Raw genomic sequence first — 72089 nt, forward strand, 5'->3', positions numbered from 1 at the left:
TATGTAGGACATTTAGGCATAAAGAAGGGGCTGCCATAGCTTGCTAGGTAAGCATGTTGTTTATAAAATCAAAATCGAAGTTAAATCCTGTCTATGTATTAGTGTGGATTTAGAGAAATACTTTTACCATTGTAAAATTATATTCCCGGCTATAAAATACAAATTGAAATAAAGATAATACACTTTTAGAGGTGGGCAGCTGTTTTTGTGCCCACCCAATGTTCTTCTTACATTGCTCCTAACAGTTTATCTAGGATTCAAAATTAGCTCTGAATGATTAAAACAAACATGTATTTTTTTTTTAACCATCCTGACTCCTTGCCAATAAGTCCTTTTTTATTCATCGAGACTTACACTTGTGCAGCAGCTAAACTAGCAGTCTTTGACATGGGGGAACTATGGTGATATTTTAAATGTACTGAAATGTGATTTTATTTGTATGTTAATAAATAAAGTTGCCTGGGGGTCAAAGCTAATAGCAAGCCATAGCAGAAACTGGGCGGTGGTGGTGCATGCCTTTAATCCCAGCTCTTGGGAAGCAGAGCTAGGCGGATCTCTGTGTGTACAAGGATACAGCCAGCATGGAGACATATGCCTTTAATCTCAATACCAACCATAGAAGACCTGGAGGTATATACAGATGGGCAGTGACAAGGAGGTCATGTGGTTGGGTTTACAACCAATGAGAAGGCAGAATAGAAAGTCAATAAAAAGCACAAATACAGGAAGTAGGTCTCTTGCGGAGAGGTAGGACAGCAATGGCAGTGAAGGGTAAGGTTTTTATCCTCAGCTCTTAGCTATTGCTCTGACCTCTTGGCTTTCATCTCTGAATCGGCTCTGTGTTTCTTATTTAAAAAGATGGTTACATCTACAGGGAACAGTCTAGAAAACTCTTTCTTCAAGAGAGTCCCAAACTTCATCACAAAAATATAACAATCATTCATGTGGACAGAAGATTCCTGGAAGTGTAAGATAGTCAAGTTGGTCCACATTTCAAATCATCATGGCAACCACTCTAGTTTGGAGCACATTTAGCTATAGGCAGAAAACTGTAAGTGGTAATCTTTATGTTGTGTTCTATAAATTGTGTTTTACCCAGATTTACTTTCACAGACATTTCTCATCTGTGAGCCATTCCAAAGATATGTATTATATAGTTATAGAATAATATAGAGGAGTTTTATCATTCTTGCACACATATATATATATATATATATATATATATTACATTAGTGTATGTATATGTGTGTGTATACATACAAATTCAATAGAAATTCTACTGAAATACATTGGATTGCATAAAACAGTCAATACACCAAACACAGAAAGCAAAATCATTTTATTCCAAGTAAAAATCTAACTAAAGGAAGTGTATCTAATTGCTTATAATTCACTGATGTACTTATTTTCAACTGCAGGTGTGGTTTTGTGTTTTAAAACTATCATTTAACACTGTTATCATGAGATTTCCATAGAATCTTACTTCTGTGATATGTGCCAAATTGAAAAAGTGTCTTATTTTCCAGGAAGACTTACACAATTATATACTCTTTAGAAAGGACAGGATCCATTGCAAATTACTCCAAATAAACAGAATCCTGGGGCAATAGAATCTCATCCATAGCATATGGAGTATTCCATTTTTTAATGTAGTTAATTTATAAATTTGATTTTAAGGCTTTAGTTTATGAATTTGATTTTAAGACTACTGTTTATAAGCATTAATTTCATTATGCATGATTATAAAATGCCCTTTGAAATAGAACTGTTTATCTTGGATCGTATTTGCATTTATTTTTAATGACCTAATTTCATTTTGACATGTAAAAATATTTAACTGCATGGAGGTTGGACATTTTTGTATTCTTGGCTAAATAACAGCACAATGAAATCATATTTTATTAATGACCACATCCAGGAATATAGGAACCAGGGGACGCTTCTGGATCGATTGTGGTGATCAGATGGTGGAAATGAATGGACTTGCACATCGATACTGGCTGTTCTTCAAAAAGTACTGATTCTGAGAAGCAGTCAGTGGTTTGGGATGGGAGAAATAAGAATCACACGGAGTGTCTGCCTCGATGACATGTTTATCTTTGAGGAGGTAACTGTGCCTCCCAGTTGGGCTTCCCTTGGGTTTAGCCTTGACAAATCCTGCCCTTGTCCTCTCTCACACCTGACCATCTCTCCTTTCATCTGTTGGCGCATACTGCCTGAGATTTCACCATCTCCACCTTCTGATCTCCCCTCCGCAGAGCCCCCGTCACATCTGTATCATGGGCTGCTGTCAGCAAAGGCTGTCTAACAGATCAGCCCAAACACAGTGATGATTGCTGCAGGCATTCCCTTTCAGCTGAGCCAGCTGTCCTTCTCCAAGAAGCTGCTTCTCCCATTCAGTCTCTTTGACATCCACCACCTCTCCCAACTCTCCCCCCGTGGGCTGTGTGCATTTCCCTACAACGGATATTTATCCAAAAGTAATTGTTGCCTGTTATCTAGAATCGTATTTTGGATAAATTGATTAGCAGAATAAAATATTCTAATGGCAATCCTACCAAATTGTCTGCTTCTCTCTTGCTATTGCATAAATGTTCCTTGAGATTAATTACTTACTTTTTTATCTTCAGGGTTCAGCAGAACACTGAGCATATATTTGGTGCTGAGTGATTAAAAGATGAGTAAATACATGAATGAATAATCTAACACGCTTGGAGTTGGGGAAACTTTTATAGCTGAGTCTGTTTTGATGTTGGTTCAACGACTTGTCCAAACCTGGAGGTACTAGCTCATTTGATAATACAAACAATAATTTTATAGCCTTTTACTTGTGGACATAATTTTTAATGATAATCATACCAAAATAGTAAAATAAATGACTAAAATACATATTATGTGTTGTAAAACTAAACTAATTTACACTTAGCAAAGACAGCATGTTGAGTCTGAATATGGTTGTTTTTCTTTACTGAAAATTCATTGCAATTCTCCAACGGTGCATTGCTTTTCCCCTTTTCCTCAAATGCCAAAGAGTAGTGGGTTGGCCTGGCATGTGAAGACAGGTAAAATTCTCAAAGTTCTTCTCTTCCTCTGTGATGACACTAGCTTTCTCCATTAGGTAGACATTCCAGATGGTTATCACAGGTCCTATTAGCTGCGTGACCAATTTGAGTACTTAGAGAACTGTCTCCCTTCTTGGGAGCCAAAGGCTTCCAGGGGAAAGGTAGAATCTTGGAGCAATATTCCTTCAGCTGCTACAGATTGGCCTATAGTGACTCAGTGGATTTGTTTCTCTACTGTGAGTCCATAGAGGTGCTGATGGTGAGGGCCACTTTTTTATGGATATCAACCACAAGCAGTTCTTCCATGCTGAAGTCCCTGCCAGCTTGGAACTAGGTTTGGTATCTCACTGTATGGTGAATCACTATGGGCCTTATGGGGACAGATGTGCATAGAGGGGCAATGCAGCATGCTTTCTCCTGTCTGGCCTTGCTTCTTCATGTCTTGCATGTCAGTTGGTTTAACCAAGTGTCTGCTTGCTGGTGCCACTCCTTGTGGAAGCGAGGCTTCAGGTCTTGTCATTCAGACTGGGTGCCATGACTGTTTGCTGTGCATGAGAATGGCCAAGCAGAAAGGGGGAGTGTCATAATTAAAACCAGAAGTGCAGATTTATGCATTGATTTCATCGTGTTTGGGTGTCTAAGTCTCTCTGACTAATGTACTCCGTTCATGCAGAGCATTCTCCGCACCTTGCAATTTTACAATATCCCTGTGCTGAGGTAAATGCTAACTGTACAACACACACACACACACACACACACACACACACACACACACACACACACACACACACACAGTGTACATCCTGCTCCAGTCAGACTGTATAAGACACGATAAAGGCTATATAGAATAATGAAAGAAAGTTTCCTTCTGAAAAGAATGCTGACCTGATCAGAGTCTACATAAGGAGCAGAGGAATCTATCAAAGGATAAACTGTTAGGCCCTTATGAGACCAAACATGTCCTGGTGTATTGAAACCAATGTCATCCCCTCCACTTCTTAGAGGTGGAAATAGGCATACATGCCTCTTATGAACTTAGTTTTCAAACAATGAGTTGACAAAGATTATATTTTAAGATCCACAATAGGATGATTTTTTTTTATAGTGAGACATACATTGTGGGGTGATTGTTTAATCATTTAAATACCAAGTATTAGATCATAACTAAGTAACATTTACACACTCTATGCTGAACTGGGCAGAAATCTTTCAGGATGAGTAGGAAAAGGTAGATCTGAAAGATAAGAGCTGTTTGTCAGTTATAAAAACAAAATGTTTGCACTTGTGTCTGTGTGTGTGTGTGTGTGTGTGTGTATGTGTGTGTGTGTGTGTGTGTGTGTGTGTGTGTGTGTGTGTGTGTGTGTGTGTGTGTATGTGTTCATGGAGACCAGAAGTTGCTGTCTTTATCTGTTTCTCTCCACCTTATTTTTGAGATAGGAGCTCTAACTGAATCTAGGGCTCACCAACTTGAGGTGTCCCATGAGCCCCAAGGATCCACACATCTTTCCCCAGCACTGGCTTTACAAGCGTGGTCAGTATTTAGGATGGTTTCTTGGAACCCAAAACACAGGTCCTCACATTTAGGCATCAAGCACTTTAATGATTGAGCCAATGGAATTTCCCTGACTCCAAAATATGTTGATAAGATTGCCATGATTCAGAAAAGAGAATTTTTTCCAGCTTAATTCATTGAGAGAATCCCCTTTAAGACTTCTGATTGACTTTGGGACTCTTGGTTGGGCTTGAACACGGAAATGGAATGGGAGGATAAATGAACCAAATTGTTACCATCTGCTGACTCACTTATCTGTTTTCAGAAAATTGAGGCCAAATAGACACAGTTGCTTACTCATAACCCAGGTCAATTTGTGATCCCATATGCACCAAGAATTCTTTCCATTAACAAAGGAACAATGACGTCTGTGAATCATCAGATCCAACCCAAAGATAAAACTGTTTGTCCATGGAGGAAATCGAGGCCCTGAAGCTGGAAAGTTTCTCTCTGGGTCCCACCAAGCCCCCACAGTCCCATAGCCCACTTATAAAATAATCACTCAGAAGCTTATGTTAATTAAAATTGCTTGGTCATTAGCTTGGGCTTATTATTGACTAGCTCTTACACTTAAATTAAGCCATAATTCTTATTTATGTTTAACCACGTGGCTTGGTACCTTTTCTCAGTTCTGTCTTTACATCTTGATTCCTCTGTGTCTGGTTGGTGACTCCTGGCTCAGCCTTCCTCTTCCCAGAATTCTCCTGTTTATCCCACCTATACTTCCTGCCTGGCTACTGGCCAATCAGCATTTTATTTATCAACCAATGGGAACAACACATTTACAGCATGCAGAGCACCACCACCCATCAAGGCCCCAGGCACAAACATGTCCATGTTTCAAACATCAGTGCAAATCAGAGTCTCTAGAGCATTAATTCATGTGTATTAGGGACCTATTAGCCTGTTCTTGGATTTGCTTAGTTTGCTGGCATAGTTCATGGATCTTAATAAAATTCTGACTATTCTTGGGTTTACAATGGTATATTTATCGTATTTATTTATAAGTTTATTACAAAGTATACTTTAAAGAATGCAAATAAGCAGCTATATGGATTTTATAATGTGTGAAATGACAACATATGCTATCCTGAGTTGGGATCATCTTCTCAGCACAAAACTACGTTCTTAGTCACTTTATTGTATGTCCCCAGGATGCATTGGTTTTGAAGCCTCCAAATCCCATCCTTATGTTCAAATGTGGAGACATCACTGGATGTGCATGAGTGTAGTATGGAAACTACAAAGAAACAAAATTGGACAAATGATAGGACTGGATGTTAGAGAGGGAATGAAGAAACTCAGCAGGGCCTGTCTGCCTTTGTGGTTAGAATCTATCCATTCCTCTCAGAGCAGAGCAGGACACCTTCTGGAATGGAGGCCTTCTGGTCTACCATCTCTCAAGGAGGGTCAGAAGATTTCTCTGTTCAGCTTAAAGACAGGTGAAAGGAGAGTAGAGGGTATTTTGTTACTGTAATCTGCCACAGGAAAGACAAATTCTGTTTATGTGCCATCAGGTGAAAATGGAGTCAGCAAAAGAAGGGTCATAGAGAGAGATTTTTTCCTTTACTGAGGCCCGAAGCCCTTGGCTTTGTAGCAGAAGAATGTCTTTATCCTTTAGCACTCTAAAACAATTCTTAAGCTGCTTTGGGAACTAAAAATCACCAAATAATTCCCCCTTAGTCATTCAGGAAAATAACAAAGGCTATGGGAGTTCTGAATATTAGCCAGCAAGTATGAAAAGGACTCAAATTATATGTGCGTATGTATACCTGTGTGGTGATAAATTGTGTACCCTAATAAAATTTGCTTGAAGATCAGAGGACAGAACAAGACACTAGTTTAAACATAGAGACCAGGCAGTAGTGGCACAGTAGTACTTTTAATCCCAGCACTCGTGAGGCAGAGATCCGTCTGGATCTCTGTGAGTTCAAAGCCATACTGGACTACATGAGATTGACTCAGTCTAGGAGAGAAACAGAGCCAGGCAGTGGTGGCACACGCCTTCAGTCCCAGCCCTTGAGATCTCACGCCTTTGCTTGGGAAGCACACAGGCCTTTATTCCCGGCACTGGGGTGGGGGAGTGATATCACTGGGCGGAGAAAGTATATAAGGTGTAAGAAGGCAGGAACTAAAGCCTCATTTGGTTAGAAGGGCTTTCAGCTAGAGGGCTTTTCAGGCTGAGGAATCCTAGTGGTAAGAGGTGGCTTGTTCCTTTGTCTCTCTGATCTTTCAGCATTTACCCCAATACCTGCTACTGGGAAGCACACTTGCCTTTAATCCCAGCACTAGAGAGGTTGAGACAGGAAGTGATATGGCTGGGCGGAGAGAGGTATAGAAGGCATGCGGAGGAGACAGGAACTAAAGGCTCTTTTTGGCATAAGCGCCCCTTTCAGCTGGAAGCTCTTTAGGATGAAGCCCTTCTGCCTGGAGCTTTTTCAGGCTGAGGAGTTCGTGACTGAAAGGTGGTAGCTGTGGCTTGCTCTGCTTTTTCTGATCTTCAGGCACGTTTTATTAGGGTACACAATATATCATCACATGCCTGAGTATGTATGTGTACATGTGTGTATGTTTGTGAGTATGTGTGTGCTTGTGTTTACGTGCATGTATGTTTGTATGTATGCGTGTGTGTGCAAAAGTACTCATGTGTAATAACATTGATTTACACATTTTTCTGGGTGACACTGTTTTTGACACTTCAGGACATAGACAGCAAAATGACATATGACTACCAGCAAGAGCTTGGTGGCAGAGGAAGACTTCTTTCATATATCACCTTTCTGTATTTTCTGTAAAATACCCTGTCTATCACCCAGTGAGAAGCTTTCTTTGACTATCTGAATGCAGTTTACGTGGTGGCAATCAGTGGGTGTATGAGAAGAGATATCTGGATCAAGAATGAGTCCAAACTACCAGAGCAAAACAGTTGCACATGTAGGATCTTTACTAGAAAATGGAATGAGGAAAAGATGTAGATCTGAGGGCAACGGGTACCATTTGAAAACCATGAAGATGCAGGTGAATTGGTATTGCTGTTATGGTTGTTTTTCTGCTTACTGGGGAGATCACTGTAATGGACCTGAAGTGATGTAGAGAAAGCTGGCTATGCAGAAATGTGTGAGACACTAAGACTTGTGGCCTTACCCTAAAGCTGCTGGAAACTACTGGCTATTTATGGACACACACTTAGTATTTGTGGGTTCTGTAGGCAAACGTGACTCCCCAGGCAGAATAATGCTTGCTGCTCTGGTTTACAAAAGATGGAAAACTGATAATAGAAGGCAAAGATCAATCACTGAGGTTCTGTTTATCTCTGTCTTTGTAGAGGAAAATGAAGTGTTTCTGACAGTCTTCTGCAAACAACTAAGGGCCTGTCTTTAATGTCTCAGTAGCTGTAAACTTTTATGATTCAACTCTTTGAATTTCAAATTTTCTGCATTGAAATGATTAAGATCTGGCATTTATTGAAATGATTAGTAAGAGGTTTCACATCTCATGTATCTGTGCAGAGCCTTGATAACTCTAAAGCTATCACATCAGTAGTTTGTGATGTCACCTGTGTCAACAAGTTCACACATTCTCCAGGGAGCAAACTTTAATTGAAGATCACTGTTAAACTGACCACACTTATGGACAGTTTGACTCAAGGTGGGTTAGCGGAAGTTCAGATATGTTGTAATTTTAACAAAAATTATCAGTAAAAATTCAGTTGTGAAGATTTACCTTTTCCATGTATTATAAATACATTTTAAAAAGTTCAAAAATAAGACCTTGAAAGTTTGGCCACAGAAAGAAGATAAATATTGGAGGTTATAAATACATTTAGTTTGAACTAAACATTATACAACATATAAATATATTAAACATTTCATGGATTCCCTTTTATGTGTGCAATTTAATGTTTTTATATAAATTAACATATATAAAAATAATCAAATACATTTTGATTTCTTCACACTTTATCATCAGTTATATGGTAGTTGATCTTATCAACTTGAATGGATCAAGAATCAAATAAAAGACATGTTTCTGGGCTTCTTGTTAAAGGTATTTACAGAAAGGATAAACTGAGTCAGGAAGACAGTCCCTGAGGATGGACAGCTTCTAGGGATGACCCAGATATAAAGCAGTGTGAGGGCAAAGTAATATTTGCCCAGCTTGCTTAACTTCATGCTAATGAGAGTTCATGCTAGTGGACTGTTGCGGCTGCTTCTGTACATCAGAGCCCAGATTACTCAGCTGTCCAATATGGACTGAATAATAGTGGCTTTCCAGGAATGCTCCTGGCCTTCAGTACCAGGGGCGCATGGCTTCATTCACAGAGAAGCCATCAGATCCTCACTCTCACTCTTTCAACATGAGAATGACCATTGTTGAACTGTCAAGTCCATTTCATGTATGCCGACCTAATACAACCCGTGTGTGTGTGTGTGTGTGTGTGTGTGTGTGTGTGCATTTTATCAGTTCTGTTTCTTTAGGAAACTCTAATAAAACTGAAAGACTCTTGGATCTGGCATCCTTAGTAGTTAGTCTTTTCTGGCCTTTCCCAATTTTCTGCATCCTATAACTAGTAGGTCAATGTCTTTCTTCCTTTGCCGTCTTAGCAATAACCTGCTATGAAATGGTTGTTTTCATTCATCAGGTGGCAAGAGAATATCACAATGCTACAACACTGGTTTCCATCCTTGAACTACTGCATCATTTTCACAGTAGGAGGTTGTTCCTCCTAGCAGGAGCGTATGGACAGGTTTTGTTCCAGGCCAAGAGCATTGCATGGATTTTCCATTAATCAATATGTCCTCATGTAATGTCTGAGGTACACCTCTTACTGACAAGGGCCTTGAACTTGGTGCTATGCTATCACTGTGACTGTGAATCTAATATCCTGTGGGGCTCTCATCATGACAGAAGTAAGATAGGAACCCCAATCACATCTTTTCCTAATGTCTGACTTCAGCCAGAGATCTGCATGTCTTCTGCTACAGCGGTCCTCTGACTTTCACATGCTGCCTTCAGCTATGGGAGAAACCTTTAGGCTGGCCTCTGCTTCTTGAAGGGCATCAAGAGTCATGAATAACCGACAGATTTTGCCTACTTTTTATAGAATACGTTTTCATAGTTTCCTATGTGTCTGAACTATTGCACCATCTATTGACCTATCTATATCCCAATCCAGTTCATCATTGGCTGAAACTTTGCCAGTGATGATGTTACCTCAGAAGTCAAGATTTTTCATTGTTCTTCCCCTACCCCCTGACAGAATCTAAGGGATACTTACTGTCAGCATGCTTGAGGGTGATCCAAAATATCACAGAGTATGTTTCTTCAGAAAAAATTCTGAAAAAATATTACATAGTGGGATTCCTTAGTAACAGACATAGGCAGGTCTTTGTGTGATGGGGGTGTATTCATTGTGAAGGAGTGAAGTAATGGGGGCCAAAGAAGAACATTGCATTGGAATGTTTAGGCAGCATTATTATAGATTATGCTATTGGGTGGGGTTCATGTAGCCTGGACTGAACCTCAGGATGATCCCATTTTTAAAATAGGTGATTCAATACACTTCTTCTCCACCATGGACAAGTTGGTGGGTGTAATGCGTCCCAGGAAAAGTGGCTTACTCTTGGGGATAATGGTTTCTTAGAGGTAGGGTGATACCCATGTAGGGTTTCAGTGAAAGCCTTTAGGCAGTTCACATTTTCATTTGGGAAATGAGTGACTTGCTTTTGCTGTGGAGACTGATGATTTCATTCTACCATTGTGTGTTGTATAACTAACATTTTACCCACTTAGGCAAACATTGTAGTGAAAGGGAGAGATATTAACTCCATGAAAATATATTAATAAGCACTCTTTTGTCAATTATTTGCAGTAATTTTTCCATCCTGATGGCTTTTGAAAGAAAATATGTGTCTGAATATTAAGAGAAAAATGAATATCTGAAGAGAGACAGAGATGAACACTGCCATTGTTCATTCAGATGATGTTACTGGCTTTTCTAGAGAACTGGAGTTTTTCCCTTTATTACAGCACTCCAAAAGTAGCTCCCTGTCATCATTAAACTATTTACAAAGGTATTCATTTTGTCAAAAATTATTGTTCAACAGTGTACATTCATCCTCTAAATTTCATTTGTTTTTATCTAACTTCAAAATGTTATCTGTCTTCTGCATTTATTAAACACCATCTATCAGAACAGGGTCCAAGAATGGAGTCATGTGAAGGGAATTCTGAGTGCCTGTGTGAAAACTACAAGAAGCAAAGACAAGAGTCTTGTGACCTCGGTTTCTTCGAAAACACAGAATTGTTCTTGGAATGTTCCATCCTGCCCCTTACAGGTGTAGCAGATAGGACTGAGTTTAGTTCAGATTATTCTTTACAACTGGATATTGTTATTTGTTTATATGCCTCCATGGAAAAACATATTTTTTTGCCATGTGCACCTTGTCCTTGTGATTGTATACAGTTTGAACTCATGAGAACTTTACTCAGGTGACCTTTCTTAACCCTCAGGTTGAGAATTGTCTGATGCTCTGAATAAAACTGGCTGTTGCAGGAGTTTCATCTGCCACCTTTTAGCCTCCATTCTCCCAGGTTCCACTGCATTTAGAGCACCAAATAGTCATCTTGACATATACAACAGCTTCAAAAGCTGGTGGAGTTCTGGGTTTTCTACATCCATTTTCTGAGTTTGTCTTTAGCAGTGAAACATTTCTCTGAAGTTTTGTCGCTGAGAAGTATCTCCCAAAGTCTTGAGACCCTGCCTATCCCTGTAGAAGTATTCAAACTTTGAAGGACACTTTGCTTCCTGGTGAGAAGTAACCTCCTGTGAGGGCAGGAGTGAAAAACGTCTCATTTTCTTTGAGGAGAGCCAGTTAGATGTTGACCACATAATAGCTCTGCTGTCTCCATTCTTAAAATCTCCTGGGGCTGGGTTTCAGCAAATCCAGGTCACACAGCAGGCACTATAGTCTCTCTTTCCAACTGTGATAGGCTTAGTCAAACATCTCTTTTCTGTTCACCTGTTTTGTTTTGTGCCATGTGGTCTTTGCTTTGACACGCTATGGAATTTCTTAAGTGTTACCGTAATTTATTATGGCTTCTCTATGTTATTTTTCTGTTTCCCTTTTGTAAGGTTCAGAAGAAGCAAGCTACATCCTTTTGCATTTATAGTCTATGTTTCTAAAATTTCGGTTATAATAATTGCTGTGTGTGTGTTTATGGAAGAAGAATGTGTGGGAGAAATTGAAACAAATGCTAAAACATACACGAAGAAGTCAGAGGTCAATCTGTAGACTCATTTCTCTCCTTCCACATGTGTGTGGGTTCTGGTCATAAAACTCTGATTTTCATATTTCTGTAGCAGATACTTTTACTCCCCTTGGGGTTATCAGGAATAATCCCAAGTTTAATAATTTAATCTTTTTAGTCATATTTATTTATTCTTTTACTCAGTAACAATATTTCTAATTGTTTATCCAATGAATTCAGTTATAGATTTTAATGTAATTTTATGAAAGATATTATTATTTTTTAAATTAATTTACTTATATTATCCAATTAAGCAATTTATAATTATATTATCTGGTGGACTTCTAATATGACATTTGCCCTGAAATACAAGCATATTGCTTAATATTCCTTTATTTGATATTTTTACCTAGATTATTATCTGAAGCAAAAATTGGGAGTAAATAGAATTGCAAGTTAATTACTAGGAAGTACATTATTAACATACACAATACTAGACCTCAAAGGCTCACAAATTAGGAAACAATTCAATTCATGGCATTTCAATTTTGAAAGGGCATGAGAAATTTTGTTAAATCCTACATTATTTAATTTGTGCATAGAAAAACTAAAATTAAGGTCATCTAATCATGATCATTCCAATGGCGATCGATTAACGATACTGAAGGAAACAAAACCTGAGATATAAAGATTAAGATCCTAACATCTTTCCTCATTTTTTTGTTCTAAAAACAGATCTTATGAAGCAATGCAAAAAATAATTTAAAAAAGTTACTTGTTTTAAAAAACATTCACTTTGTGCTCAATTATCACCAAAAGGAGTATCAAAACACAACATAAATGATATTTTGCTATAAAGATCACTATGTTTCACAGGGGAACTTTAATATGTGTAAGGGGTAATTGATGAATGCATGATCATCAATACCTTAAACAGTGTGAATCTCAATGACAGATGCTGTTGGTTGCCTTGGAGAATAGGCATGTTCATCTATGCCTTTCCTATTTTATATTCCCTTTTTAACTATTACTGATCTTACATTGAATGGCTATTTCTCCCTTTTTTTTTTCTCATTTCACTGTTCAGCACTAGTTATCTGTAAAGCCTTCTGCGAGTCACTACATTGAGGGAAGAGTGAGTTGTATAGAAACGGGTCTTATCTCAAAGATCTCACCATCCCACAGGGTCAGTGAGCTACATTAGGCATTTTACAAAGAGTAATTTTGATGCGCTTCTCATAACACTTGTGAGGTAATAGTGCAAAGCAAAAGTAGCTTTTAGCGGGGCGGTGGTGGCGCACGCCTTTAATCCCAGCACTTGGGAGGCAGAGGCAGGCGGATCTCCGTGAGTTCGAGGCCAGCCTGGTCTACAGAGCGAGATCCAGGAAAGGCGCAAAGCTACACAGAGAATCCCTGTCTCGAAACCCCCCCCGTCCCCCAAAAAAAGTAGCTTTTAATTTACAAACTTGAAGACTGATGGTAGGCTTCCGAAAACTGTGGAGGGAATGTTGTCACAGAAAGATATGGGGGTTCTGTGACCGGAGAAGTAAAAATGGCTACTGTAAGCATTGCAGCTAGGGTGAAAGGTATCTTGGTAGTCGGGAGCCAAGGAATACCACAACGTCACTGTAAGTAAGCCTTGCAGGTTACAGTCCTGATCCAGGGAAAAGTTTCCCCAATGCAAGTGTGATAACTCTGCTCCTGCAGGGTAGAGTTTCCCCAATGCAGCTCTTACAGCTCTGCCCTGCTGGGGGAAAGCTTCCCCAGTGAATTTGTTCCCCAGAACTCTGCTCTGCTCCTTTCCACTCTGCTCCAGGTTAAGTTGTTATACCACACAACAAACCTCACTCATGAGATTTATTAGGAAGGAAGAATCCCGGAGCGTGACTGCCTAGGGTGAGAAGCAGTAGCAAACTGAACAGGTTACAGGGCTTATGTAGGGTTTTTTGAGGGGTGGGGGAGCTTTCCTTTCCAGGGTGACTTGGTATTTGTGGATTTTTGTGGCCTGATTCTGGGGCAAGCACAGGAATTGGTGGGATTTCAAGCCCTGGTCCTGGGGTCAAGTCAGGGACAGGGTGTTTTTTTCCTTGGTTCTTTTCACCTGGAGTCCCAGAGCAGAGCAGAACTGTAACACGTTCCCTGGGGAATCTTTTCCTTAGTGGAGCAGAGCTGTAACACTTCTCTGGAGAAAAGCAGAGTAGAGCTGTAACTTGTTTGCTGGGTAAATCCTCCCCTCCTGGGCAGATTTAGTAGAGTTCTTTACATTTGCCTTGGGGAAATCTTTCTCTGGAGCAGAACTGTACCAGGCACTTTCTCTCCTCTGGCTTAGCCAGGCTAAGACCCTGATGCCTGTTGAGTGTGGTGATGACCCACTGAATAACTCTGTCCTTGTTTGGCCTCCCCTGAGTCCTGGGGATGTCTATGAGTGCAGACTGCAATGACATTTTCCTTCTCCTCTCTCCTCCTTGGGAACAATGTCTTCCATACCTTCTCATTAACCCTTGGGATGCTTCTTGGAAAATCTCCAGCCTCTCTTCACCTGGTACCCAACTTGAAGGGCCCTAAATGTATTCACTTTTGCAAACAAAATCTGGCCTCAATATCCCTTGTAATCAATCCAAATAGCAACCTAATAGCACCCTAGGTCCTAATATTATTCAAGATAAATACTGTGAGTGATATGGGAAATGGAAGAAGATTCCCCTTTCCCTACATTAAAGCTTTCTCTTTTTTCCACTCCAAGCCCAGTCCGTTTTTGTCTGGTCTTTCCCCCAACACTGTCTTTTAAGTTACCTTGGATGGACCTGTAAGCTAGTTGCAATGTGGGGGCTGGAAGCTGGACCTAGTGGGGGAGAAAGCAAAGTAGTATGCCAGCCATCCCCCTTCTCCTTCAAACCACACAATCTGCCATACCTTTTCTCTTACTGGCCTTTAAGGTAGATCCCCGGGTATGGGAAACCCAAAACCTATCTATAGCCAAACATCACCCACCTCTTATCATTCAACTACAAAAACCCACCAACTATATAACCCAGGCTCAGTAGCCACTTTATTGCCAAAGCCTCAGGGGATTTAAGCCTCTCATCTCTGATCTAGGAAAGAATCTTCTGCTCCCCACTTCTCCCTTTAATATCCCCATAATCACAGTTATAAAAACCAGTGGAACCTGCCACTTGGTTCATGGCTTATCAACTCAGTGGTAGTTTCCCTACAGCCTGTAGCTCCCATGTCTTAACATTTCAAACTGACTCAAGTTGCTGATTTGACTCTTAAGATGTGTGCAGACCATTTGTTTCTGCTGCCCATCATATTTGGTTCCAAATTTTTCAACTGCTTCTTCCTCTACCTGTTCTAACCATCCATCTCTCCTTGCCTACTCAATAAATATCCTCTATGGATCCTGCAGCCTACTATATCCTCTGGGGCTCCACCATGTGGGCAACTCTCCAGTTATTAAGGTATTTTTTCCTCTCCCTCTATTGGAACCCTCCCTGTTTTCTGGCCTCCTCCCCCAAGGAGCTGCCTGCTGAGCCCTGCAACTTCCTTAAGCCCATCTGAACCTCTGTGACCCTGTCCCTCCTATCTCTCAGCTCCCACTTGGAGTTTACATAAATTCCCTCCAATATAGTTCATTTTTCAATCTTTTCCCTCTTCTTCCATTGACTCCGATTTTATTAAAGCCTCACTCTGGCCTCAGTGCAGTTCAAATGGCCAAAACTGGCATGCTCAATTTTCAATAATGGCAACTTCTGCCGTTTCACAAGCAAATGATCCAACAATCTTTTTTTATCTAAACTTACTTTCTCCTCTATTTCTTATCTGACCCTGTCTGGGGTAGCTCTTATATACTGATGTTTATTTTCCAAGAGACCCTCACCTCTAACCTAACAGTCCATCCTAATAGGGACAGGAAATTGCTCTGTATCAGGCTGTCAAAAGCTGATTCAGTCCCCTATAACTCCCTTATCCATCTCTCCTTCATTGGGACTTACTATTGGGGTCCAGCACCTAAATAGACTTTTCTGGGGTTCCAGAAGAGACACTATCAGTGGCAAGAATTAATCTGAGGGATACCCGAATGAACCTAAGTACACCGAGCTCTTTAGTCCATTCACTTTATTCTTCTCAGTCAAAATCTTTCTACACAGCTTCAATTCTGTTCTCATACTTAGCTCCTCTCTGTCCCTTCCTCTCCCATCCTCTCATTGTTCTATCTAAATTTCTTCTATCTTCATCTCTCCTCAGTCCAGTTTAAATACACATACAATCCACAATTCTCTGGCTCCACCGCTTTCTGGTTGGGCAGGGCAAGTCTGCTCCGTAGGTAGGAAGTCTGTGTCATAGCTTGATGTACCTGGTATGTGAAAGCCCTTTTGTTCTGAATTAATTGTTAAAGGGGAAGTCTAGGGCAATGAGAGAAAGGAGGGTTAAGCTTAATTTGCCCAAGAAGCAGAGGTTTGTACCTAACATCCTCCTGGCCTTGGCAGTTGTCTCCATATGGATATTTACCTTAATTCAAGAGACTAACAGGTGGTCTATATGCTTGTCTTATTTGCAGTCGGTCCTTAGAAAGTCTGGGAGGTATCTCACTCAGATAAAATACTTTTGTCCAGAGATGGCTCTCCTCAGACACTTGCTAATGATAGTAATTACAGAAAGGCAGACTTAAGGGTCTAATGCTAAAAAATAAAGGAACAGAAGCCAGAAAAGAGGGGTTTTGACTGTGTGATTTATTGTCAACACAGTTGAGGGAAGTTATCCAAAATGCCTTTAAATATAGGGGAAATTATCCCCAAAGAATGATCAACCACTCTATTAGAAGTTCTTAGAAAAAGAATCAAATGGGGGAAATCTACAATAGCACACATGAAATTCTTTGCAGAAAACAAATGATATATTCAAAAGCCAATGAAAACAAATATTCCTTGAGCTTTGGCTTCCTCTGGAAGAGTCCTTGACTTTTCCAAGTAATAGCTTTGCTGTAGTCAGTTGAATTCCTACTTCGTATTTCTGTGGCTCATATGTCTTTGCCTGTTTTCTCATTTTTGTATGATAATTCCTATCCTGTAAACAAAATCCATAAGACATGGGACCACAGAAAAGAGGGCAGTGAAGAAAATGGAGTTAACAGAGAGAGAGGCATGGAACTACACTGAGGGTAAGATGTCCAAGACAGGACAAGGAGGTTTTAAATGGATGGAAGATGCTGCATTTGGTAGAAGAAGAGTTGGAAACTTTGAACCAGACATCAGGTTATGCTGGCCTGGAGAAGATGTGATCGGACTTTTCTGTGTTAAGCACCATCTCCGTGTGGTTTATAGATTAAAACTAGAAAAAATGACAGCAACAACAACAACAACAAAAAACTCCACAAAACTAAAACCCAAACAAACAAAACCCAACCAACCTGATAAACAACCAACCAAACAAAACCAGGCTGGAGGGAGTGCTTCTGTGAGAAACAAGAAAGGGTAGTTTTAAATGACAAAATCTAGAGAAAACCAGAAAAATTAGAGAAACGTGAAAATACTTTTATTTTAATAAGTTTTAAGATGTTGGTATTTTTAATCTGCAATTTTTGCTACTATTTTTAAAATTTTCCTTATTCTCATAATGTTACTGTATGTGTTTTCCTGAGGTAGTCTGCCCAAACCAACTGAGATCTATGTGTTTGATAATGTGACTAAATAAACGCCACAAGCATTATTTCAGTTTGTCTATAATCAAGGAATTGACATTTTAAAATGAACGTTTGGTGTTTGATTCTGTTACAACAGGGTCCATGTTGCTCAGACAGGCCTTAAACTTTTTATGTATTCTAAGCTTGCCCCAAACTCTTGGTCTTCCAGCCTCTGCTTTCCAATTTCGAGGATTACAGGTATGTAACAATTCCTGGCTTTCCTGGCTTTAGTGTGTGTGTGTGTGTGTGTGTGTGTGTGTGTGTGTGTGTGTGTGTGTGTGTTTCTATGATTGTCTCAGCAAGCTCCCTTTCTCTGCTTTTTCAGCACTGTGGCTATAGGGGCATAGCAGTGTGTCTGATGTTTTGCATGGGTACTGGATATCAAACTCAGGAATTCATGATTGCATGGCAAGCACTTTACCAATGGAGTCTTTCCCAATGCCCCTAAAAACTCTTTAAAGCAACTTTATTCAACTATAGTCTTGATTTCTTTCCTCACTACAAAGTTGCTTCATCATTCCCCAAATCAGTGAGAGTTCTATTCCATGCTACCTGTAGATGGCTCTGAATCCCTCACAGCCAATAACTCCAGTATTGCTACCTATGTCCTAAGACAGGTTACTTCATTGCAAAATGCTTCTTAATATTATTCCCCTTAGAATAGATGGATTCATAGGACAATCACCCTCTTAGAAAAAAAAGTAACAGCTTGATCATCTTCTCTTGCTTTTCAACCATATTTCTTATGATTGAAGTGGTTAACCAATTTGCTTAACACATACACAACACACACCAACACACACACAGAACACACATACACACACACACACACACACACACACACACACACACACACACACACACAGAGCTAGTTTCACAGATAAGATGGAAACAGTGTCCTTTAATCTCTTCTATCTGTGTTAACCTTTGTCTCTATTATCTGCCTAATTGTTCATGAACATCTTAATGCTTTTACTATGAGAATTAGATGCACTATATTAAAGAGGCCATAGTCTAATGCTTATTTTTCAATGCAGTGATCTCAAGGCAGCGAAGAGTTATGATATCCCTCTGTAACTTTTCTTTCACACCTGGCTGCACTGCTCAGCTGGATTAGCAGGGTGATTAGACTGCTGCCATTTGTTATAAATTTCCTCGGTTCAGACTATTCCTCAACAGCATGCAATCTGTTGTTCTTTAAGATTACAGATTAATATAGGTCAAATTAATGTAGCATGAAAATCAGGGAGATGAAATTCAAACTTAAAAAAATGTTCCCAGACTTCAATAGGAATATTTTTACCAGCAAATAATTAGCTTTATTTAGGACATAAGAAATGTAATTCTAGCTGGGCAGTGGTGGTGCACGCCTTTAATCCCAGCACTCGGGAGGTAGAGGCAGGCGGATCTCTGTGAGTTTGAGGCCAGCCTGGTCTATAGCACGAGATCCAGGAAAGGCACAAAGGTACACAGAGAAACCCTGTCTCGAAAAACCAAAAAAAAAAAAAAAATGTAATTCTAGAGAACATAACTCCTCTAATAATTTTAGCACAAGAAGGGATTACAATTGATGATATTGTCTGTTTGAATTTTAGCTATTTGAAATCCCCGTGTTCTCTTCAAAGAAGACTTTACTGGTGATTTCCAAATAACTTAAAGTTGTGCTTTGTAAGGACACTGTCAATGAATCACATATTTATAGATTGATTATCAGAAGTTAAAACCACAGATTTTAAATCTGTTTTCTTTTTTGAGCTGAGGATCAAACCCAGGGCCTTGTGCTTGCTAGGCAAGCACTCTACCACTAAGCTAAATCCCCAACCCCAGAAAGTGTCTAGATTATTGACATATTTTTGTCCTTTTTTTGCAAGAATTTAACAAATATTTGCTTTCTTTTTAAAAATATGTGTATTAGTGTGTGTCTCTGTGGGTTTGTGCATGTGGGAATGCAGGTGGTCATAGAAGCAAGAAGAGGGTGTTGGATTCCCTGGAGCTGGAGTTACAGGTAACCCTGAGCTTCTTAACATAGGTGCCAGACTCGGATGAGTTGTATTTATAGATTTTAAAGGTTCCATTTTTTTCTGTAGTGAATTCATTTTTTAATTTATGATTGTAAATAAATGACTGTAACTCTTCTTTGTAGAAGCCTGCTAGTTAGAGTATTCCTTTTCTTTTCCCCTTTCTTCCTGTTGCCCCTACCAAATGCAGGTTTTTTAAGTATTTTCTCTCTGGTATAGAGTCCTCGTCGTGGCTCATCTTTCACTCTTCAAAACCAAAGTCAGTGTTTGTTTTTCACTTTATTATTTTATTTTACAATCAACCAGTCTTTGGCTGATGAGCTTTTTGGTCTTTATCCATGGTTACAGATGAGATGAGATGTGAACGATCTCCAAAAGGCTGTTTATGTCTCCAGCCTGAGGTACTGAGGGGAGATAGTGCGGTTTAAATGACGGAACCTTGAATAAGAAAGTGAGATCATGTGGGAATGCCATGGAGAGAGACGTGAGGACCCTGGTCCTGTTTATCCATCTTTCCTTCCTAGCTACCATGACATGAACTGTCATGCTCCACTACGAATATGTTCCAGTCACGAGGTTCTGCCTTGACACAGGTCCACAGTTGTGGCCATTAACTGGCACCTCAAAAACTACAAGCAAAGATAAATCCATCCTTACTATGTCTTTTTCCTTAGCTGATTTTTTTTTTCCCTCATAAAGAAGTTGACTAACATACCTATACCAGCTACGTGCCCTGAGAATGAGCATGGCACTTTGGAATCATTTTCATGTCTGTAATTCAGTTACCCTGGAGGCTTCATTGTTAAATTGACCATCCACCTGTGGCCATATTTTATCTGTGTCCCCCGATAAAGTTTATCTGAGGATCAGAGGAAAAAGCTAGCCACTATATTAGACATAGAAGTCAGGCAATGGTAGCACACACTTTTAATCCCATCGCTCCAAACAGAGCCAGGTGTGGTGGCACAGGCCTTAAATTCCAACACTAGTTAACCATAAAGGTCTGGAGGTCTGTACAGATGGACAGAAAGTGACAGAGCTGGGCAGTGGAAGTCATGTAGCTGGGCGGAGAGAGGAAATGAGCTAGCAGAACAGAAAGGAATATAGGCGTGGGTATACAGGAAGTAGGTCTCTTTGGAGACTGAGGGTTGGTGAGGTGAGGTTGGCTTGTGGCTTCTCCTATTCCTCTGATCTCTCAGCTTTAACCCCAATTTCTGGCTGGCTCTATGTGTTTTATTAATAAGATCATTTATCAATTTGTGTACATCCACCACCACCTTGTTTCCCCCCTGCCTCCCTCTTTTTTTTTTTTTTTAACCATACAGCTACCTCAAGCCAGGGTAGACATTTTAGAAAGGAAGAAATTGAATCTATTTTATATCCACTCATAGTAATATAAACATGTATTTTCACAACGTGTCATGTGATGCTTTGAAAGATGTACACGTCGTATAATAATTAATTCAGTTGAAGAACATGCTCCCTAAGTGGTTTTCATTTCATTGGGTGGAAAACATTCTAAAGGTATTATTCTAGCTTTGTGAATTGCACAGTGCGTAACTATGATTTCTTGTCCCCTACTAGCTACCCTACTCCTCACTCTGGTCTGACTATAATATTGTACCTGTTGATCAACCCTTCTCTATCTCTTGGTCTTTCTCTCCTCAGCCTCTGCTAACCCCCATTCTACTCTCAACCTACCCGATATCCATTTCCTCTGTTTTTCTATTGTAACATACCACACTATACTATGTAATTTTTGAAACCCCAGAGATTTGTCGTATCTATATCTATATCATCTATATTTATATCTATATCTATTCTCCATGATAATAAATGATTGGTTTGGAAAAGAAAGCTCAAAGACTCTTCCTCCTATTGTGGTCCTGAAAATATTTAAACCATCTGAAAGGACTGAAATAAGAGACCATCAGCTCCTTGCTCATACCTGATACCATTTTCAGATGTAAGGTCTTCCCTAAACTTCTCACTAGGTACACCACCAGAACTTGATTAAAGTAATCACAGACATTATGCATTACGTGGAAAGGACTCTGATTAAGATTTGCAAAGAATGAAATTCATGGGAGTGGACAGAATGGGAGCACAAATAGCAGATTTTGTTAACTCCCCTCTGTCACCCTGAAGGCATTGATGTTCCAACAAGATGCTCATTTGAGTCCTGGATTCACCATTTTTATTTTTTTATTTGTTGTATTTCTAGACAGGGTTTCTCTCTGTAGTTTTGGTGCCTGTCCTGGATCTTACTCTGTAGATCAGGCTGGCCTCACCACGCCTTTAATCACCATTTTTTTTAAAATATGAGCTCCATCACATAGGAATTGTTAAAAGGTTGGCCCATGTGATTGATTTCAGCTTTTAGAAAAATCGACAACTTATTATCTAAATCCCCCATCCTAAATCACATTACAAGTATTTGGAACATTTCCAGTCTTCATCTCAGTAAATGGCCATGTACTATCAGACTCACTGAAGGTCTCCAAACAACCTCAAGTAACCATGGACAAAGATGAGACCACTCAGACCAAGTGAAGTTCATTACTACATAAGGTCCCAGGTACCCTTAATTATTCACATGACACAAACTGAAGTCTCCTGAGAATGAAGTCTCTACTGAGGGATTGTTCAGATCATATTGACCTTTGGGCATGTCTATGGAGGATATCTTGATTAGTGATTGTATACTATGGCCCAGCCCACAGTAGGTGGCACCATTCTTTAGGCAGGTAATCTTGGGCTATATAGGAAAGCCTTCTAAGCATAATCCCATGAGTGATTCTATGCAACCTACTTCCATAGATTCTGTTTCAAGTATCTGCCCTATTAGCTGAAATAAAGCACTTGGTCTTTTCTGTTGGTTTTGGTCAAAGTATTTATAACAGCAGTAGAATGAAACTAACACAATAAGTTTATATAGTTTGATTAGCTTAACTGCTGATGAATGATAGGTTACACATGATACATTATTTTGATTGCTTGATTACATTAACTCACATTATATTTTAATAGGAATGTTCACAAGGGGAGGAACACCAAAAGGCATTTATTCCAGAAATCTGGAAGGCAGGTGCTCACTCATTATTTGAATGTTTGTTAATATCTACCTATTTTCACATACCGATGGTGTAAGTAAGATTGAGATAAAAGATATATGCACTTCAAGTTTCAAAAGTAGTTCAAGATATTGAAATTTCACCATTCATTTAAAATCCAAGTTGACCGAATATTTTCCTTATAGTAATGTTTTAATTTTATGTGAATCAACCAAATTTTTAAAGTTTTTCTTTTAAATAAATTGTCCTATTACTAAAAGAGAAAAAATGCAATAGACTCAAACTATCACACCTGAGCTTTTTTGTATCTCTCTTTTAAATGAAGAATGCTTTTCAGATGACCTTTAAGTCAATGCAGCCTCCTCTTCTGCTTCCTGTGTTGTCTAATATTACACATTAATGGCAGTGTTCAGCCTTTTCAAAAATTTCCTATTGAAATGCTAAACTTTGGTGATTTTAGGCTACCAGAATGTCTTTCATATCAAATTATATCATTGCAATGAAGTTGGACACATCCATAAAAAATGTTAAGAATCATTTGAAGATGAATTATGACTGTAAGTGTGTAATTAAATATTATTAGGAGACCCAAATGATACTTGAGCTTAATAATCCTCAGGCAGACTTTCCAGTAGACAAGTTATCCCTACTGTTGAATGATAACTGGAATAATCCAAATATAAAATTCAGTTCTGTTCAAGTTTAAGGTCAAACAATTATCAAGTGTATGATTTAGACTGACAGAAACCTAGTCTTTGAAAATTTCTTCAGTAGAAAAGAATCACTAGGTGGATGGAGTGGTAGTTAGAGGTTAAGAGCACTGATTAATCTTCTAGAGGATCTGAGTTCAATTTCCTACATCCACATAATGCCTAAAAACCTTGTAAGACCCCAGCCCCAGGAGATCTGCTGCCCCCTTTGGACTGTGAAGGTATTGCATGTACATGGTGCGCAGGTGTACATTCAGAAAAACATCAATACACATAAAATAAAAATAAATTAAATCTAAAACATAAGCTTTGTTATATGTAGTACTTATAATGTTGTTTTAGGGAACAAGATAAAAGTAATAAATGCTGTCAAATTACTTTGTAAGTATAAAATAATGATAGTTATTTTAATTACTGTCATATAAATTTCCTTGGTTTTACAGTGATGATGCTATAAATAAAAGTGGATTTAAATGTTTGGTACTGCCTAACTGGTTTAGTTAGAATATAATTGGCTTTTATAAAACCAGAATAACAAGTGAATCTTTATTAATATATATCATAAATAACCACACATGTATTCTTAAATCAGTACAAGAAATGTTACATTTAAATTTTGCTGCTATGTTGGTTCTTGAACACAAAGGAATATTTCAAAAATTATTGTGCATGACATCAATTTTTGCCTTTGTCCCTGCATGGTATTGTACTCACTCATTTACAAGATGTGTCTTCCATGACATCTCAGGCACTTCATGTCCTTCCAACTCAACACCATGAGTTCACTCCCACAAGGCCATCCTGTATTCTGCATTGAGTAGCTCTGTAAATCTTTTCAGTTATTATTCGAAGAACAATTTATTGATCAGCTAACCTGTGCTAGACTTCAGTGAGTCTATGGACAACAGGACAGATTGATAAATATACCTGCAAGGATGGCATAGTAGAGGTATGGTATTTGCAAGGTTGCAGAGAATTCACTAACCAGAAAGTCATTCTGTTTGCTTTATTTATACCATACCAAGATCTAGTAAATATATTCCACTCATATTTTTGGTTAAATAAATTTTCATGTTGTATGTCCAACTTCTTGTCTGTTTGCCATGATGTCTCCATGGTTGTCACTCACTGTCATCAATGTTATTGTGACCATTTCTATGTTGATCACCCTGAAGAATCATTAAATTCTCCAACTATTTCTTTTGTTCCTGCTGTTTAAATCATCCATCTAGACAAAAAACATAACCCTAATGTAAAAAGACCTCAGTACTATCAAATAACTCCTATTAACAGGACTAGCCATTAAGTCCATTCATTGGATCAAAATAAACAGACAGATAAAGATTCTGTCTATGAAATTTGTTATTATTAATAACTCATAACAGATATTTAAAATGTGAATTAGTCTGTTTTGTAGCTTAGGACAAAAAACTATGTCTCATACATCTTACATTTTTAGTGAGATTTTGCTTTTGCTCAAAATTTCATCTTTAGATTTTCACCATACAGCTGGGAAAATATTATTTTTACTTTTCATGTCTTGGATCTAAAATTTATTTATTTTTTTAAATTTTGAAGGATTACCTTTATTCAAGGCAAATTCCTCTGTTATTTTTTTATGTGGTCAATGTCCTTTCTGCCACATCTCTTATGAGAAGTCAGATGGTTGATTGTTTTGTGTACTAAAAAATCTTATCTCATGAACCATCTTATTTTCTTACCTAAAATTCTCTATCTGTCCAAAATATATTTGTGGTGACCACATTTCACATCTCTTGAGGTGAAAAATTATATAGTCAATTTTGATTCTCCCATCTCTACAGCGGTGTAAGGCACATATCTGTATGGTACAGATAACATCCTCGAAATGAGCTATAAAAAGATGGGAAAGATAAACACACGAACAGAGAAGAAAGGGCTACTACTTAAGAGATTCTTTAAGTAAATTTATATCTTTAGAGGAAAGGCCCGCTTAACGCTTATCATGTTATTTTTCCTCACTACCTCACTTCAGGTCTCACAGCTAATGGACTCTTATTCTTTTTTTTTTTTTTTTTTTTTTCGAGACAGGGTTTCTCTGTGTAGCTTTGCGCCTCTCCTGGAACTCACTTGGTAGCCCAGGCTGGCCTCGAACTCACAGAGATCCGCCTGGCTCTGCCTCCCGAGTGCTGGGATTAAAGGCGTGCGCCACCACTGCCCGGCGGACTCTTATTCTTATGTGAAATTCATAAGCAGCAAAAATAAATGTACAAACTGAATCTACTTACATGTGTATGTGTGTGAGCATGCAAAAAAGAAATACTAAAAACTCAGAGGCACAATGTCTTATCTTTGAACATATAGTGTATTGTCTGGATAAAGCCTGAGTGTAGTTTTCTAAAATAATATCCAGTGGTCTATCCTCTAAACCTCTCTAGGGCTGATAGTCCCATGCCTTTCCAATTTGTTTGTTTAGAGCATGTTGTTATATAGTGGAGCTGGGGATATAACTCAGTTGGTAAAGTGCTCGCCTAGCAAACTCCTGGATTAATCCTTGGCAAAATGTTAGATATGTTGGCACATATTCCAAGCACTAGGGCATTGGAGGAGGAAGGATCAAGAGTTTAATGTTATCCTTGGTTACACTCTATCCTGTCTCAAAACAAAAACAACAGATTTAACAAGCAACACTGAGAAGTAAATTTACTTTCTCTACTCAAAGCCCTAACAGCTTTAATACCTGCCTGAGGTGGACAGATAGAGAGGTGTTTGTTTTGCAAAACTCTAACCTTGGCAATGAAGGTAGGATCCCTAAATTTTGGTTACTCAGATAAATCAGTATTGTTTTCAGAAGTCTGTGTTCAAATCTATACTCTGTATTCAATAAGCCCTGTGTTCATTTTCAACTGAATCCCAGATAATGAGTGACCAAGTGGGATGTTTCCTGAGCCTGCTTACCTTTCCACCATTATACCCCTAAGTATTATGGGAAATCCTTGAAATTTCCACAAGCTTTCGCTATCCTCACACCTCATAGGATGGACTTTGGGCCCCAGTATTTCCAGCATGCCTGACCCTGTCTCAATGCTGCCTTGAGTTACTACTTGAAGCAGTCCTGGACCCTCCTTAGCATCATACATTTCTTCTATTTTTTATTTAGTCTCCTTATGCACGTAACTCTAAGGTGCCTTTATTTCTTTGACATTGCTTCTTCAGTCAAAGTTCATTCAGATCCTTTGGAATCTGTATCTCATCTGAGAGGATGGATGAAACTCAGGATTTGCTTCAACAGAGATGTGAGTTAGGTTCTAGACACTGCATGCTATGGCTACACGGCCACAGGCAAGTAGGAGGACATTGCCCACTTTGTTACCTTATCTGCAGAACTGAAAGACTGCCCATGTCCAAACATGGAGATACCAGATGAATCTAAAGGACTGTTCTGTGCTGGTGGCTTAAGGTTTGTCTCTTTATATGTTCCCTTGGTTCAGCTGTCACTCAGTATTGACATTTTGCAGAGAGTGGGCCATTGGAATTTGTTTATTTTTGATAAACATGCAATAAGAGACCTGGCCATTAATTATATTTGTTGAAGGTCACAAAAAACCCAAATCAACTAGTCAACCAACCAAACAAACAAACAAACAAAACTTTGTGGGGCTGGAGAAATGGCTCTGAAGTAAAGAAGGTTTACTGTTTCTCTGAAATATGCCAGTTGGTTTCTCTGCCCCTTTCTAACTCCACTTAAAGTATGCAACTCCAGTTCCAGGGACCTGATGCTCTCTTCTGGAATCTGTGGGTAACTCCACATACATGGCATATATACACACAGACACACATACACATAAACCTAAAATAAAGGACTGAAGGCAGATAATGGACACTAGTTATAAGAAGGTCTAAAGAGAATTGTTTTTCTAGCTCTAACTTTGTCAGGACGTTTTTGGTTTGGGTAGTGGGTAAGTACTTAAAATATATTTAATAGTGAAAGTATAAAATCTAGAGTGAATCTATACAGCTTCTACTCCAAATGGCTATTCTAACTGTCCATTGAACTGGTAGATCTGTTCATTTTAACTGTACATCTTTTAAGAACAGTTAATTTTGATGTGAGACATTTTTGCTTGCACGATTTTGCAGTAAAATTTAAAAGAAAAATTTTAACAACTCTTATATTCTTCAACCATCATAACCAAAACATGATAATAACATTGTAGCTATACCATAAATACTCAGAGAAACATACACTGTATTAGATGTCCTTTAATGTACATTATAAAATTCATTCTATTTATCTAGCCACAACTTACTCATTTTATTTATTGCAAAACTGAATAAATAGATTCCCTGTATGTATCTACTCTATTTATTTATTGTTGCACATTTTTCAAAATAATTTCACATCTGTCTTCGTAAAGACTCACTAAGACTCACTGGTAGGCAGGGCAGGGATTTATCATTCCAATTTTCTCATAAGGAAACTCACTGACGGAATTACGGTGACTATAGAAACACATGAGGTCAAAGTCGAACTTAGGTCTTCTGTTCTCCATTCTGAAATTACGCCGTGAGATATGCAGAATGCCGATAAGAGCTGGGCTGAGTGTTACGTAATTTGTGTCCCTGCTTTAAACCAGCTACTACTTGAGCTGCTTCAGTTTTCTGAGGTGACCGGTGTGGCAAAGGTCCAAGAGAGACAAAGGACTTCGTCTTTCACATTTATCATTAATTATATAATCATTTTATTTTAAAATGTAAACAATTGCCACTGATGTCTGAGAGATATTTCTAGAGTCACAAATATATAATGAGAATCACAAGCCAGCAGAATAAATCTAAGACACGTTCAAGTTAATTGGTTTTCTCAAGGTTACCTCCGATAGTTCATTCAGTCTGCAATCAGGGATTCTAAGACTAATAGTTATAACCATGATTATATTTTGATTCTTTAATAAGGCCCTATGTTATTTGGAATTCCATTATATATTGCTAGATTCTCACGCTCTCTCTCTCTACTTCCCTTGCTCACTGTGTGTGTTTGTGTGTGTTTTACATATGTGTATCAGATTGATGGGTATTGTTAAATCCTCTTATTATTCGGTTCCATTTATAGAATGTTCGTGAGTCAATCTGAGTAACACTGGTTCATATTTTAAAACTCAAATTAAATTTACATCACATTCTACCCAGTACAATTTGCATTTTTTTCTTTTAATATTATTATTGGTGGTGCTGTTGTTGTTGTTTGAGAAGGGGTCTCGGTCTCCAGACTTGGGTAGCCTCGAACTCCAAGTCCTCCTATTCCAGACCCTCGACTGCTGGTATCACAGTTTGCACCACCCATGCCTTAGCCATGCTCGGTGCAGTCTAATTTAGAAATGTTTTCTCTGCATTCCCAGTGCACACTGGGCTGCATTACTTATCTGATTATTTCTCTTCTTCCCAGTACATGACCCAGTACCCTTGAAGGGAAGACACATTCTGCTGTTTCCCTGGTCTTCCAATGTCCTCAGAGTCTGACACTTGCGTTCGCTTATATTAATGCAGTGGTAAAAATGTGAATGTACTTATTCTCCTTTCCATCACATGCCAGAGACTATGGCTTTTGGTTGCTAGGTGGTGGAGTTGCCCAGACCAGAAGCACATTTTGGAAGAAACAAGCATTCCCACAAAACAATGATGAGCACAGGAAATAGTTTGTAGGCTTTTGTTCTCATTTTACTGTGTGTTGTTGAGTATGTATGGATGTGTTTCTATGGGTGCACATAGGGGTCAGAGACAGATGCCCGCTGGTTATTCTACACTTTGTTTTTGCAACATGGTCTCCCACTGAACCTGGAACTCACTGGTTTGACTAACTGGCTGACCTGGGAGCCATACTGACTGAGCCATTTCCTCAGTCCTACCTAAATTTAAGTTCATAATAGGCTTTTTGATACGAGTTTTTAATACACCAGTGATTCCTTACCCTAAATGACTGGAGAATTGTCCTTGACAGTGAGACCTCGCAACCCGGGGGCTTGAAAGCTGATGCTGTTTTCTGAACATCTGCAGAGTTGTTCTGGACTGAATGTGAGACAATTGTCTATACTCCCACTAGAATTTCCTTTTTCTGAAACCAATTTGTCATCATTTTTAATAAAGAGGTTCTTTTCAGGAAGTTACATTCTAAATTTATATAGTACAAAGTGATTCTATTCATCCATCTCAAGGGGCAATCATGAGACATTAAAAGACTGAAGAATGCACTATTAATCAGGTCAGGCATTGATTGATTGATCATTGTCGTTTTGACATTTTCCATTTCTAAGGTCACTGGACAAAAACGCAGAGTTTCTTTATGGGTATAAAAGTACATTGGTATATATGCTAGGGTAGCTTGAGTGTTAGCAAATACTTTGCAGGTTTTCTTGTTTTGTTACCATAATAATATGAGTACCAAGAAGGGGAGATTAATTTGGGAGGATGAAGAGAAAAACTATTTTTTATATTAAGAAGATAACTCTGATAAAGTTAATTGCTCAGTTTTGCTTTCCATGGAGAATTTTTTCTTTAATATTTTGTCTTGTGTTTTTATTGTAAATTTTCTACATGCATATGATGTATTTTGATCAAATTCATTCCCCACTCTCCTCTAAATCCTCTTCTATTATCCCCTTTCGATGCCAACTTCAAAGGCCATTGAGTCCACTTCATGCTGACTGAATGTGCATGGGTGTGAGATTATCAGGGATTCTTGAAAAAATTGCAAAGCCCAAAGCAGTACCTGCCTGCAGTGAGACATTTGCAAGACATGACAAGGTCATCACACATGAACTCACAATGTCTGTTACAGCATACAGCAGACCTGCACAAGATCAAGCCAGCTAAAACCCCAGCATCCATGGCAGAGGGCCTCTAAAAGTCCTACCCCTAGCTGACCAGCTATTGGTAACTGATGGCTGCTGGGGGAGGGAACATGTTTCCATGGATTTTTTGCTACTACTTTTAATTTCATGAAGAAATCATATCTTAGAGAAAACTAGAAATTTATACTACTTTTACCTAGTGTTTGCACTTCGGTTTTATTTGTGAATTGCCTTCAAATTTTCTTTAGTAGATGATTCCAAGTTTGAAATCATGAGGTTGATTATTGTAGATGTCTGTTTTCTGTTATTTTTCATGAATCCTTTACATATATACCCTGCTTTTTTTTTCTCATTTGACTGTAAATCTGAATACTCAATTCTCATTGCTTCTAATAATCTATATAGTGAGGGTGCGGTAAGCTTCCATGGCAGTGGGATCATTTTGCCACCCACTTAGCCTTGGGGTGAGACGGTGTCTAGAAGGTGATCATGATTAAAAGGAACAGATAAGTACTGCAGTTTCTTTCTCCCCTCACTTCTGAGTGCTCCTCCACCTGCTGATCACCTCCCATTTCCAATCCCGTCACCATGGCTTCACTAGCTCGCCTATCTGTCACTTCTTCCTCTCATGTCACTTCAAATTGGCTGCACGACAATCAACTTGCTTTGCAGGCGACGTGCGATTTGTGTGTTAGAGACTGTGAGATTCATTTTTGTATTTTACTTCATAGCTAATACGATTCCGCCATAATTATGTGTACCTAGCTGACATCGATGACTTTTCACTTCCACTGGAAAAGAGAAGGTAGGATATTATTAGTGGATGCTTCCGACACATGCCCTGGTGTATCTAAGCCGTTGCATACCTGTGACTTCCACAGAGGGTTTGTTCACGGAGGCTAAGGGAACCCAAATCCATGCAGCATTTCTCTTTCAAAATCAACTGGCATGGTGTGTGTGTGTGTGTGTGTGTGTGTGTGTGTGTGTGTGTGTGTGTGTTTATGACTTCTAGAATAGGTACCATCTTGCTCTAATTTAAGCAAAAATATGATGTAGGTAGTGAAGCCTCTTAGTGAGCTAGTTTCTTAGTATTCTAGAAGAAGTAAGTTAAATTACTTATAGGGGTAACTCATTCTATTAGCATAAAAACCTAAGAGTCTTACCTACTAATCCATTGAAGACTATTTAGGTATGGTTGGAAAGAAAACATCTTTGTGATTAGCCAATAAACTCAAGCAATTCATTGATTGGTAACACTATTTCAATGTGTACAACTAGAACTGATTTCATCATCTGCAATAAAGCAACATGGATATTTGTGCTAGGCATCTTTTAGGGTGCTCCTTTGTGTTAGTTCATGCAAATGCTCCCAGTGTAATGTTGTCAACTGCAGAGCTTGTCCTAAGTATTCCTCTCTCTGTATTTATTAGAAATGTTTTTGCCTTGATTTGCCTGTGTTAACGATTTGATAGCACAAACTTTTGTTGATTCTATAGATAAGGATTCCCTCAAAATTATCTCCCCCAAATACCACCTTCTCTATTTCATGTGTCAACAGTTGTATACCTATGGAGAAATGAAATGTTATTAATTGCAAGAGAATTCTTTTCTTAAGTTTCTTTGTTTCTACTCAGTATAAATCAACCTCAAAACTTGCCTCTGCATAGACTGAGGTTTAAATGTAGGCTAACTCCACCACATTTCCATTTTATCATTTGGTATGCAGGGTTTTTTAAAAATATCTGTTAGTTTGTGATGAGAATTACACGAAATAACATATTGCCACAGTAGATAAATAATAAATGGAGTGATAAAGTCTCAAAGTTGTTTTTGTCAAACTTAACTGACATCTAATGTGTCAGTTCTAGCAAACAAAAATGGATTATACAAAGCTAAGTTTGAATTTCAGATAAAGTGTGGGTAACTTGCAGTATACAAGTCAGCTATGGCTTGCAATACAGCACTACAAAAAGAACACATGGTTTATTTGAAATTAAACTTTTAAGGTTTCCCCGGTGCATTCCCAGACAACCCTATTTACCCCTTTCATTCTTTATGAGACCCTCTGGAATCTGTTAAATGAATTAGTCAGTGACAACCTTTTTTCTTTCCTTCTTTCAGCTATGTGTGCTGTTAATCAACACATGTACTACCGTTCACAGTGTGCTTTGTGGTGTTCTTATTTCTGCACCTGCTCATGTCCTCATTATTTACTCTATGGACGTGATCCATAATCTTTATGTCTTAATTACACTTATCCTTCCTATGACTGTTCCTTTTCACTCTCAACTAAAACATTGCAGCTGCTTATAACAGTTGTTTTGAAAGAATTAATTATTAGAGTCAGTCATTTCCCTTTCCTAAACAAATTATTTAAAAAAAAATAGATTCTGCAATGCTATGAGTACTTTTTTGAGTACTTTTTTTGAGTACTTACATACTCTGTTAACTAGAAACTTTAGAAATCTGAATTTAGAAACTTTATCTTATGGATTGCAATTTGTACTACAAAAGGATTCTTCTATTGACTGTCAGGTGGGAATAAATATTCAAAAACATAGAAAGACATTTCTTTAAAAAATGTTTTCTGGTAGATATAAAACTATTAGTTATGAAAATAAATGCACTCTCACTTCAAAATTTCAGAGTACAGTGAGCTCCAGCTTGTACCTTTCTTTGTCCAAAGATTTCTTATTCTTGTACTCACAAACATTTTGAGGTGTTTTCCAATTCAACAACAATAACTAAAAAGATCTTTAAAGACTTGAAAAATCACAGAAAAAAATTAGAAGATTGTTTAGTTGAGACATTTGATGATTTTTTTCCTTGAAATATCCCTCTTTGAAAGAAAGTACCGTGGTCCAGAGTAGTTCAACACAAAACAGACTCCATGATGTATGTATGAGTGAGTGAGTGTGTGAGTGTGTGTGTGTGTGTGTGTGTGTGTGTGTGTGTGTGTGTGTGTGTGTGTGAATGTGTGCCAATGTGCATAGTTCCTCAGAGAGTCATTCGATCCCCATGAGCTTGAAGCACAGGTAGTTGTAAGTTGCCCCAAACAGGAGCTAGGTATTGAACTCAGGTCATCTGAAAGAGCAGAAAGTTCTCTTAACTGCTGAGCCATCTCTCTAGTCCCTGGAAAATACTTTTAAATATTGACCTTTGTATAGTTTTATCTATGACATTAAATGTTGGTGTTTTCAATTTCCTTTAAGCTAATGGAATGTGGTAAAGAAGAGAATAAGCTAAAGACTCTTTGGAAAAAGCCATATAGATATTGACTTCTGTAGAAACTTCCTAAAATATATACATATACAGATATTAAGAGTTTAAAGTGAAGTGCTCAATAACTAAGAATCAACACCCCAATGAGCCACCACGTCATATCCAATGAAAACCTCAGCACCAAGCTTTGTTTTCTTTGTTGAGTTATGGACTAGAAGTTTCCCATAGCCCAACCCCCCAAAACATTATAGGCTATTAACATTGCACTAGGTCACTATACAGAACTTGATGGTAAGATATTATTGTGGAAGACATTACATAGTAAGTGATAAAAATTGAGAAATCAAGCTGGTCTTGACATAGAAGAATCTCCATCTCTGCTGGTTAACTTTCATGTTGGTGCAAGGTGCTCAACACACTACCCAAGGAAAAAAGTAATCATTAATTTTACCCATGTGCAAAACTGTCAACTACAATAATGGCTATTTGGCAAAATAAGAACAATAGTGCATTAGGAGCACACATATTTTCAGAGTGATCAAACATTTTTTAATATTGGATTTAACTTATATTGTATTGCATCTCCATGAGGTGAAAATCATACTTGTTACCATTGCCAGGGAGAAGAACCTGTAGCTAGACAGGTTATGGGCCCTAGGGGAGAATCTACTATTATTATTCTGTAAAATGGACAGTAACATGATTCCTAATTATTATTCCCATAGATGAGCAAGTTTCTCCACTACCATAAAAACAACCTTTTAAATCCAGCAGATGGAAATTAACACAGAAAACCTCAACTTACCAACATGCAGAGAATAAGAGACACAGCCCCAAATGGGGTTGTCTATAGCATGGCATCTGTCCTCAAGGCTCATATGCCATAGTGAAAGAGGCTGTAGAAAGGTTTTTAATAGCCAGAGGTGGTGGGTGGTGTATCATTGCAAGAAAATAGTGTTTTTTGGACTTAGAAGGGTAGATGCACATATACACAGTCAGTAATTGTTACAGAATGCATAAGGTCAGTGCAAGTGCAAGCCAGACACAATCCCAGCATGGAAAAGGTGCCGTTGGCATTTGATAGCTGCTGAAGAGGGACAGTCAGTTTTTATTAACAGTGTCACCTGTGGTATGTGGAGCATTGTCTGAGGGCAGCATACAAAACCAAGAATATTTGAGTAAGACAAATTGAGCTGGATGAATCTTCAAAAAACAAAAAAGAACATGAAGTTGGGTGGGTAGGGATAAGAGTGGATCTTGGTGTAACTGTCGAGGATATGATATAATAAATATATAAAAATATAACAAATAATAAATATAAACAAAATATATTAATAGAAATTCTGAACTATCAGTAAAATACTATTAAAAAAGCAAAACAATAGGTCTATCAGAGAATTGCTCTTAAAAGTCAACATCCTTAAAAATACAGTTATTAATTTGGGAAATCAAATTTTGTTTAACAAAATTTAATTTTCTCATTTAATTATTTTCTTTGGTAGAGAGGTTATTCAGTGACTTCTTGTTTGAAAAGTGCATTAAAAAAATTGTACTTGGATGAAATCATTAAAGATAAACCTTTGGCTCTTAAATTCAATATATTTTCCTTTTCATTTTAAAAAGAATGTTAATTAACCCTGCTTCTCCTTCATTTTTTTTTAGTAAGTATGAAGTATCTCCTTCTTGAACTCTTAAAAAATCTATTAGTAATTAATTATTTATTTGCATGTGTATGTGTGTGCACTTGAGTATTTATGTGTACCTCATGAGTGCACTAGAAGCCATGAATAGCAGAAGAAGGTGTCCAATCCTCTGGAACTATAGTTGATTGTGAGCCACATTGTGGGTGCTGGGGCCTAAACCTCCGTCTTTTGCAAAAGCTATTAATTCCTAGCAATCTCTCCAGCCCCTTGGGACTCTTTAACCCTCTCGCTTATGTAAGGCATAGAACAAACAAAAATAAAACAATACCAGTGTTTGTTGTCTGTGACTGACATGTTACCCTGCCTTACTGCCCATCTAACTTTCTGTTTATTGTCTCGTGATGCCCAGCATCTCAAGAAACAACAAATCATAGAACCACATCAGTTATTTTTATTAATAATAGCTAATTTTTATTCAAACATTGAGTTGCAGTTCTCATAAAAAGATTTTCTTTTCTCGTGAATTTGTTCTTTTGCCCATTCGGACTACTTCAATTATGCAATCCTTACAGATGAGATTGAATAGCTAGTCTGCGTTCTGATTTTCTTTAATTTGGAAGCCAGTCCTCTGCCTTTCTCGCATGGCTTTGGAACTAGCCTTCCTTTATCCTGGCAGCAGGACAAAATGCATTTAGATTGTGGTCTGCTCACGGTCCCTTCTCTCATGTCCATGAAGAGCCTACCTCATCTGTCGGCATCAGCTGTCTTTCACCTCTCCACCTCTCCCCAACCGTGGTGTTCAGTGTACAAGAACCTTGTATTTCCTCCTACTAGAAAAATCATGACCATCACCACAACCGGTTTATTCCACGTCTCTCTTCGCTGTTCTCCTCCTTCCCTACACAAATCCTTAAGTTTCTAGCCAATTCCTCCTGCCAACTGCACTAATGATTTTTCTCAGTTTCAGGCTCAAATCTAATTTTCACTCAGTCATTTCACCCATACATCTCTATTCTTTACAAATCTCATCCAACTGCCGTGATGCCTTGCCTCCCCCCTCTTTCCATTGCAAAACCTTCCCTCGAGCCCACCTGTCATTTATTCTACCTGTTATTGAGAGCAGCTGGATGCAACTCCAGAATCTCTGCTTGTTTTTTCTCTGCATCCTCTTCATGTCATTCTGTAATGTAATTAATTATTTTTATTTTTTTTATTTATTTATTTATTTTTTTTTTGGTTTTTCGAGACAGGGTTTCTCTGTGTAGCTTTGCGCCTTTCCTGGAACTCACTTGGTAGCCCAGGCTGGCCTCGAACTCACAGAGATCCGCCGGCCTCTGCCTCCCGAGTGCTGGGATTAAAGGCGTGCGCCACCACCGCCCGGCGATTATTTTTAATTCTCTTATGCATGCTGAAGCTTGCATTTGCTTTCTACAGGTCTTAGTTTTACAGAAATTAGCATATTCTCTATTATGTTATAAGTGGCCAATGGATATCTAATACCTATTTGAATAAAGGAGTATTCACACCAAATGAAATGAATGTACCTTATTTACAGTTCCTTTATAGTTTTCTTACATGCTAAGTGGTTTATTTCTATAAAATTCCAAAGGGCTGTTAAGTCTTTGTAAGTATTTTCATTAAGCTTCAGTAAAACAATGTACAGCATACATACTTGCACCTTCCATGGATGGGGGAGTGGAGTCAGTCATGTTCGGTTAGCACAGTTCCTCTTCTCAAGACGAACCTACAACAGTGCAGTCCACTAATGCTCAGATGCATGGATCTACTGTGCATCAGAAAGAAATGCTCCCAGGGATTAAGTGAACCCTTCCTAAAATGAAAGCGGAATGTTTCCATATTAGATAGATTAATACTTCACCTGGAAAAGATGCTTACAGAAATACCAAATCCACACCCTCCACAGTAATAAAGGATAAAAACCATAATTTGTTTTGGACATGTACTGAACAACTTGTCTTATAAAATCCCAACTGTTTTATGGATCGTTCTAGAAAGGACATTAACTGTTGACGGGATGTTTAGAGAAACAAGAAGGTGAGTAAGATAAGATGTTGCTGATAAAACTAGGGCACTGAGCTGAGTGGATTTCTCCTTCAGGCAGTAAACAACCCAATCCTAGAACAACTAAGAGCCACAGATGCACTGGAGCCAGATTCATCTGAAGAAAACACATAAACAAAACCTCTGCAGCCTGAATACTGCTGCCAATTGTGTCCTTCTACAGACAATGGAGACAAGAGAGGAAATACTACCCCTGGAAAGGAGGAGAAAATCGGAGACCACTTCAAGCTTGCCTCCTGCTAGATGAAGCCCAGCAGCTGGACCACATAGTCCCAGGGCCTCCATGAGGCTCTGAAATCAAACACCTCTACTCCTGCGTTCACACTCTCTCCTGTGTGTAGCCCTGAGTAAGACTGGTCATAGGACTCTTCACCTGTCACCACCAAGGAAACAATTTATATGCATGTACATTACATACTTTGTTATAAATGTCTAGGGATTTGAACTCCCTAGAGTTTAAAATTCACATAAATTGAGCAAATATGAGAGATATTTCTGATTTAAAAAATCTGTCTTAATTCTGCTAACTATCTCTTTGGATGCAGACTAATATAAATGCAGGAGTATATGAACCACTCTTTGTGGTTATCTTAGCCTGGAAAGAGGACATTTCTTTGATTGTTTTCTTTTTTTTTTTTTTTAAAGATTTATTTATTTATTATGTATACAGAAGAGGGTGCCAGATCTCATTACAGATGGTTGTGAGCCACCATGTGGGTGCTGGGAATTGAACTCAGGACCTTTGGAAGAGCAGTCAGTGCTCTTAACCTCTGAGCCATCTCTCCAGCCCTGATTGTTTTCTTTTAAAAAACCACTGCTGTTAATCTTCTCCTATTTTTTCCTGATATTGGAATGCTTGACTTTTCAAACTGCTTCCCAAAGAGACACACTCAAACAATTTGAGAGGATGATGTTTATGAGACCAAATGGTCCTACGAGGACCCACTCCCTGATGCTGACTGCAAATGGCTGGCACACTTCTCAGTTTTGGAGAGATGTGGGATGTCTAGAGGAAGCCTGGCAAGTCTACACCAGAACTTCAGCGATGCATGACCTAGGGGAGAACATACTGGTCCATGTCAGCCTCACACAACACGCCCTGGTAATTTAAAGTGACCTTCTATACACACATACACCTGCTTTAAGTCTCTCGATTCTTCATTGTTGGTTCTTGGTCATCTGTTCTTGCTTTCTGCCCCTCATTGTCACATTTCTGACCTGCTGCCACTGTGTTTAAGCACATTCCCTGTGTTCTGTCACTGTGGAGGTCTCATCATGCCCATGGTCAATGAGCAGTAGCTCAGTCCTATGGATCTATTGATTTCACCACAGGGTCACAGAGCATAGCCTCCCCTGAACTAGTAATTTATGTTCTTGTCCCACTATGCTATGTTAGATGCTACACCAGTTTCTAACCTCCATGGAGGCATTTAGTATTTTTTTAAACTCTTTTGGTTCTTTGTTCATTGCTCTTTTGGGGGGGCCCGACACCCAACTCTCAAGTAAATACACAGAGGCTTATTATTACTTATGAATGCCCAGCTTTGGCTTGGCTTGTTTCTAGCCAGCCTTTAACTTAAATTATACTATCTACCTTTTGCCTCTGGGCTTTTTCCTTTTTTTACTTCTGTGTATCTTACTTCAATTCTTACTCCGTGACTGGTGACTGGCCCGTAGTGTCCTCCTTTCCTTGTTCTCTTGCTCCTTCAATCTCTTCTTCCAAGATTTCTCCTCCTATGTATTCTCTTTGCCTGTCAACCCTGCCTATCCTTTCTCCTGCCTTGCTATTGGCCGTTCAGCTCTTTATTAGAGCAGTCAGGTGTTTTAGACAGTCAAAGTAACACAGCTTCACAGAGTCAAACAAATGCAACATGAAAGAATGGAACACATCTTTACATCATTAAAGCAAATGTTCCCCAACATAAAGCAATGTAACACATTTTAAAATAATATTGCACATTAGTATTCTTAGATTTTCTGGCTAGTATGCTTGGTCACTTCTGTAAGCATTCCAATACTATTCTCACCAATAGCAGTTCTGCTGGTTCAACATATTTCATGTGTACCATTAATGTTTCCTTTTCTTTTAGAAGTAATCCAGTACTTACTCAGTTCTAGAGTGTTACATTCCATATTCTGGAAAGGCATCCTCAAATCAATGACTCTCATAGACATCATATGATCTCCAGTATCTCAAAATCCAATAACATGCACACACCACATTTCCTGTACGTTCTATAGTCCATAGACCTCCTGTCAAGTCCAGTATATCTCAAACTGGGTGATGCTCTAATAATTGAACTGCAGCTACCGGACTCCTGACCTGTAGCTACTGGCCTACTGAACAAGTGATAACAGAGGAGCAGATTTGAAGAACAGTCTACATTTGTTTGTAGAAGAGAGCATTCTGCATTAACTTCAAGCAAGGAATTTTCTGCTTCTTCACATACAGAGGGCTCAAGAGAAGCTCAGAAAAGACCTATTTCATGGAGGATCCAGTTGATATCTTCAACCCTTCTATCAAGACCCCACTCTACACTGAGCACGGCTATGACAGCGGCACACTAGACAAGCCTGCATGAAGAGTCTATGCTGCTGTTGGGCTCAGTTCCTCATAAGCAAATGTCCTAATCCTTAGCTTCCTCTGTCTCATCACTGAAGGAGAAGAGCTCGCTCTGTCTCTCTCAGGATTATAAAAGAAACTCTCTGAATGGCTGTTTCAACTATGAATGGACAGCCAGTCACAATGTCAGCCTCCACTATTTTATCCTTTGCAATAGCTGCATGACTCCATTATTCTCACTTAAAGCTTCTTGAATTTTCATTTTTACTGATAGGCTCAATTTTTCATCAATGAGAAAGTATCACCTTGTGGCAGGGTGATATATGATTCACCGGCACCCAGCAGTGGGTTCTCCTTGCAGTTGGGCAGCAGGTATTTATTGGATGCTATCTCATTACCTTTTTGTTCCAGCCAACAGAGTTGGAGTCCCATAGGAGACAGAATGAGACCTGCAAACTGGAGTAAAAAGTGATGGGTTTGGTTTCTAGTGAGAGCTCTCTTTGAAGGCATTTCCTTCCTGTTGCTTCTTCACATGGGAGAAGTAGTTATCTCAAGTATCTCTTGCTCTATGAGAGCAATGATTCTGCCAGTTCTGAGCTTCATCTTCTTCTTCAAGTCACATTGTGTTCCATACAGTTATAAACAGCATGAGTTGGAGATTTCAATCTGCAAACTTAGGAATCTTTCTCCAGTTGTTCTGCCGTAAAAAAAAAGCCTGTCTTTGCCATTCCCATGTAACACTGTCACCAGCTGTGTTCCACCTGGTGTTTGTGATGTTCCTTGGGCGGTGCCTCAGCAAAAACTGTCTCTCAGGAAAGCTGGAAAAGCCATGTGCCCCTGGTACTCTGAGTAGCACTTGAGGTAACTACACTCAGCTAAGCAGGCTCTCCCACATAATGGCAGGCCAAATTTTGTGGGAAAACAGGAAGATAGACATACCACAGTTCTGAAAAGCAGTGCTTGAATCACAGAACTCCAGATCCTCCTCATATAGTTCTATTCCTTGTTTCTTTGCCTCAGAAACACTTTCTGTCAGTATTGCCTCCATTCCTCTGCAGATATAGAACACTAAAGCACTCCCCAGAAACTTTCAGTCCACAACAACTTTAGAGGTGGTTCCCAAGGAATAAGCCCGCACTGTAGAAAAGCAGGAGAAGTGCTATGAAAATGTAAAATTTTAAAGTAAGGACTATTTTTTGTATATATCAAATATTAATGTATCAGAACATTCATTAAAATTTTAACAAAGGTGGTTATAAGAAGAACAGCTACAAAACTTATAGAAACAAAGCAATCAAAACTAAAATAAATATATAATTATAATCAATATTAAACATGCATTATATAATAGTATCATTAATGAAATAGGCCTTCTAATGAACCAACAGTTTTTCACTTGTATATGTAAACTCAATAAATTGAAGTTCAATGAATTGCAAACTTAATAATTAAAATTCAAAATAAGTGCATTCTTTATTCAAAGTCATTTTTCACGCTGAAAATAATCTCTCTTGTTAGAGAAGAACACTTTAAGAAGACCAGAATGTTTGTAATTACATATTTTAATGTTATTAATTAAATGTAGATTTGAGTATTTTCACTATATTTAGTTATAGCAAAGCTACTTTGTGGTAACATATGTAGCCCCTAAACATGACATAGCATAGGTTGATGGTTGAGGTAGTTTGCTGGAGAAATGGATCAGGTATTGGAATATTTGGTCCCCAGTGGGTGGTGCTGATTGGGATGATTATCGCACATGTCAGAGTCTTTCTGAAAAAACTATATAAGTGGGGGATGGACTTTGAGATTTGATAAATTTGTTCCAATTCTGGTTCACTCACCCTGCTTTGTGCTTGCAGTTGAAGATGTGCTCTCTCATCTCCCTGCACTGGCCACCTTACACTATGTTCCTACCACCATTAAGGATTCTTATCTTCTAGGAACTGTAAGGCAAAATAAACATCCTCCTGAGTTGCTTTTCATCACACTGTTTACCATAGCAACAGAAAAGTAACAAACACAATGGTGTTGCAAACTGATTGGATATCCTGATAAAGCCAATCTTCGGATTCTGTTTCGAAAATAGCACCGTATCCTATGCACACACTTTTATTCTTTTAAAGCTTCACCACATGCGGAATGAAGAACTCAAGTACCAGCAGGGTCCCATCCACTCAGCAGCATCTCCCTGAGAAGCAAGTTGTGCTTTAATTTGGTGAGATTCCTAAGGAGGAGTAATTAGGTAAATTTCTCATAAACTCCTGCTCTGGTGTCAGAAACAGATTCGGTAGGCTGGCTTGCCGGTTGCTAGCGCCTTCTGTCCACTTAATCTATCTAAATCTCAGGATCTTTATTTCTGAATCAGGATTGATGTTAATAATAATGCTGTGGTAAATAGCTTTTTGACAGATAGGAACTCATTTCAGAGGGATTTATTTGGGAAACTATGTAGAAAAATGGCCCACCAATGAGGTGAATGATACTTATCTTTATAAATTAGATTTTATTTGCCTAAGAGATTTGAGAACTCTAAAGTCTGCATGTAACTACAGGCAGAGTCAACACTTACATCAGTCATAATCCCATGGTTAATAAGAATTAATATTAATTACTGAGCCAAATTGTATATAGTGATATATTAATAATCCTCACAAAAGAACAAAATTACAATTTTCATTTTCTACAGGTGAGATATTTGAAGTGAGATGAACAACTTATTCAAACATCACTCAAAAAGTTGAACCAAGAGCCATAGTTATATCTTTTTTAATTCAAAGTTGTTTCTTTCTTATACTACACTAGCATTCTAAAGTCAACAGTGAGGATGAGGGGAAATAATTGCAGTATGTACTGTCTAAAGCCTCTTTCTGTGGTATGAGCATCAAGACATTTGGAAAGAGGCAAGAAGGTAACATTTGAAGGAAACCAGTTGGCTGAGCAAAGACTGGGAACCATTTCTCACCTGGGTTTCATGTAACAGAGCAGTATGAAAAAGCCAGAAACATATAAACACAAGAAAAGGCAAGCGCTATATCAATGGTCTTAACGTATCTCTATTTCTGTACCTGTTTGTCTCTGAGGTGGTGTTTTATCCTGCCACACAAGAAGTTGGACATCTTACCAGCTGTTCCTCAGGCTCTGGTCTGCATCCCCAAGACCCCAATGTTAAACACTTTCAATGTCAACATTTAAGGTTCTTTCATTGGTCAACTTATATGTATTGATGTGAGAAAACACTATGACCAAGGCAACTCATAAAAGAGTGTTTTACTGGTCATAACGCTCCAGAGGGTTAGAGTCCATCATTGAGGAGCAAAGTCATGGTAGCAGGAGTAGCTGAGAGCTCACATCTTGATCACACACCTTAGTCTTTTGAAACCTCAAAGCCACAGATTTGTATTCTGCAAAATTCTGGAACTTCACAGACAGTGAACTATGTTTATAGTATTTTGTTCCTCGAGAAGTCTGTAGACACAAGGGAATTGACCGAAACATTTTTGTAGTCACAAAAATAAGCAGAAGACTAAGAAATAAAATCCGTCTTTCCTCATCTTTCTTCCTATAGATTCAGGGTATATATCTATGTTCTATAAAAAAATTCTATGAATGTGTCCCTGTGATTGGGTTATTGTAGACCTTTTCTATTTGTATATCAATATTCAATGTTGGAATCAATCCATGAAAGGTCTGAAGCCAATTTTCCATAGATTCCTTAGAATGTCTAATATTTTACATATACCTTATTTATAGCTAAATATTGTGGAAAAACTAGTATAGCACTGGGAAAAAGCTCAATAACTATATGTGCACATGTATGTTCCATATATATATATGTATACACACACACACACACACACACACACACACACACACACACATATATATATATATATATATATATATATATATATATATTCTCAGATCATCACCTACCCCAGCATAAGCTTAAATAAGTTACTCAATCATGATGAGGATAAAGAAAACACTTTCATCAGCTGTTGCTTCCTACACTATCTCTATATCATCTCATTTAGAATCTATGGATGATGGTGCATTGTATTTCCTTATCCATATGGCAGCCGTTAACAGATTGGAAGTGTTTGAAGTGTTTCTGATGTTTCCCTGGAGCCATTTCTCTCTGATCCTACTGTGGGTGGGCTTTCTCATCAGTTCACCATCCCCTGATTCCCTGGCAATTTTTAAGTGTTCCTGCTTTGGTGGCTTTTCAGTATTTTTCAGGTCTTAGATTTCATCTAGACTGATATTCATGATCAGAAGACTCACTGTTTGTGTGCATGTTCACTTTGACAGTGTGCGCAGAGGTAGAAACAATTGTTCTTGGGAGATAATGTCAGAAATAGATCTGTGTGTTTTTCTCCAATGCTTTCATTTTTCTAATCTAACTCATTTATTACATGGGAGCATAGGGAGGTAGGAAAATAAAACTCTAACAGCTGTTGAAAAATGATCCAATCTCAAACTAGAAATAATTTGTTTTAGCTCCAGCCTACTGTACGAGGGAAAGCAACCAAAGGCTTAATGAACTGGGCTCCAAACTTCATTTTCTGTTCTTTACACATTAGTATGTTACCTATATTTTGGTGAGAAGTAATAACTGCAAACCCACGACCTGGGATTACAGTCAAATGAGAACAAAACAGAATTGTTCAGTCAGGAAGGTGAGTTTGAATCCCCACTCCTGTGTTTTGGGCCATGTAGACACAGCTTCATCCATCAGTCATATTGAATTTCATATATGTTTAGAAAAAAAGAATATCAGCCTGGTGAGGATGAAAATGAAAAGATGCAATATTTAAATAAATAAATAAATAAATAATAAATCACTCAGGAAAAGGTTCTGCAAAAGTTCTATTATCCTAATAGAATTATTGAATGCTCTATTTACTTATATGCAACTGATCTATTTTGTGTTGTCTAAAACTCAATAAGGTTAAAACAAGTTAAAAAGAAAAAAAATTACTATATACAAGTATACATACAATATAACAAAAAATGTTAACATATATTATTGTACAGGTCCTGTCTACATACCAAGATTTGGGATGCAACTTCCAAAGTGTGGTTAATAAGCCTTTGCTTCAAAAATGAGTTTGGAATACAGTCATTCACTTCTCATTGCCATTAAAGAAATTAATTTGAAAGCAACAGCCATGACCCGATTAGAAGCTGGGTTATCCAAATGACAAAAAAGATTCAGTTACAAGGTAATTCTGTGGCATATAATGAATTGATATTATAAAATGACTGTGGTAAATGAGGAGCTGAGGAAAACATGCCAGAACATAGCAAACATACAATAAATCTTGAAAATAAATTGGCCTGACCAAGGAAAGAATGTTTTCTGGTTCCAAGGGCTAATCACATTTTTAAGCAGTTGCATATTAAGGAAGAAACTACTTAATCAAGCAGATAAGGGGAATCAAGCCTAGAGATTAATGGAGTAGCAAACCTGTCAGTCACAACTCTGCTGTGTGAATTATATTCCCAGCTCAGTCACTTCATTCAGTGGCAGCTTTGGCATGTACTTAGTTAGGATGATCTTTCTTTTCCTACGACATTTAATGAAGCAAATAAACTCTGTGCAGCACCTCCCTTAGGTTAACTTAAAGCACATGATGAGTTCATGTAAATGTACCTGGTAGATTTAAACATGTGCATTTATAATATTTCAGTTGGTAATTCAGTAAAAAAAAATAGAATATTTAACGACTGTGCTATTGTGACTGCTAAGGAAGAATTCTGTTAGATTCTTGGCTCACGTCGTTAACAAAAGTAAATTTCAGTAGTGTTAAAACAAGCTAACAGAAAGAAAATGTGTACTAAAATTTTGGTATAGAAAAGGGAGATGAGACTATTATTTTGGATCAAGAAATATCAGAGGATCTTACTGAACCACTTACACACACACACACACACACACACACACACACACACACACACACCCCTACAAATATCCACATATTCCCTCATGTACTCTAACACTCTTTTTCTCACACAACCACACTCTCACATTCACTAGCTAATATACTCACAATCACACTTATGTTCACTGCTTCGTTTATGTTCACTGCTTTGTACTCAAACCGACGTACACACTCCAACATACTCAAATGCAGTCAAAGTAGTATGTAACCCTCACATACACGCACAAAAACAGATGCATATACTCATACACTGAGCACACACCCTCACTCATTGTCCTACACAACATACACTTTTAAATACACACACATTCACACTCACACTGACAAACGTACAAAATATAGACCCAAGTCATTTTTTAAGATTCTGGACAATAGAACATGGGACATTGGTTTTCTTCATTTGTGTGCATTTTGTGTGTGTGTGTGTGTGTGTGTGTGTGTGTGTGTGTGTGTGTGTGTGTGTGTGTGTGTATGCAGGTGCATGTGCCCATGTGTGTTACGGAGGGCAGGTGAGATACATCATACGTATAGAAGTCAAAGGATGACTTCTAGAAGTCAGGTTCCTCCTACTACCATTACATAGGTTCCAATGATGAAACTCAATAAGGCCTATTTGATAATCGCTTTACCCACCGAGGCATCTCAGTAGTCCTAGGGACAAATCAGTGACTTGAATGCTGATTTGGTGTCTTGAATCTTAGCTTGTTTCCTAAGAAAGTCATCTGACAGGGGTACAGGGATGATGAACTGAGGCAGAAGGCAGGGTCGAAGAGACTCAACTGTGAAAGGAGGAAGATTGTGTTGCTAAGGGTCTGCAGTAGTCTGTAAGAAGCAACAGAAACAATATAGGAAAATTGTTTTTCCAATATAAAGGAAATAAAACAAATATTATATAATCCTATATTCCTGTGTCCATGGCAGCATTATCCACAATGGTAGGGTGCAGAAACCTTCGGCAGGAACCTTGCAGGAGAAGATAAGTCATTAGTGACAGGCCTTTAGTGCTGTCTTATCTCTTACTGACTTACATCTGGTAGTCTGTGGACTATAATCAACTTATTCTGGTTGCCTGCCACTGTAGATAGAGCCACTCTGGTGGCCATGCCTTCCCCACCACGATGAACTGTTCCTTGGGAATCCAGAGGCCAAAGAAACCCATCCTCTCCTGAGCTCACTTGTCTGCTGCGCTTTGACATCAGTGAGGAGAGCATACAACACAAACGTGTGGGACAAGAAGCGGTGCAGTTGCTCTGGCAGATCTGATCATTTCTGGAGCCTAAGGTTTTGGAAGTGGTTTTTAGGAGGAATTTGGAAGAGTTGGAACTTGGAAACAGAGAAGCCCTGGAACAGGAAGAAGATCTTAATGAGCCACTGTGGTAGAGTCTTGGAAAACCAAAAAGCCTATAGAAATCAGGATCATATGGACGGCGCTTATGAATTTTCCAATAACAAGAACTATACTAAAAAAAAAATGGGCTCGAGTCTGTTCATGTTGCATTCTGGCAAAGAACATGGCTAAATACTGCTCATGTACTGAAATTTTACCTGAACCTTAATTCCGAAGTAGTGATAAAATGAATTGGTGAAGGAAAATTTCAGGAGAACCTAACATTTATGGTGTTAATGGTTGTTGCTGCTTTTGGCCAGGCTCATGGTAAGAAACGTAGAGAGAAGAAAGAGAAGTGGTAGAGAAAGATGCATTAGGTGTGCAGTCTGGGAGGTTGAGTGTCTTCCACCTACAGATTAAGAGGATGAAATTAATCAAAAGCAGTTGCATACTTTGAAGGGAGCAGTACAAAATGTGTACTGGGGGCTGGCCTCCATTCATTCAAGGGCCCAAGGAGTGAAAATGCAAGCAAGACGGTAATACTTTCTTTTAAAAGAGTGCCTGAAAATAAAGAGACATGCCCTCCTGGGAACTGCAGAAGAAAATGTCTCCTTGGCTCAGCTATAAGGCATTTGGAAGCTGCCACAGCCATGGTCTAAGGCAGCCAGGGTATTTCTCAACTTAGCAGTTGACATCAATGCCCACGTAGTACTGCTCTGGAGGCACATGAACTGCAAGAATTAGGAAGCTGTAGAGGTTCACCTCATTTCCAAAGTAAAACATGGGGCGCTAGGCAAGGTCAGATGGCCCAAAGAGAGGCTCCCGAGCTTAAGGAACATAGCTATGAAGGTGAAACTCAAGCTCAGTGGAGGACGCAGTGTGTTAGAGATTCCCAAAATATGGTACATTTGCATAGGAAAGCTATAGGCACCTAGTGCAGCAGGCTTGACAGAGGCCATGGTTGTTATACCTGTTACTGCCATACACCAGAGATAGCAAAGCCTACTAAAGATCAAATGATGTCACCATGTGTCCTGCTTCTGGAGATGGAGCTGCCCAGTTCAGGGTTTACCCAGCTGAGTATCAATCTTGCTTGGCCAGCTCTCTCCTTGTTACCCTCCTATCATTCTCTTTTTGAATGGGAATATTTGTTTTGTCGTACCAGTTATCACGAATATATGATGTTTATAATTGCAGGGGCTCACAGGTTAGAGACTGAGTCTCAGGAACAACACTGAAGGTTAAAGGAACTTTTGAGGTTAGAGTGAACGCATTCTGCATTCAGCCAGGGATGGAGTGATTTGACTTGAGCCTATTTGCTCCTGTATTTAACACGGGGTCAACTACTGGTCTCTGGGGAAGCTGTAGATGAGACCCAGTGGGAAAGCAGGCAGGGGAAGCACCCTGGGGGCAGACTGTTTCTGCATGCCTTCTCTCTTTTTCTTGGTATCCTATCCTTCACAAGCAGTTCTCAATCTTCCTAATGCTGTGACCCTTTGATACGGTTCCTCATGTTGTGGTGGCCACAGCTATAAGATTATTTGGTTGCAACTTCCTAGCTGTCATTGTAATGTAAATATCTGATATGCAGCACATCTGATACAAGACCCTAGCGGGTCTTGACCCATAGGTTAAGAACCACTGCTTCCAGATAAGACTCACTGCCATGCCTGTCCACAAGGGAGCCTCTCCAGTCATTATAAAGTTACTTTCGAAACATTTGATATTGCCATGTTCTGTCAATATGTCCATAATCTCTGATACAAGAATTACTTACAAAATCTAACGTCACAAAGGAGTTCTTTGAAATACTTTGAAACTGCATATCTAGAATCTATGCACATTTACCCCCATAAACAACAGCAAAAACCAAACCCATCATTTTCTCTACCATTAGTAACACAATGTTTTCTCATTTTCATTCTCTTTGTATGTATGTCTGGTCAAGTTCATGCTCCATATGACGTTAAAATAATTAATTAGCTGCCATGGATCCAGGACACCTGTGGATAAGACAGGGTTCTTGATTAAGATTGTATATATAATCCAGTAGAATGGTTGTTCAGTTGTTGCAAACAACACTGAGTCATAGGTAACAGTTGGTACATACCCTGGAGACTCTCCATTTTTCCAGGCATTTAATAGAAATTGATCTATGAAAATTGAAAATAAAAAAGACCGTCTCTGTACAGAAGGAACTTAGAATTGTCACACACACCAGCTGAAAGGCAAATCTATCTCTGACATTTCCACTCACAATTCCTAACTCTCCCTACTCAGGTTATGGGAGAAGCAGTTTCCAGGGGTGTTTGCCATTTTTCTTTTCTTTAAAATTTTTTTTAATTGAAAGTAGATTCTTTTCTCATATAATACATCCCAACTACAGCTTTCTGTCCCTCCACCCCTTCTCCACCTCCCCTCTCCCTAAGATCCACTCTCCCTCCATTTCCTTTTCAGAAAAGGGCGAGCCTCCAAAAGACAATAGCCAACCAGGAAAAAACAAGATACAAGACAAGGCAAAAGCGCTCCTATCAAGGCTGGACAAGGCAACCCAACAGGAACAAAAGAGTCTCAAGAGCAGTCAAAAGAGTCAGAGACATAGCCACTCTCACTATTAGGCATCCCATAAAACCACCAAGCTAACAGCCATGACGTCTATGCAGAAGACCTGGAATAGACCCACACAAGCACATGCTTGCCATTTTCATCTCTTTGAGCCCTTGTGAGCTCTGCTTATTCATTTGAAGCAGAGTTGGCACCCTGTTTTCTGTTTTTATCTCCAACTTAGTGTCACAGCCGAGTCTTCACAAGGTCACTCAATGTACTCACTGCACCTGTTACTGAACGTGTGGCCAGTGTTTCTCCTTGATGAAACTTTAGCCAGGCTCCTCCATAAGCTCTTCTCAGTGAGGGTTCAACCTTGACCCCCAGTCTTGGTAGGCCAATGTGGTCCACATTTAGGGAAGGGGTTGAGAGAAACCCTACTCTTGATGTTTTATGACCCTGACTCTCTGAGTTTCTCAGTCTTTACTCCTGGTGGGTGACAACTCATCACAGTGACTTCCTTCCATCAAGAGGTCCATTAGCCTCAGTGGGGTTAATATGATCCGCCAAGTCTTGACCATCTGCTCTGACTATCTTTCTGTTTACTCGTCTTCCATCCAGGCCTTTTCTATCAATCCCCACTTTCCCTTGCTTATTCAGACCTCTGCTCTGCTGTCTTCTCCTACTGTAACAGGTTGAGCAGTGTCTTTCTTACTGTTGTAATTTGATCGTTTCTCACAATGTTGAACAAAGTCTGCCTTGCCATACTAATAGGTATCAGAATGTTATTGCTTTGTATGGTAACCTGAAAGTATTTTTTTTAAACATGAGTATTATTTTTCCTTAACCTTGATGATGATGAGTTTTATGCTTCTTTGCTCTGGACCAGTTGATAGCTCGCTCCTCCTTCTGTTACCTGATATAGAACTATGAGGAGAGAGCAGGAGAGGCAAGGGCTACCAACTATTCTGTTCCGTGATTTTTCTATCCAAGCCAAGTCCTTATCTAAATAGCTCATATGCAGAGAACAATTAGGTTGCAGGGTGTGGCCAGATACTGTCTGCATATTTGCAAGTTAGATTTACTTCCTAACATATTTAGCCAGGAGTCCTGATATTCAGCATAGTCTTCAGGACCAGAGGGAGTAAAGACTTACTGGCTAGAACCAGTTCAGCTTCGGAAGCATCTCTGGAGCCCCCAGTAGAGATATGCAGCTGACACTAATAGGCTTTGCGAGGCTGATGTTGCTGATTCCAGGATGTGTGAATTCCTCTGTGCTGCATTGTTTTTATGCTTAAACAGGTAACCCATGCATCTTCTTTCAGAAAGCTAACTCTGCATATTAATTTTCTATTTAAGGAAATACCTGCAAATATCCAACTCAAACTCAGCAAAACCCTAGTCTTCACTTGTGTGAGCAACAGTAACAGTTTTGATCCCACTCTACTTGACTGTATTCTGTAACGTTGACTTTCTGTGACCTGGATGCTGTCACAGTACTTTAGAAGGCTACAGAACATTCAGCTGCAGGAGACAAAAGGAATCTTATGTATCAAGACTGATTTTAATAGATGTAGTAAAATAAAATATTCAACGATTAAATAAGAGTAGACTAATACTACATCAAGTAAAATTGAATTATAAGAAAACCTGATAATCAATATGCACTAGATGTGAATGAAAGTAAAAATGTGCATTAGCACAAACTGAGCTCATTTAAAATTACATTTATTTTATATTTGATTTATATAACAGTATTTGGGGGATAATTATAAACTTTTTTTTATTATAATTTGATAGAAAGTAAAATGAAAAGGTCCAAAATACAAATGATTTGGACAAATTATTAATATGCTTCTATTTAATTTTTGACAAATCGAAGATGATAATAGAGATCTGAAAATAAAAGGAGAGAGACTCCAGAAACTCAGAAAAGCACCAAGAGTGTCTTGACATCAAGAGAAAGAAACAGGGAAGTGTCCAAGTAGACGGAAACTAAAACCTTCTAGAAAAGGATGGAAAATTATACAGAACATTAGACTCCAGACCTAGCAGCAGGCAGAGGTTTTAGAGAGTTTTACACCCTGCCAATCTGTCATTCATGAGTGTGAAGGCAGAAAGAAGAAATTCACCACTTTCAAAGTGCTTAAAGAATTTTCCCCATGTCTGCTTTTTGAGTTGATAGACTGAATTTTTCTCTTTCTCTTTCTGTCTCTCTTACACACACACACACACACACACACACACACACACACACACACACACACACACACTAACTCAGTAAAATGACATAAAATGGCTTTTTTACTCTTATTCTATTTTTGAATTGCAATACTTTGTTTACTGGTATGGAAATTTGATGTTAAAATTCCATTTTAGTGCTGATTCTTAAACTGCATATATAGACATGTTTTTAACAGATACACATTTCAAGATAATATGCGTTCATAAGTTCAGCAACAAAACCAAAAATGCATCATCCACAAAGCAGAATCTATCAGGAACTCTTAAACTGTTAAGGTGCAGGAACAGTTCTTGTTTTTGTTCATGATTGCAAACAAAGAAATGAAGCAAAAGGCATTTTAAATGTGAGTGAGCATCCAGCACATCCATCCAGAATCAGTCAATGGAAGACACTATGGATGCCCCCCTCCTATTTTGGGGAACATACCCAGGGCTTTGTCCTTTACCATTGGGCTCTTTCTACAGATCCCAAACTATTAACATGCCTAATACCTAACTTTAGTTCAGAAACAAGTGTCTACTGACTAGCTACTAATTTCAAACAACAACAGCAACAATAAAAGCTTCTTTAAGTTTCAGCATTACTGAAAATTAAATTCAACAATCAATATTGTAAAAGAAATACAAAATGACAAGAAACTCTTAATAATTCAACAGTGAGGACTGGAGAGATGGCTCAGAGGTCAAGCACACTTGAGGCTCTTGCAGAGGCCCAAGCTGTCTCCCATGTTAATGTACTCATTTTCATTCCTATCAGTAGTATAGACCATTGCTCATTCTGCACACTCTTCTTTTTTCAAAACACAGTCTTCTATCTCTTGATAAATGCCTTCTAACAAGTCATAGTACATAGTGATTTTGTTTCATATCTTTCACTTGTTCAATGGTATTGGATACTATTTTTTTCATAAACATGTTGACCATTTTCATATCTTGTTTTGAAAAATGTCTACTAGAAATTCTAGCCAAGATAATGAATATTGATATGAAATTAAAAGCCTTCTAAATTGAAAGGAAAAAAATTTTCTCCGTTTGTATATAATAAAATCTTATGTAGTATAGGAGGCCCTAAAGTCTACCATACAAAGTTAGAAACAATAATGGAATTCAGGAGAATTTCAGGATACAAACCAACATACAAAATTATTAGTGCTTTTGTGTAATAACAATGAAAAGGAATTCAATCAGAAGCTACTTTTTTTTGGTAGATGGATGTGTGGCCATCAAAGTGTCTTCTAAATATTTATGTCTGCCAAGAAAATAGTGTTGCTCTCAGCATTTGTCAGAGGAGCTTCTTACAAAGTGGGGAGCAATTACTACAGTAACTCAAAACTTCCCCAAGTCCTCAGAAGTGACTGTGGAATTCTCAGATCTAAATGTCCATTCATGTCACCTCCTCCTTGGCTCAGTGGACATTTCTAAAGCAGCGGCATGCTGTGGGATAATGCTCTTGTACATTGTAAAGATCTGTCACTTGAATTGATTTAATGAAATGATGATTGGTCAGTAGCCAGGCAGGAAGTATAGGCGGGACAGAAGACTAGGAGAATTTTGGGCAGAGAAAGGGTGGAGTCCAGAAGTCACCAGCCAGATGCAGAGGAAGCAAGATGAGAATGCCTTATTGAAAAAAGGTACCAAGCCACATGGCTAAACATAGATAAGAATTATGGGTTAATTTAAGTGTAAGAGCTAGTTGGTAATAAGCCTGAGCTACTGGCTGAGCATTTATCTGTCATATTAAGCCTCCAAGTCAATTACTTGGAAGAAGCTGCTGGGTATTTGAGAACAGGCAGGTGGGAGAGAAACTTCTGCTTACAAGGGTATGACCAGAAAAGAATGCTAAGACCCAGGAATGTAGCTGAGAGTTGTGGAATACTGTCTTGATGAATATTGACTCTAGAACTCAGAGCACTGTGATTTCCCACAGAAGGCCTGCACAATGATAGAAAGATCAGCATTCAATCATGCTTGAAGAAGATCTTAAGAGGCCTTGACTTTCCCTGAGGGGCTGTTTTCAATTACTGTGTGTTGCAGACATGGGAGAGAGGTGCATTTTTTTCAGTGTAGAAGCCACTGGTAAGTGACCTCTGCTCATACAAACATCTCCTCACCCACCCTGGTTTGAGCAACTCTAGTTAAACTTATTGGGTCACCAACACAAACAAGCTAGCAAGGCATGATTGGAAAAGCAGACTGATTGGAAAACTGAAGTGTATCATAGGAGTGGGAGAGGGACAAGAGAGGATAATGGGTTGTGAATACGATTGAAATCAATTATATATACACAGAAATGTCATAATTAAAACCTTTGTTTTGTATAATTAATACCATTAGGAAAGTAGTTAGCCTCAGGTAGAAAAATTAAGGTGTTTATAATCTCATCCCGTGAATAAAAATGTACTCAAAATAGGTGTAGATAGAATGGGGAACCTGAAAGCATAATTACTAGAAGAAAATGGACAGTTCTAGGATTTACTGCAGATTTTGGATATGGTCCTTAAAGCATGGCCTACTTAGGTCCACAGCACCTCTGTCTTGCAACATCTGCATATTTTTTATTTGCAGTAATGATGGACTCAGAAAGTCCCTGGAAAGCTGGCATTTCTTTTGGCATAGTGTATAAAGTTCACCATCATAGCTCACTGGGTCTTGGACAATTACTCTTATGAACATCTTAATTATTGATTCAATTTATTTTATATGTATAGGGATATCCAAGTTTCCTATTTCTCTTTAAGTTTTGATATTGTATCTGGACAAATACAGCATTTTCAGGAGCATTACTGAAGAATAGGGTTATGTGTTCTTTGCTTTATATATTTTTCCTAATGTGCCTTTCATAGAACTTATATTACAATATTTTCTTATGTATAAATTTGCAGAAGGCTACTTTTGATTTAATTATTTTTATTTCATCAAGTATTTTGCTTGCTCACACATTCAGTTTTTTATTATTATATATTCAATTATAGTTTTTGCCTGTTTAACATCACCAGTATATGAATCTTGTCTGTTATTTGTTTTTATTTCTGTGGATGTGGTCTGTGCTTCAATATGCTACTCTCGCACATTTAAATATAATTCCTCCCTTCCACTCTCTCTGAATCCATACCTTCAGATGGAGAAAACTGTATACCCCGACATGGCATAACTGGGTAGCACAGGTCTCAATAAAACAACCAACTTCCTCTCTTTCAGTATCTTGGACTTTTAGTGAATTGGCCAGCTTAATTTACAGCTTTCTGCTTGCTCAATTTCCAGATAATAATGCAGATAGAGATAGACAATTTCTGTCCAATCCCAGATGTGATTCCATATACTAGAATTGGCTCACAGTTAATTTAGTCTATGTGGAGATGACATTTATTTCTTGAAAACTTACAGAAATATATTGAAATTGAAACTGTTTTTATCAAGAGCCTGAAAATATTCTTCTAAATTTCCTGAAGCAAATCTTCTTTTAAAAATAATGTGCACATATTTATTCACACATATGCACATGCATAGTAGGAAATAAAGCTAAATAAAACTCCAGCATAAGGTAAATGCTGGAAGAAAATAGAATAAGAAAACAAATAGAGCAGAAAGAAAATATTTATAAAGATGACATGTTTACTGTATTCATGTCATATTTACATACACAGGAAATAGCTATAATATGAATGATGGCTCATACTATAATTGCATGTCACAAGCTAGATATTACTTTCACAACTAAAATCACTTTAGTCAAATATAAACTTAATTTTTTTTGCTACAAAAATGACTTTACAGTGTAACTTTACTCCTGAAAATCTTCTGTTATTATTCTTACAGAGTCTCTCTTTTGACCATTTCATGAGAAGTTTAATATTGCTCTATAAACTCAAAGCTGTTTTTAATTTAAACTCATTTACATTTGACCTCCACACCATAAAAATCAATATTACACATATGTCCACAAAACACAAATATTCTTTTTAAAATTTTATATCCCCAACCCCTCTCAGTGTATGGTGCATGTGTGATAGGTATGGTGAACTGTGTGTGTGTGTGTGTATGTGTGTGTGTGTGTGTGTGTGTGTGTGTGTGTGTGTGTGTGTGTGTGGTGTGCCTCACAGGTCATGGTTGTGGAAGTCAGAGCATTAATTTCAGGAATCTGTTCTCTCTTTTTTTCATGTGGGTTCTTTGGCTTGAACTCTCATCATTGGGGTTGGTGTCAAGCGCCTTTACCACTGAGCCATCTGGTCAAACCATGGATGCTTAAAGAACATAGCCTTTTATTACACAATAACTGAATTCTTCATGATGAGCATTACATCTACACCACTGAATATGATGTCTCAGAGTATTACAGCCCTGCATGTAAAAAGACTATTAGCTACTGAATGAAGAAACATTTAATGGTAGAATACTTTGTAAATTCAGCAGAATAAAACCGACATAACTCTTGGCATTTTCCTTTAAGTAGTTGAAGATGTTGATAGAATTATGGAAAATTCCAATATGTATTTTCATATATTATAAAGAGTGACATGCAAATTATTTTGCTTGGAAAGTCTCTAATTGTGTGATTGAGCATATATCATTTGGCCTAAGATTTGAAGCAATCTTTGCTAAATATCAAACAAATTTTATTAAAAATAAGAGGACATTATATTGAATACATCATAAGTTATTGAATAGGTTATTAGAGTATATATTTTAAAAATTAAAATAATAAATGAACAAATATTATTTTTAAAACTGGTAACTTTGTATTCTATGTATTATCAAACCATCCAAAACAGAAAAATAAGGAAAAACATCAATAACATTACTTTTCCCTGTCATATATTTATTATGGAACTCAGAGTTTAAAATAATATATTGAGTTACCTGTTTGAAATAGTTTCAAAAGCTCGTTTGCATTAAATTAAGATATAACTGAAATTAGTTTGAGCTACTTGTTCAGAGTCTAAATATATTAGTAATCTCTGCCTCTCAACTAAGCTTGAAACCTGAGGAATCAAATTTGGGGACATGATTCACAGAGCGAAGAAGAAGAAATAGCGTTTTATCCTAAGTTGATTCCAACTTTGAAATTGTGTTCCATTTGAAAGTAAAAGCCCAAGTTACTGGTAATGATAAATGAACCCAGAGAACTGATGCCCTTGAAGTTGGACAATCATCTTACTGCAGTTTGGGAAAACATCTGTTGGAAGGATGCTTTGTATTATTAAACAGTTTCTATCCAGTGCTTTAAAAATTACTTATCTTAGTACAGGTAATTTTAGAAGTTTTGTGTGGTGTTACATCTAGATTCTGTCTATTATTCTATACTGGTTTCTGTGTTTTTTTCCCATTTCTAATACCAAGGGAGCTGATTATGGTAACTTTATAATACTCACTTATGATTTCTTAAGAATTTTAAATAGATGGTAGAATTTCCAGTGTACTCAACTCAGTCTTGGCTATTATTTTATGGTAGAAATTTGATTATTGATTAAATGCCTTCATTGTTACTGGTATGCCTGGATTTTCCATTTCTTTGTGGTTTGACATATATGATATATGCCCAAGTATTTCTTTTCTTTTTATAAAAAAATTGTTTCCGGTTTTTCATCACAGATATAGTCTATTAAGTGAGATAACCTAGGCATAAAAGTCAAGCATTATGACTTTGTGGATTCTCAGATATTTACCACATGTGAAATGGGAGCTGGATTGTGGTTACAGTAGCTGTCTCCAAGGAAGAAGAAAAATTATGGGGAAAGTTTGTCCAATGGGTATGAAGCTACGCTTAGATAAGAATAAAAAGTTCTACAGTACTATTGCATATTAGGATATACATATGTGTGTATGTGTATAATTTATAGTATATTTTTAAAAGTTAGACAAAATAACTTTAAATGTTTTAAACTTGAAAAATGTATACTGTTTGATGTGATGAAAATTGGGTGACCTGTTTAATAATATACATGAATTAAAATGGCTATGTTATTTACATAAAGTTATAATGTTTAAGATACAGATACATTTCACCCAATTTAAACATTGGACCGTGTGTGCGTATTCACTATATATTTCACATATATGTCTAAATACATACATACACACACATATGTATTACACTGAGCAGACTCCCCCAGATCATCTGTTCTGTATTTTCTCCCCTCCTTCCATCAGTCATTTTTATTTTCTTGGCACTTTCAGTTCTGCTCTCATATAATATATGCAGACATACTTGTAGGTATCTATAAAATATAGGAAATGCCAAGGAAATAAAGCATACAGTAATTGTCTTTCTGGGAATGAATTAATTTGCTTTATATAATTACCTCCAATTTTATTTTCATTGTAAAGGAGGCATCTCAATATGATTGATTCAATTTGTTGTGATTAGGTAGACATCAACCACTTGAGATTTCCTGGTCCATCATAACACTAAAATACCAGAGACCTATGCTCTCTAGATTCATTGAGCTAGTCTGAGATTTCCATGACCTCATTGCTGCTTTGTTCCTTTGAGTATGTTCCTGGATAAATATTCTCTTCAGGAGCATGGAAAAGAATGCAGAACACAGATGGGTTTCCATTTAACCATCTTTCCTCTAATCATGTCATAGAATTATTCAGTGAATGAATATTACTATTGGGCATGTTATTTAGGCACAGAACATTTAAATCTCACAGTGAGCTGGGAGAAATATGTGTGTGCTGTTCCCCTATCATTTTTCTTAATGAATCATCAGATAGATCTATCCTACACCCTCTTGCCACTGTGATCTTATTCTGGTGAATCTCCTATCTTTAGCCTATAATTGCTCATCTTTATTGTCATTGCTTTATTCATGTGGCTATGCCATTGGGAAGACCATACCCCATTGTGGCTATACAAATTTGTACACATATGACGTCGTAGAAATACAGATTTTGCTGCTGTGGTAAAAATAGCAACGGTTAGCTTTTTTTGGACTCCTTCAGGATCATCTAAACTGATAAGTCAGCGTGCCTAAGGAATGAAAAAGAAAATTTGTCTCTGTGTGTTATATATGGATGCTCAAAAGCTTCCAAAGTTTGCTTCATAAAGGAAAAGATGAAAGACAAACAGAGACAAGAAGGAAATCAACCCAGGAACATTATTTCTGAGTACTGTTGATGCAACTCTCATGTATCTCAGGTTTCTGGATAGAGGATCTACTGCCCTATAAAGAAGAGAAAGAGGAATTTTACGCTATATCACCCTTTTTTACCTATGAAATAGGATGTATAAAATTTTAAATGTCAAAATTGAGATGTGATCAAATTCATTGGAATTGTGATAGATTTGGCAAGATACTTTTCAACAACATAAAGAAAATACATAGAAAGAAACACGTAGTAAATGGAACCTTCTTCCTCATCAGATTTTTTTTTATGTAGTTTAATCTACTTAAAGGATGACAGGAATGAATGTGAAAGAAATTAGCTAAAGAGACTAAAATCCTTGGGTAAGGATGGGGACAGGAGTGAGAAGGGAGGGTTGGATTTGGCACTAAATGAGGAAAGAGTCATAATCTAATGACAAGTGAAGAAGATCCATTCCTGAAGGAAATCACCTGAGAAACACGAACCTGACACGGATATAGTCCCTCGTGGTTGTAAAGAAAGAATAGACACTGTATGGTTTAAACTGGATAAGAATGTAGATGTATGGTTTAAAAGGAGACAGTGAAAAGAGTGAGAAGTACATTGGAGAATGTGATCCAGAGCTAGATTATGAACTTTGGAGAGATGAAAGTCCTACATGTAAACTCCTCAGAGTGTGCTATGTAGCTGCAAAGAGCCCTGATATGGTTCAGTGATGCTTGCAAACTAAATAAGAAAAGATGTGAACAAAATCAAGTATAGAATTACTTTTCTATTGATGCCCAATACAACTCTGCATATGCAAAGGCTCAAAAATATACCATAGAACAAATAAGTCACAATCCAAATGGACAGCTATGAGCCTAATGGGATATATTCAGTTACTCAAGTACCGTTGTAATGTTCATAGCAGAAAGGGAACCATTCTGATTGAGACCTTTTTTCCATTCCCTTGATGATCAGAGTGTCATCACAATAAAACTTGTTGAAGATACTTTCTTTTTTCCATTGTATAGTTTTGGCTTCTTTGTCAAAAATCAGGTGTTCATATGTGTGTGGATTAGTCATCAGAGAAATGAAAATCAAAATGACTGTGAGATACCACCTTACACTTGTCTGAATGGCTGTGATCAAAAGCATTAATGACAGTCTTTGTTGGAGAGGATGCGGAGCAAAGGGAATAGTTCTCCACTCTTGGTGGGAATGCAAACTTGTACAACCACTGTGGAAATCAGTATGGCGTTTTCTCAGAAAATTGGGAATCGATCTACCTCAAGACCTAGCCATACCACTCTTGGGCATATACCCAAGGAATGTTCAGTCATACCACAAAGATACATGGTCAACTATGTTCATAGCAGCACTATTCATAATAGCCAGAACCTGAGAACAACCTAGATGCCCATCTACTGAAGAATGGATTAAGAAAATGTGGTACAGATACACAATGGAGTACTACGCAGCAGAGAAAAACAATGACAGCATGAAATTTGCAGGCAAATGGATAGAACTAGAAAATGTCATCCTGAGTGAGGTAACCCAAACCCAGAAGGACAAACATGGTTTGTGATATGAAAAAAAAAGAAAGAAAGAAATTGAGATGATTAAACTATGGGGACAAAGCCATTAAGCACCATGCCTCCATGGCTTCTCCTTCTGTTCTTGCCTCCAGGTTCCTGCCCTGATTTCTCTGTGATAGACTGTGATGTGGAAGTGTAAACTAGAAAAAAAAAAAAAATCCTCCCTGCAAGTTACTTTTGGGCATGATGTTTTATCACAGCAATAAAAAACCTAACTAAGACACTGAACATGAACTTGGGGGTCACTGGACCATGCTGTTTTTCTTTTTGATGTGGTTACATTGAATAAATCTCATTTTCTGCTTTTCAGTGTTTAAGTTTTTTTTTTGTTGTTGTTGTTCTTCCTTTACTTGGCTTACTGAGGAGTGGTGGTTTGCTAGGAGGGTCAGAGCCCAGATTCTGACACAATCAAGCCAAGTAACACCATGCCCATTGTTAGGCCCGAGAAAAGAAACATTTCACCAACTGTCTGATTAAAGTGAGCTATAGTTAGAAGTGCCCAAGGGACGGACCGGATGACTGCCTACCGCTGAGTCATCAGGGTTCCAGAGACCAGCCCCTCGATATCTTTTGAGGTCTGTTTTATGGGGCAAGGTTGGGATTGACAGAAAACAGCTGTCGAGGTAATTGTTCTCTCACATTTTCACACATGCCCAAAATGTATCTTCATCATATCCATTCTCAACAACCTCCATCCCCAGTCCCTGCATCTCTTGCAGTATCTCCCACTTAATCAAACTCTCACAGATGGGGAGACACTGAATGGCAAACATGTAGCGTTGTAATCTATTTCTGTACATGCAACCAGATTCATCTCAAACACAAAAGGCAAGCTCTAAATCAAATGATCCAAATAATTCTGTTTGGTACAGTATGAAGAACATAAGGAAAATTTAAGATATAATTTCCAGAGACAAAAGTCTCTACCTTCTACTGAATTCAGAGTAAGGGAAGACAGGAAAAAGTAAATGATGATAATGTATGAGAGCTACACATACCTGGATACTTAAAAGTTTAAATATTGTTTTTCTTTTTTTTTGGTTTTTCGAGACAGGGTTTCTCTGTGTAGCTTTGCGCCTTTCCTGGAACTCACTTGGTAGCCCAGGCTTGCCTCAAACTCACAGAGATCCGCCCGGCTCTGCTTTCCGAGTGCTGGGATTAAAGGTGTATGCCACCACTGAATATTTAGAATGAAGTTAGGAATTATATCAGGTTAGAAAAGTGGAAGTATAAGGTTTTCTTCCAGAGTCCCTGACCTCACAAGCCACAGGCAGTTGGTTACATTAATAGTGCCAGGCATGAACTTAATTAACTGGAACTTAAGTCCAATTAGAAGGCTGTTGGTTACTGCCAAGATACGAATGCCACTATTGCGTCTTTAGGCATAACATGCCATTCTGATCATTTTGTGGTTGATTAACTTTATAACTTGGTAGGATAATCGATTACAATTCTCCCTTCACAGTGTGCATAGCATCTTTAGACACTATGAATGCTAGTCCTTAGAAAGGAGGCTTCCAGGGCAGTTCCAGTTCAATTCCCCCAGCTCCTATGTCTGAAGCATGTGGTGTCATCAGCAATAGTATCTTCCCTTCAAGTTCTGGGAGGTAACTAAGGACAAAAGTAATAGCCTATATTGTTTTGGGAGACTATTAGAATATCCTGGCCAACAACTCAAAGGGATGTCTCTCATGCCTGGAACTGGGGTTTTTGTTAGATAGCCCATAGTTGTAGGGGGAACATTTCATTCCAAGTAGTATAAATTATATATATATAATATATATATAATTTTAAAATGGATATTTAAATGAACATATATAGCATGTGTATGCACTTATATATTATATGTGTATTTTAAGTAAATATGAAATAATGTTTCTCTATTATACTTTCAAACATCCTCAGTCTGACTTATTGCTCCTCTCTCTTCCTTCCAATGTATTGACCTCCCCAGAAAGACCCCCATCATCTCCATTTCTCACTTCATAGCACCTAATCTTTCTTTTGTCCTCTCTACAGTCACATCCACCTTCGTCCCTTTTTACTTTTCTGGTTCCTCTGGCTATTCTAGGTTATACACTCGTGTGTGAATGCTCAGAGCAAGAGTCCACAAATAGAGTTTACAAATATGTGAGAACATGACACTTTTTCCTTCTTTTGTTCAGATAGAGACCATTACAGTAATCCACAACTGGACAACAATCAGAGAAATGACCATGGGGTGCTCAACCCCAATCAACACATCTACAATACAGCTTCTACAGGGAATATTGCAGAACGGTGAGCTGAAGCATTGTAAGCGCCAAAGGATCAGGGTCTCTATGGAAAGATCCTGCCTTGTACATGACAGAGAGTGACATCCATGAAATCCTAAGAGTATTTCACCCAAACAAGATCTGCACAATGACAACACCAGCTGACATGTCAACCTAGACAGAGAAATTCTAACAAGGCTTCATCCTGAGATGAAGAGATACAAGTAATTAATAGCTGCTAAGATAGGGAGACTCCATCTTCTCCAGGGATGGGACATGACAGGTTATCTAATCCCAAGCAGCTGCCCCTAAACTCATATACGTAGTAGCAATGCTAATGGACTTACTGAGCTGTGTTTCTGTATATATATATATATATGTACATATATATGTATATATATATGTACATATATATGTATATATATGTATGTATATATATATAGAGAGAGAGATAGATAGGTAGATAGATATTTAAGAAGAGGTCCTGAGATTAAGAAAGAGTTGGAGGGCAGAGAGAAGGGGTGGAAATTATATTAATATAATCATCATATATTAAATTCTAAAAAAAATCATTGGAAAAGGAAACACTAAAATTAAAAATGAAAAGGAGCTTTTGAAAACTAAGAAGCGAGATACCTATAGTAATATGATCAGTAGGAAGATGCTGGAGGTACAGCCTATTCTGGGAGCAACAGCTAAGACTGACAAGAATGGCGCCTTCTGGAGGAGAGGAGCCTCAACAAGCAGGGCTCACTGCCAGGAGGCAAAAAGACGTAATGAGCACAAGTCGTGACAGTGCTGAACAGACCCTGGGTTTAGCAAACCCATCATGTATTCCTACAAATGCAAAGAGAGAGAAAGACCTGGGAGTTTTCCTTTCATTTCTCACCAAGTGAAAAACAACAGAGGAATATTAAAATGACCCAAGAACATGAGGATTTAGAAAGACGAATGATGTGGAGATTGGCTGATGTGAATGATTATTCTGTGGAGAATGATGTGGAGAAATAAATCTAAGATGGACTAAAGCCCACTAGAGTGAAAAGGGCTTGTCAAAGAAGGTGCAAGTTTTCTATCCCATATAAAGCATACCAACCAAAAAGTCTAAATCATGCAAAAATAAAATGTGACCTGTGCTCCTAAAGAGGATATGAAGAAGCACTTTTAAGACAGAGTCTACCAGAAACTTACCTTGTTTTTGTTTGAGTGTTTAAATTTAGAAATCTGAAACTCCCTGGGATGGAATTGTTAGGGAAAGTGCATTGATTCCACAATTACCCATTTCATTTTAGCACATCAATTTAACTTACTAAAGGTATAAATCGTACAGTATAGTCAAAATATTCCATTTGTGTGAAATCCTTTGTATTAGTTCATCTGTCATTAAAGCTCACTACAGCGCTACTCATCTGGACATAGTTTATTTTGTCAATTGTGTCACGTTTTAAAATGTTTGTTTGGATCAGCGTGCAAATGAAGCCTGCACGTTAAAATAGGTTGATATGAACCCCGAAGGGTCTTTATATCTTTATTTCAAACTTTTGTGTTCAGGATTGGTGATGAACAGGACCTCTGTCATCCTCGCTCTACCTCTCCCTTCCCCGTCTCTTTCTTGGCTAGATTTATTCCAGTGCCCTACATATAGCTCCTTTCTAGTCTTACCCCACTTCAAATCTAACCTAGTTGGCTGTTTGAAACCTGGGGCCTATGCAGGATTGTTTGGCTCGGCCTGGGAGGAGGGGACTAGACCTACCTGGACTGAGTCTACCAGGTTGACCTCAGTCTGTGGGGAAGGCTTTGCCCTGGAGGAGATGGGAATGGGGGGGGGGGTTTTGGGGGGAAGGTGAGGGGGACGGGAGGGGGGAGAACAAGGGAATCCGTGGCTGATATGTAGAACTGAATTGTATTGCAAAATAAATTAAAAAAAAATGTAACTCAAAAAAAAAATCTAACCTAGTTGCATAGAAAGGATGCTCAAGAGTGCTGGCAACTCAGTCTTAAGTAATTCCCATTTTCATTACGCAGTTCATAACTATTCCCTCAACCATCAGCTCATATACAGTCCTGTGCCTCCTTTGTCATAGTCAGCATCCTTGAAAGTGGTTCTTGAATTTGATAAGAGACATGGGCTAAATAAGACATCATCGTTGAGGCTGTTTTTACATTACCTCAACTTATTCTAATATAAATCCCAAATTTCATGAATTGTGGTTTTTTTTTTTTTGAGAGAGAAGTAGAAGTGAGAGATGAAAAAAAAAAATGTAGACATCAAATATGTCCATAAAATTAAAAGACAGAGCTCCAGGAGCTGCCTGGGCACCAGCACCATTTCATAGTAACAGTGCGGAGAATTCAATCAGGATGCTTTGGGATTTTGAAATAGGTCTATTTTCATATGGTTGACACTTTAGAAACTGGTCCAGACTGGAGGAATAGATTGCCCAATATCCTCCGAACTGTTGAGTGGCAGAGCTGAAAATAAAATCTAGTTCTGTTGACAGTCGTCCTGATGCATGGGCCTCAGGTATCTTCCCTTTGCAGAATGACACAGGACAGTTATGAAGGCCTAACCTGTCAGCCTGCATCCAGGCTGCTCAGCGGTGTCGATGGGAGAGGGAGTCTAATAGGCTGTAGTGCAGAGGGAAGGTAGACATCCTCAGGCAGCATTGACTTCCTCGGTATCTTTTTGTCCTTTATTGTGACAGACACATTAATGGCAAATCTGAGCCTTTTTTTTGTTTTTTTTTTTGTATCAGGTTAGGGCGATGATTGTTCAAAAGCTCATTAGCAATTTATGAAGAGCAGTGAAACTCATTTTCCCTTAATGTGAAATCACTTCAACTTGTCACCAGAGGAAGAATTGTGGAGAAGCAAATTGACCACATACTGATTCATTCTTTTGTTTAAAAAGAAGAAAAGAAAAATCTACACGAAAGTATCTTTCAATAATAAGATACATATAACACTCGGTAAGAATTAAGCCCTGGCTAATGTGATTTTCTAAATTGCACAGTTTTGTTTTTTTTGTTTTTGTTCTTTTCTCATTTTCCTACTTGGGTGCCACTGAGATGGACTTTTCTATTGAAGCTACTGAAGAGCAGTTGGAGGTCTTTGGCTCAGTCTTTCATTAAATCAATTAAAGACTTTGGGGGAACAAATGAACCCAAGCCCAGGATGGAGAGCAGAGATACTTAGGAAAAAGGATAAAAAGATACATGGGTCTTTCTTAGTTGTGGCTTTGAATCTTAGTTGATGTCCTGTTGCCTCAAAACTTAGCGGTTGTTACATGATCAGACCTTCTCTTTAGGCTAAGTGTCTGAAGACACGCTATTTCAGTGTGCACTGTGTGAGGTTATTAGATAGATGCCCAGAATGGAGTTGAATTAGCTGTTCCAGATAACTGCCCAGTTCCTCTGCCTAAGAAGCAAAAGGTATGAACAGAGTAAGCAGGCATTGTGTTCTGTGTGCGGTCAGCTGTTACTGTCTCACTTGGGGAGATCACATCTGAATCGAAAGCCTTCCAAACTTGCTTTCATAAAACTCTCTCTCTCTCTCTCTCTCTCTCTCTCTCTCTCTCTCTCTCTCTCTCTCTCTCTGTGTGTGTGTGTGTGTGTGTGTGTGTGTGTGTGTGTGTGTGTGTGTGTTACTTGATCGATTAGCCCAGGGTCAGCTAATTACTTTATCCACTAGGAAAACCATGATTTCTGCTCTTATTGAAGGTGAAGATTTAATCACTGGGAAAAAAGGATGTTTTTTCCCATTATCATTCTTCAGCATGTATGAAATAAGTAAATCTTTGGATTGTGTTGAAACGCTTTTAAAAATTATTCCTTAAGTTGTTGATGAATTTCATTTTATTTAATTTTTTTAATCATTGAATTTTGGTTTGGAATTAGGATGGAATTTCAACCAATTTCTTATATGGCTCCAAGCATCCTTTCATCATGTTGTTCTGCATATTTATGTGCAGTAGTGTTCTCAGCTGTGGGGGACCAGCTTCCCCCTTTTACAGAGTTTCTATGAGGAGGAGAGAGGCATAAGGAATTAGTAGATAGAAAGATAGCAGAGATGAGACAAACAGAAACACAGGATAGCTTCTTGAGGACCTGGAACAAAATCCATGGAGCCCCTATTGTCTCTTCAAAAGAGCTTTTTATAGGAATGCCAAGGGGCAGAGCAAAAGCTTCCTCTTGGTAGATCAAAGCACACTGCGCATCCAAGTGTAGATCCTTCCAAACACCTGGTAACCATGCACGTGGTCAATCCATCCCCTTATGCAGCCCTGCTGGGTAAAGCAAGCTCAGATATCACTAAGAAACCTCTGTGGGCTCCCACACTCAGCATTGTTGATTACAAATCAAACCAATGACCACCTCTGATTAACATTAAATATAATCTGTGTCCTTTTGCAATAAATACTCAGTAAATATTTAATTCTTTATGTAAAGTGAATGAACACATTCCTCTCATTAGTGTGCTAATTTGATTCTCCATTTAATAAATGATAAAATAATATTAATACCAAGTAATTTATAAAATTAAAGTGAGTATAATTTATTATGAGTGAAAGTTTGACTTACCTGCTTTTTTTTTATTTAAAATTTCCTTTAGATGCATTCTGATTTTGATATCATTCCCCTCCCAAAGTCTTCTCAGATCCTCTCAACCTCCCTATACACACAACTTCAATGTTCTTTCTGTCTCCTAAAATCAAAAGCAAAAACAAAAGCAAAACAAAAAATCAGTTACCCAAACTAAATGAAACATAAGCACACTAAAAATAAACCTAGACTAATTTGTGTTGGCTAACTATTCTTGGGCACGGGGCCTCCTGTGGAGTTTGGTTGATATACGCATTGACACTCCTCTGGAGAAATCTGGTTTTTGCTTTCCCAGCAGGTATCAATTACCAACTGATTCCTGGTGAAGGGTGGGAGTTTGTGTCTTCCTCACCTTCTCAGTGCTGGGATTTCGTCTGGTTTGTACCTGTGCAGGTCTTGTGTGTGCTGCCACAGTCTCTGTGAGTTTGTGTGAGCATCAGCCCTACTGTGTCTGGAAGACGCTGTTTCCCTGGAGTCAGCCACCACGTCTGATGTTTACAATCTATCTACCCTCTCTTTCACATAAATCTGTGAGCATCAAGTTGGAGGGTTTGATAAAGACACCACATTTAGGGCTGAGTTCTCCAAATCCGATCTCTGCACATTGTCCAGTCATGGGTTTCCATGTTAATTACCATATACTGCAAGAAGATGAGATCTGAGATATGTTATGTTCTATATATCAATATGCCATTAAGAATAACTTTATTCCATTAGTATAATAATAATAGTAGCTGTTCCCCTAGGGCTGGAAAATCGAATATAATGGTCCAAAGAGAGACAGGGGAATTAAGAATAGGATTAAATAGGAAATAGGAGGCCCGGGTAAAACAGAGAATCTGAAGAGAGAAAATTAACACTAAGGGCTCTTTGAAAAGTCACAAGTCAACCTACTGCTGTAGAAGCTTCCTAACATATGCACATACATGTAAGAAATTTAAATGCAGTCACCACATAATGGGGGAGACAATGCTCCCATTAGACATTGTATGCCACAAGTGAAACCTCTAGTGCCAGGAATGGGTTACATCTTCTTGAGTCATTGGCCAAAGTATTCCCATAGATCCCTCTCCTCCTAACCACCACAGGCTCTTTCCAAAGCTATTGGTAACTTCCTATAACATGAGGGTAAGCCCTACTGTTGAAGACACAGCTCTCACTTTTGCCATAAAACAGAAAGAAATAGAGCTAGTGCCCAACTAGTGTCTTTATGACAACTTAATAGCATTCATGGTATTCATGAAGGTATTTTACATACTATCTCAGGGGAAAAGCAATCATTAAAGTCACTCCACTACAGACTGTGTGACACACACCAGAGACCCACGTGCAAGATACACTAGTGAAATAGTCGCCCGACCACTTTTTACAACCAAATTTAATGCTTAGTCCATGAGAAAGAACACATCCTGCCACTGCTAAGATGGTCAAGAACCTCTCTACCTGTTCTAGTATCTTTGTTCACATGGCTATTTAAATTTTTCTCAGGCAAAAGTGTGTCATGAGTGAAACAAGTTTAAGAAAACCTGAGCTGGATTGTAGGAAAATTATAAGACCCAGGCATGGCTGGTGACAGTGTAACAGGTAGTTGCTATGACAACAGATTGCTGATTTTTTCAAACCATCAAATATACCGTATGAACCTATCGCCCAGTGATTCCATCAAGGCACATGTCCCCTGAAGCTGAAAATAGGAATTGTAGCAGATGTTTGTACAATAATGGTGATCACAACAATATTCATAATTGCAAAATGTTGAACCCACTCAATGTACAGCAAGAGGAATATAAAATATCACAAACACATTGTGGAATACAAGATGGAATAGTATTCAGCTCTAGAAATGAATAATGTTTGAACACATACCACGACATGAAGGGGGTTCAAAAACATTGCCATGAAGGATATGCAGTTAACAGATTCAGGAGCATCTTGTAGAATACCACTTACATGAAATATGTAGAATAAGAAACTTATTGAGACAACCTGTGAAAAGATTGCCAAAGACTTGGAGTAAGGAATGAGCACATAATGCTAAACAGGCCCAGGGTTTCTGTCTAGGTGACACAATTTTCTTTTAGAAAAAGACAGTAATAATTGTGACAAAGCATTGTGGCTGTAACTAATTCTAATGAATTAGTTCAGTTAGTTACACTCAGAAATGGTTAAAATTCACAAATTCTGTGGTATATAAGCTGCAACAGTAAAAAAAATATTTTTTTTGCATATTTCAATTTAAAAATCCATGTTGAATCACTTGGTGTTATCTATTGAATTTATTGTACTTCATGCCTCACTATCTATGATTTCATTAAACATTCCCAACAAAGAACTCTTTTTCTAGAATTAATAGTGATATTCTTTGTGTATATCACTGTACATACTTTATGTATATACTGTGGCGTATACTCTATGAGCAAATATAAGTATACACAAAAATGTGTATATAATATGCTGACATATTATATTCATGTGTCTGTCAGGTGAGCTCTAGGCATAAATGAAGCATATTTTATCAAGGACAATCAAAGTCAGTTTATGATTCTTGGTGACAGTTCCTGATACAAATCTGTGGTGGTGGGGATCCATTCTGGTGTGTGATAATATGGAGTTCTGACAGTATTGTAATATTTTCATATTTATTTTTGCTTCAACACAATTTTAAATAGAATTAAAGAAATAAAAATATACCATGACCATCACAATGAGTAAAATTATTATTTCACTCATTTCAACATCATGCCTAAGAGACCAATGTGGTTACATCAGTCAAAAGCAATTCTGAGTTTTTGCTGGGATTTTAGGGAGGGTTAAATTCAGTGAACTTTAAATCTTATCTACAGCATACTTCAAAACATGCTGATGAGAGCAAATGGGAGAACAGCATGATTATTAAATAGCAGGCAATAATGGCAGACTACAGGCATGGGTGGCTTTAGGTCAACAGGAAGTCATGCCTACGGGTGTGAAATCAAATTACTAACTCCTTAGTGACAACGCAAGGCACATTTTCTCATCTCTTCCATTTGAGGTGAAATTGGCATTCAAAGATGGGATCCTTTTGTGACTGTTAACTCACACAGCTTTTGAGCATAGAAAGGCGGCAGTTTAAGAACAATGCAGACCTGGGATGATGCTTTGAATTTCATAGACTAGAGGTAAACTACACTAGACTATCTTAGGCATCACAATATCAAGAAGATAGACAATAACAACTAGCAGAATTAACCGCAGGTCCAGTAGTTGATCCTCAGCACCCATGCCAATCGATCAACTATCACCAACAATTTACTATAGTTGCCTTGCCCTCTGATATACAACGTAGATTCAGATTTTTTCCCATAACTGTCTTTTTATACTGCAATTGGATATATCGAGAATTGTGTTTTTTCTCCATAATAGCTCTCATTGGAAGAAAGGAAAGTGCAAATAAGCTGCCTCTCCAAGGAGTTGCCTTTAGAGGTAAGAATAAAGAAGCAGATAAATTAAAATTCAGCACCGTTGGCAGTGAAAAATAAATACTCCTTAAGCAAATAACCATTTGCTCCTCAGTAATGTTTGTTGACCCCAGATGACCCACCAAATGAATGGTAAATTGATGTATAAACTAAGAATATTGGCCGTTAAAAGTAGCATCCTGGTTGAATTATGAAACGATTAGACTGCTGAAGGGACATTAGATCCAAGACCCATACAATCGATTGCCAAGTGAAATGAACAAGTATGACTTGCTAGTAGTTTTGCCAGTAACTGAGAAGACAGAAGTAGAATTTCACTAGGTTGAAAAGTGAAAGGAATTGGGCATGATGAAGATACTGAACATGGATGGTTCCCGTGAGAGGTTAGCTTTCAAAGAACATACAAAAGAAGATCATTTCATAGTGATGTGTAGCTATAATGAGAGTCTATATATGTGTTCGAACAGCCACAATGGAAAACACCTGTGTTGGCCAGTTTAATGTCAATTTGACAGGAGCTAGGGTCATCAGGAAGGAGGACACCTCTATTGCAAAAATGCCTCCATAAGATCAGGCTGCCAGCAAGCCTGTAGAGCGTTTTCTTTATTAAGGCTTGATTGGGGAGGGTCCAGCCCATTGTGGGTGGTGCCATCCCTGGACTGGTGGTTCTGGGCCCTATAAGATAGCAGCTTGAACCAGCCTTGAGGAAAATTCAGTAAGCTGTGCCTCTCCATGGCTGTTGCATCTGTTCCTGCCTCCAGGTTCCAGCCCGGTTTGCATTTTTGTCCTGACTTCCTTGGATGATGAACAGTGATATGGAAGTAAGCCAAGCAAACCTTTTCCTCTACAAGTTGCTTTTGGTCATGGTGTTTTATCACTGCAATAGAGTCCTCATTAGGACAGAAATTAATGCTGGGATTGTGGGTACTGCTGTGACAGATGTGATTGTGTGTTTGGGTGAGGAATATGGAAGGGCTTTGGAACTTTGGACTAGAAAAGACATTGTGTGTTAAAGAGCGCAGTGGGATGTTCTGTAGGAGCTTGCAAGATAAAAATGTTGATGTCAGTGCAGATAATGGAGGCCTGGCTTGTGAAGTCTGAGAGGGAAGTAAGGACTCAATCAGGCCTTTTGTGTGAAAAATCTGTGGTGTCTGGTCAGTTGGAGCTGAATAATTGACTGTGATTAACAAGAGACCAGAAACACTGAAGTAAAACCTTGGCTTCCCTGGGACAATGGATGTTGGTCAGCTGGAGCTGAAGAATTGGCCGTGATGAGAAAGAGACCAGAATCATTGAGGTGAATCTTCTTGGAACTGCATTTAACACTCAGCCCACAGAGGCTGTGTTCTAGAGGCGGCC

At 38.2% G+C, this 72089-nt stretch overlaps 1 pseudogene; it reads right to left on the reverse strand.

Moving 5' to 3' along the window:
- Window positions 1-2965: 2965 nt before the first annotated feature.
- On the reverse strand, window positions 2966-36748 carry LOC128116055 (60S ribosomal protein L13-like; annotated as a pseudogene).
- Window positions 36749-72089: the final 35341 nt, after the last annotated feature.

Source organism: Peromyscus californicus, unplaced genomic scaffold (genome assembly GCF_007827085.1).
Source record: "Peromyscus californicus insignis strain IS unplaced genomic scaffold, ASM782708v3 Scaffold_1__1_contigs__length_55948999, whole genome shotgun sequence".
Taxonomy (NCBI): domain Eukaryota; kingdom Metazoa; phylum Chordata; class Mammalia; order Rodentia; family Cricetidae; genus Peromyscus; species Peromyscus californicus.